Source organism: Gallinula chloropus, assembly GCF_964237585.1.
Source record: "Gallinula chloropus genome assembly, chromosome: 4".
Lineage (NCBI taxonomy): Eukaryota > Metazoa > Chordata > Aves > Gruiformes > Rallidae > Gallinula > Gallinula chloropus.
This window is the reverse complement of record NC_140088.1, coordinates 20,840,534-20,911,738: the sequence shown is the minus strand read 5'-3', so window position 1 is coordinate 20,911,738 and position 71,205 is coordinate 20,840,534. Positions and strand designations below refer to the sequence as shown.

The window sequence follows — 71,205 nt, the reverse complement described above, 5'->3', positions numbered from 1 at the left end:
TGCATCCTCTGTGACTTCTTCCCTCTCCAGCCCCTCAAATTTGTTATGTCCACTCTGACCCTTCAGAGACCCTTCACTAAGGCAGCTTGGCACATCAGATTTCAGAAGAGATTCTCTCTTCCTAATACATCCAGCTTGCAGTCAGTCCCCTACACCACAGCTCTTCCAAACTGCGGCTCAGAAACATGACCCCCTGACTTATTTGGCAATAGGAGGCAGCTGACCAATGCTAAGCTCTACTGTAACATCTTCAAATTAAAATTAAAAGTTCCAAATTTCAAACAACAACAAACCACACATCCTAAGTGACTGCTAAAATCATCAGTTTATCAGCTGCAATAGCAACATTTTGGTGAGGATTTTTCTGGGCTGTTTTATTGTTAGTACTATTGTATCTGCAAAAGGCAAAGCCAAGAAAGGAAAGACCCGGAACCAGGCCCTGCACCCGAGAACGCTCTCTGCGAGCAAACCAGACGTGTTTCGGGGCTGGCAGAACACTGGGCTGAAATTAGGTGCTGTGGGTTCCGACGGAAACACCATTTCTCAGACCTGGTATGAAATCTGTAGAGCATGCCACTGAACAAAAGCATCCATAGGCTGTACAGCAGCACCTAAATATTTGTCCTACTGCTGTTCATCCACAGCTGGCACACATTCAGAGACTGAAAAGACAAAGCCAAACTAAAGCTCAGACTGACTTTCCTACTTCCAATTTGCATTGCACTTTTCCCTCCAGGGATCTCGCATGGTTTGGTTTGGATTCCATCCCAGCTCAGTCCCGAACAGAGAGATGTATCAAACAATTTCAATGCACCAACACATTTCATTTTAAATTTAAGTATCTGAAATTACTTTGAATGCACATTCTTGACATTTCAATACTATTCTGGATAACTTTTTAATCCACCCATTTTTCACTAAGTGGTTAGAGTGTAGGACAATTGGACAGAACTAAAAACAGAAGAAGATTGCACCAAGACAGACACCCACAGAATGAAAGCTGTTTGGGTGGAGTATCACCTTCCCATGGGAAATTAAAACTTCTGTCACTAGCTAGCCAAAATTTGGCTGCATCAAGCACTGTCCACCATGAAGCAGGACAAAGCTATGAGCAAACAGCGAAAAGAGGAAACTATGAGACAAATAAGCCAGTTCTGACTTGCATCCCTTTCACTGCAGAGGCTGATAAAGGAACAACAAACTGCCAGGTGCCTTGAGGATGTGGGGCAAACATGGCAACCCTGCAACTAACAAAAAAAGCCTGCCCAGCAGGCTAAAGGAGTGTTAATACATACACTCTGTGGGTATGCACATATATACTTATACATACACTAAGGAAATCTGAGGAGGACTCACCAAACCGTTTTCCTCATTGTAGCAAATAAGTTAGGAAGCAGTAAAGGACAGTTGGCTCATCCGTAGCAGCACTTGCCATCAGAATCAGTACTGCACATGGTAAATGGCGCCAGAAAACAAGGCTTATTAAACTGTAAATGCTTTGATACCAAAAATCTTGTGTGTTCATACACTGGCCAAAACTATGGCCAGAACTGGTTCTCCTTTCGTAATACAGTACAAAGGAACCTGAAACCATTATTGTCTAGTAATGGCTCATCATGGGTCCCATGAATAAAGGGCTTGGCAATAACCCAGCAGCCACAAGGCTTATGACAGCTCTCTCAGGAACTTAGGAGAATCTGACTTGTTTCCAATAACTCCTTTAGGTTCCCAGAGGAATCCCCAAACAGCTTTTCAATCCCTAGGAGTCCAGGCCAGTTGACAGCAAAGAAGATACCCAAAAAGCACCGCAATGACAATCCCACAGCAGAGGAGGAATGCAAGCAAGCAATAAAACTGATGCTAAACAGGTCCACAATAAACTGGCCCTAGCCATAATTTAAACAGTAGTGTACTGCCAAAATGAAATGGTCATTTACTGACAGAGCAAAGAAACATAAAAGCTCAGAAGAACAGTAAGAAACCACAGACAACTTTTAGAAAACAAATGCTTCTTAAGCCTACCACTGCCACTAGATGAATAAACTTCTGCTATACTTCTGAGCATAACCTTCTTTCCTCACCTTTAGCAGGGGTACAGGAAATTCTTGCTTTCAGGTATAAAGGCATTCTGTTATCTATTCTCCAAGACAGACATTTTCTTGTGTGTGTGACAAGTCCTAGTTATCCTATGGTCCCTTTCCTCCAGATGTCCTGATTCACTCTGACAAAGGCAGAATGCCTAAACAGCAGTAGCAGTACAGGCAGAGCCACTGCAGCACAGCCTTAGCCCACTATCACTGTGGCTGAAGGAATAGGAATGCTTGAAAGGGCATTAAACCAGCACTTCGCTACGGGAGCAAAAGCTCTTCAAACACTTCCTCAATCCATAAAGTGGCTGGACATATGCTGGAGGGAAAAAAAAAAACATTCTTTCACCCACATACCAGTTTTCTTCTGCAGGATAGAAGGGCTTTGCATTTGTTCAGCATGCATTTTAAGAACATGGAGCATCTCCGCTTTAAACTGACCCCACATACTGGGGATGTAGCTCAAGAGAGAAGAAAAATACGGGATGTCGCTCAAGAGAGAAGAAAAATACATCTCCTTTGAGGGAATGTAAATATATCCAAATGCACCTTTATCCTAGATGCAGACAGGTGGTGTCCTTTGTCTAACACTACACATGGCTAAGATTAACACACATTACAGGTAAACCACTGCACCACTCAGTTATTCCAGAGCTAAGCAGAATACACACGCGCTCATCTTCAGGGGTTTCTCAATACAAACAGAAAAAGCTGCCTTTCACAGGATCCTAGCGCTTCCTTTAATACTGAGCTTTTTATCTTCTCTACTAAGAATGGCAAATGTCATAAATCAAGAAACAAAGTGATGCAGCTTGACAGGGTCATACAAGAGGCCTGAGGGAAAAAGTCCTGGCTGAGGGGACATCCCAGGGAAGAGAGCCCATGTTCACTCACTCAGCATGCCACTCATAAGCCGGAGGGGTGCAAGGCACAAACATATCTTTGCTTTATCACTACTTGGGAAAGAGCAAATTTTAGGGATCAAAGTAATTTGGGGGTCCTCAAAATATCCCCATATTCTGAAGGAGATGAGAAAAGTGCTCTCCGAATAGCTTTGGTGAGAGCAGAGGTATATATAGTTAAGTCCCATTTTAGACCAGGCATGGATTTGAAGGCAAGCTGCAAACAAAACTGCAACCTTGATCTCTCTGTTCTTTTTACTTAGGCCAAAAATGAATGCAAAGCCCCAACCAAACCCATCAGTCCCTGGGCACAGCTCAAGCAGCCTATTGTTCCGAGAGGACTTATCAATCACTACAGACAACCCTCTCTGATCAGGTCATATGATTGAAGGCTTTACTTTATTATTCCCTCACACCACCACCAAGCAAAGCAGCAGCAGCAGCGTATCAGATCAGACAAAGGAACTGCTACCCTTCAGAACAGACTCCTGAATAACTGCTCCCTGATGTGCACGTGTGTGACTTAGATGCATGCAGTGGAAATGCAAGAGCAACATGCCACGTGCACCTTTACTTACCAGGTTTAAAGAGGCAACACACCTGAAAACAACTAGGACATTCAGAAGTCGAGTTGATTAAAACTTCACAACTATTTAACCCAGTGTGTTTCAGAATTCCCAAGTCCTATAAACATAACCATAAACACTGAAGACCACTAGAACTGCTGGGTAGAAGCACGAGATGACAGAAAACTCCATGATAGCTCTCCTCAGTCCTGGCTCCAATACGCTGTGTTTCAACAGCATGCAGGCCTCAGGGCTTCTCTGTAGCAAGCTGGAGACCCTCTCACAGCCTTCTAGTCCTGGAGCTACTACACCCCACAGCTTCCCAACCCTCTACTCCAGTGTCACTGTGTTGTGCTTAAAATGCTGGAACATTTTAAAAATCACCTGCAAGCAAAACAGCTTCAAAATTCATATTCATAAAGAATGTTTGAGGAATGTAGAGGCTTCTCCCCCTTTACCCATTGAAACATCACAGTTATTTCATAAAAAACATGCTGTAATTTCTTTCTTTCCTGCAGAGCAGTCACTGTACATGTGTCTACTACTGTATTACCTCAATATTTTTTTCAAGAAGCACTTCTCTAACAAAAAGGAATTCACTTGTACACAGCAAATTGTATTGCTTCTGCAAAATTTCATTTGAGAATCCACAGTTAAAAGTGCAGGACCCCTATGGTTACCTGTTCTGCAGTGTGATAGCTTCAGCATCCCTTGTGATACGAAGCATGTCACCTTAATGCGCCCTTAAGGTGAGAGAACGACCAAGCTGATTGGCTTCATCACCCTACAGACACACAAAGTGACATGCTTAATCTAATGAGATATGCTAAACCAGCGCCTCTTAACAGTTTATGAAACATTTGGCTGTTTGTAATTTTTAAAACAGCAGAACAACAAACAAAGCAATGGAACATTCCCTGTGGATGGCACAATGATAGATGCACACGTCGACTGTGTCTTCCCCACGTCCATGCTGGAAGCCCCATACATTGGGAGGTCTCAGGCTCTGCACACTAACATGCATTTTACCAGACACAGCTGTCTTTCACCAGGATGCAGCACATCCAGCTTCCATACAGCACCTTAACGTGACCACAGGAGGCTGACATGCCCAAGATGAGTAAGTGCTTTTAATCAGAAAAACTGCCTTCTCTTCCCTATCTGGTCAGTTCTGGAACAAGACTACAGTTACAGACTTTCATGAAACATAAAATGCAAGCATACCCTTGCATGACTACTGCACACCTGCTTTAAGCTTACCTGCTCCCTCACTGTCAGAGACAAGGTACTCAGCAATATGTATCTTTAATCCTACTTGTAACACCCATCTTTTATTCCCACTCCACGAAAGCTTGCAAGACACAAGACCTGCCAGAAGAGAGACGGAAGGAAAAGCCCAAGCATCAAGTTAACAGACATAAGTATCCTCAAAAGGCCCAAAGGTAGCCTACAGCAAAGCCTGCTCTTTAATTCTTTGTTCAGAAGACATCCGTCATCACTTATGAGCCCCTCAGAGAAAAGACTTCAAAAATAACTAAGAAAATCCATCCCAGTCCCATTCCTCTTCACTGGAGTTCAGAGACACATAGATGCAAGATACTGCAAGGGGATCGTCTCGCTGCAGTCTCTTTAAATAGAGATAAATCTTGATGGGAGAGGACCTGCTTATAAATCCAGAGAAAAAAGTGCTCCTCCAAAGACAGGAAGTACATCAGAGACAAAAGCACATCTGTGAGCTCAATGGAAATGTATATATGGCTTTCACCATGGATAAGCACCACCTTAGGGCTCTTCCCTTCAAGAATTAATAATCAACAAGTCCTGGCCTCACCTCAACTTCACAGTCTATCCTTTACTCTGAAAGGGAAGATTCTGCAGAAATGCAAAGCATTATCCCAAGAAAGGGGATTATTCTGTCATCTGAGGACACTTGCATGGAAGAGCAGAGTTGATGGGCAGCTCCTGTGATCTTTCTGATTAAAATGCTGCCTCGGGATATTACTCCCCCTGCCCCCGCCCCGCAACGTGAAACAGTCAATTAGGCTGTGATATATTCATGTAATAAAGGCTTTTTCGTATAAAATATGTCAATCCAAGACTGGCAAACATTATACTGTTGCCTTGAAGTGACCTTACAGAGAACAAACATGACAGATAAAACCAGTCCTAAACGAGTTAAATGCTGACATCTGAGGAAGCAGAGAACAGAGGGAGCAGGCAGGTGTTTTTTACCAATCCCATCTCAGACCTTTCAAAAAAAGCCACCAACCACCACCAAACAGGGGAACAGGACGAGTAGGGGGAGTTAAGGATTAAGGATAATCCATTTCCACAAAGTTCTATCTTGCCTTCTCATTGTTAATTTTATATACATATATATACACGCACAGAGATATCTACACATGCACACACAAAGCTACACTCACCTGCCACCTACAACAGCCTCTACAGATACAACAGCATATTAAACTGAACAGCACAAAATTCTCCTCATGGCATCAGACCCGATGTTGTCTGATTATCATCATGATTACCATCAGTGGACAATTCTTAAACCAGCCTCTTACACTATGGAACCTTACACCACATTATTAAAGTCATTATTAAAACAAGAGATGCCTTTGTGGAGCACCCATCCCTAGCCAGAAGAACACTTCAACTATTACTTCTAAGCACAACTGGGATAAGCCTGAAAATACAAGTGGTCCAGCTGCACTTCTCTGTAGCAATGCCCTACCTGGTCCAAACAAGAGGATACCTGAAATAGCACTAACAGCAGCAGGGAAGGCTCCATAAATCTTAGAAAGCTACCTACTACCACCACTGCTTGCCATGTCCTCCCAGTTTGTTAGTGGAAACAATTGCTAGATACACCACAGAGTTCATTAAAGATATCTTTCGAATACAGGTACATTGTCAAAAGTTCCAAGTACAAAGCACCATCCCAGCATTGTAACTTCTGTCCAGTGAACCAGAACAAAGTCTCTGCCCCACAAAAATAACAACATGAAGTCTCTGCCCACTTTCCAAGTAATAGGCAGTGATCTTAGCATCTAACACATGGACACCTTAAATTATTTTATGAAAAAACATATGCATTTTTGGTTGCATCAATGGGACTTCATCACACACTCTATTTAGCAGAGACATCTGTTACTCAATGTATATATATTCCATATAAATCCCACCCTCTAAATCCTTTCCATCGGTGTTCACTAATGAAGCTTTGTGTTGAAAACCAAGTGCATTCTGCCCCCATTAGGAAGCCAATTACAGCAGGAAAAACAAGCAATTAACAAGGTGTAAAATAAACATCCTGCCACCTGCCTTTTAATAGCAACCCCACTTCAAACAAGTCACAGTCTCAGCACAGCTTTCAGAATTGGCAACTGATATTATATATGTATTTATGCAGCAGCTGCTCTTCATTGCAACAAATATTACAGGCTTACCAGATAAGGTCAGCATATTTAAAAAATATATAGCTAGTATTAAACCCTGCTTTGAGGCCCCGAATGTTGCTTTTAATGAAATCAGCAGCATCAGGCTTGTCTGGTATTACAGAGAAGCTGCAGTCACATCCCCAGCTTAGAGAGGTTCCTCTTAATTTCTACTTGCTTAGCAGCTTCTGTACTTGTTTCACTAAATCCAGGGGCCTGGACAGCTATTAAACAGCACATGCAGGGCAACTAAACAATAAAAAGCTCTCCAGAATAGAAAAGTCTCTCCTCCTTCCATCATCCTTGCCTCTCCTTGGTTTTCTCCACCTCTATACCATCACATATAAAGCAATATCCAGTGATGGGGGTGGAGACATAATGGGACAGAAAGCAACACAACCAAAAAATAAAGGGGAAAACAAATCATAATTCCGGCTTAGCCTTTGCTCCTTGAGCTAGCAAGCTTTATAGATAGGGAAAGGAGGGAAGTCCTTCTGAAGTCTCACTAGCTAGCTCCAGAGCCAGACACTTTTCTTCCCCTTTTGTGGAATGGGATGAATGGCACTTCTGAGTAGTTAACCAGGACTAGAGAAAGCCCAAAAGTAAACCTGCAGGATTTAATAGACATGGTGGAGAAGATGCCTGAGAAAACAGCAGCCAAGCTTCGTCTTGCATGGTTGGGGTTTTTTTCCTATCTTTCCCTCTCACTCTGGCTCTCTACTGCTACATATTTATTTGTTAAGTTTTCCACGTCACATTTCAGTTCCTGACTAACGTCCTACTTAATCACCCATCTCAAGATTCATGCAAGTTGTCTTTTCTCAGGGTTCTCTCTCTGGTTTTGCTGAGATCCAAGGAGTGGAACACTGAATACGGTGCCATGAACTTCGTCAATCATGTACACAATCCTGAGGTGTTAGTCAGATACAGAGTGAAAGCTGGTAACATGTTTTCTCTAAAGGACCAGGAGAAGTAACAGGAAACAAGAGCTTTTAACTAGAAACAGAGCCAACAGGGGTAGCCTCAGATTCATAAAAGGTTGCAAGTCGCAATCAATAGTACCAAAACAATTCTTCACTGAAACGTTCTCCTAAAAAGTCCTGAATTCAAACAAGTCGTCACTATTCTTGAACATAATTGCTACCTAACGGGCAAATCAGATCTTCAAGAGAGACCCAAGTCTTCAGTTCTGGTGATTATCTACATGTATTCAGAAACAAGCAAACTCAACCAAAGAGAAACAATCAGGTAAGGTGAAAAGCAGTGAAAAGTAATAAGGATCCAGAACGGTGCTGGTGCAAACCTAAACTTGACCCACTGCAATCCACAAAGTTTAAAAAAAATAAAAAAAAAACCCAGAAAAAAAACCTAACCCACACCACCAACAACAACAAAAAAACCCAAGCACCACACCATAAAATCCTCACCAAACACCTAACTTTCTCAGCCACTGGTTTCTCATGCTACCAGTATAAGTGAAGAGATGTCACAACTCCTCCTACAGCCCTACAGAGTCAAGGTCACAAAAGACACAATCTGCCAACGTAAGTTACAGAAAGTCATACGGCCACTCAGGCCATGAAAGTATTTTAAGAATAGTTCAGTCATCAGGTCACTTAACTGGCTTTTTGGGAGGGTTGTTTTTTAAACATGTAGCAATATTTTCCCTTATATTTTGCAGCTGGGAGGATAAGCAGCAGGATCTGCTCTGCAGTCACCAGTTCCTGCAGCAGTCATGCCTAGTTGCATTTTGTAGATCGAAATCTACAAAAAAGTGCCAAGAACAAGCCTCAGCCCAGCAACAACGGTGGGACAGAATACTGTCAACTTGTTTAGATAACAAGAAGTCCTGTACTCCATTAACCAATGAGTGGGATGCATTATCCGCAATACCCCACAACAAAGCCTCACATGACAGAAACTGCTCCAGGAACCTATCAGAAAAGCAGTCCACAGTTTTCAAGCCTGCTTCAAGTCAATTAGTTCTAGAGAATTCTCTTCTGCTCAGTGCTGATGGGTTTCCTGACCACCAGGCTGTCTGAAGAATCAGCAGTTTGGCTGCTTGATGAGGATGGCAAGAGACCAGAAAGGCCACAAGAACTTACTGTAGGAAAGATCCATGCAGTTCTAGAATTAATTCTAGGAGACAGGACTCAAATTCTTGCATTTCTTCTCAAAGGATGCTTAAAGAAACCTAACTCTCTGATTCTTCTGGTTCTCACCCCTCTTCAGAAGGATGAGGAGACCAAATTTGACAAAATACTGAAGTGCAACAGCTGAGTAACAGCAGTACCCAGCTCACCTGAAAAAGAGGAGTTGAAAGATGCATGCCACAAGTGGCTCACTCTTCCCAGTCACCCTAATCATAGTGAGCCACAGCCCATAAAACACTGCTCCTGGTTCCTAACAGTCATGTGCACACACAGCTCTCTTCGACTTCCGCGGTTTGGCAAGCAGTCAGATTAAACAGAGGATACATGAAGTGGAGCAGAGAATGTTTTCAGTATGTAGCACTCTCCAGGTCATCGATCATAGAAATCCTTACATTTTCTAGAAGCAAAGAAGCTACAGCAATAAAAGACTGATTCGTTCATTAAGACCATCACCCAGCCAAAGCAAGTTATCCAGACAAGTGATAACAAAGTTCAAGTAATACTGTGAGAACAAGCAGAATAAAGTTTCTTTGAATAAACAATGCTCAAAGTCAGGTATGAGAGCTAGGTCTGCAAGTTAAAATTTCAGTTGTATTTTTTAAGAAATAAGCAAGCACCTTTCTACAAGGCAGCTGTAAGATGGTAGCCTACATCTAACGATGTGGCTCTGCCATGAAGCCCCCTGTAACAGCCCCTCTTTCTCACTCCCAACCGCACATTTCCACTTCCAAATAGAAATGTCTTTCACTGCACAGTTCAGTAAGAAAATTACTTCGGAGCCCTGGTGCTGAAAACGCATCAAAGTACAAGCTTGAAATTCTCAAACACATACACACACACACCCCCTCTGCAAGAAATCAAAAGGAAAAGACAAGACACTCTGGCTCCCACTGGCCTACAATAACAGCAATGACAATAACCTAGAGATCGCAGGAGGTTCATCTACCCTCCATTGACTTAGTCGCTTCCTTTACAACTACCTATAATTGTTCGTGGGACTGCAAAAACTGCTGTCTTTTCACTAGCAATTAGAATTCTACAAAATGCTTCCAAACAACCTCCAACCCCCTATCTGTTAAAACTATTTGCTTTTTTACGGTTCAAGTTAGGTCTGGCGTTTCTGTGCAGAGGGTCAATAATCCAGTCGTTCAAAAAATAGTCACGAAAGACGTATTAACATAAGCTGTGCATTAAGACACAATTATTTATACGCCTGACAGTAATGGCCCTGCGCTGAGCAGTGTGTCTACTCACAGACGCTTCAGCAGGAAAATAAAACACTTTTAGGCAATTTCTGCTCTGCCCAAGGACAATTAGCATAACGCTAAGGCCGTAACGAGAGAACAATACGGACTGACAACGCTCAGGCTAATGCTCCATCCCAGAGTCTCCAGAAGCAGCCGTGTCCGCCCCTAAAGTTTGCGGCCATCGCAGCACGCTTCCCTCGCTAGGCACACACCGCCGAGCGCTTCCCCAGCCCTTGGATTCATGGAGTAACCGTCTCAAGACGCGTTCTCCTCTGCTAACGAGCCTCCCCGCCTTGGGGTACCCGGTAGAAGCGGTCGCTTCGCCTGCGACCGGCCGCTGCCTCCCGAGCAAGGGGAGCGCCCCTCGCACCTCACGCACCGGGGAGAAACGCTCCGGTCCCTGCGGCGCTGCCCCTGTACAGCCGGCAGCGCCTCACGGGCAGCGCGTACCGCTCTCCAGCCGCTTCCTTTCCGTCACGCGTCACGCAGCAAGACGGGGCGACATCAAAAGTTAAACGGGACAGCGCCAAGTCCGACCTGGCCCCGGAGCCGAGAAACTCCCGGCAAGCCGGCAGCCCCGACAGCGCCCACGGTTCGCCTGGGACCCGAGGGCGGGCTCGGGCTTCCAAGAAACGAAGCACCGTCCGGGCCGCGCAGAACGACGAGGAAAGCAGCCGCCCCCCGGGACCGGCGGCGGGAAGGCGGAGCGGGCGGCCAGGCCGGGCGGCAGCCGCTCCCGCCTGAGGGAGCGCGGAAACGGCCGCGGCAGGGCTCGCGCGCCGCCTTCCCGGAGGCGCGACAGGGCGGCCCGCGGCGCCGCGAGCCGGCCGCTGGGGAGTCCCCACCGCCGCCCCCCGCGTCCCCCCCACGCCCTCCGCCGGCCGGCCGCTCTGCAGCCACGGCGGCGGGGGCTCTGCCCGCTGCCAGGGCGAGCTCTCCAGCCGCGGAGCCACCGCGGGCACCACCGCGCCGGAGCCCCTGCCCGCCGGGGAGCGAACCGGCGGGCGGGCTGCTGCGGGGTACCCCGGCTCCATCCCACAGCCCTGCCTGCCCTGTCCACCCCCCGCCTGGCAGGGCTGCCGAGTGCCGGGCTGCGGCCACCAGTTGCGCTTCCCGCCCCAGACGGCTCCGGTACCTCAGCCAGGATGGGATGAGAAGTGTCGTTGCTGCAAAAGCCCTCTCGTAATGCAACAAGTGCCCACCCACCTGGGAACGAGGAGGGGAAGGAGGAGCAGGGGCGGGCGCCGCGCTCGGTCGCCCGCACCGCCGGTGCCGCCACTCTGCGCTCCCGGCGCCCCGGCTGCCACTCAGCGCGCCACACGCGAAACGCGAAAAGAAGCCCGCCCCGTGCACGCGCTCTCTTGGGCCGCCCGGGACGCCGTACGCCTGGCCGCTACCATTCTGCCGCCCCGCACAGAAAGAGGGGTGTGCCGGAACGTCTCCCGCCTGCCCGCCGCGGCGGCCCACCTGGAAGCCGCGCGCTTTCACCCGCCTCGCCGCGCTGGTAGCGCCCAGGCAACCGGTACGGGAGCGCGGGGAGCCGTTACGGTAGGAATCGCCTCTCGGGGTTGCGCTTCCCTCAGCGCTTCGGCGGGGCTGGGACCCACCTCGCCGCCTTAGGGTGAGGATCGCGGGTGAACTGAGACCGGCCTGCCCCGGGGAGGCCCGGCCCGGTGAGCGTAGGCCTCGGCCTCCCCCGGCCCTACCCCAGGGCCTGTGTCTCCCGGCCGTGGGGCAGGGGCAGCCGGCTGCCGGGCGCTGGCCGGCTTTCCTCGCAGCAGAGCGCTGCCGCCCTGCTCGGAGCCGCCTCGGTGCGGCGGGGTGGCGGAGCGCGGCCTAAGCGGGCCCTTCTCCCGCTTACTGACTGACGCGCAGCCCGTCGGGGCGCCGTTTGAGGCTCGGGCAGGTGCTGATGTTCGCTGATGGCCGCTGGCTTCGCAGAGGTGTGATGCGGTGGGGTCTGTTTTTGTAACGTTCTAGCTACGGCGCAGAGATGATCATCCCAGTCAGATGCTTCACCTGCGGCAAAATAGTCGGAAACAAGTGGGAAGCCTATCTCGGCCTTCTGCAGGCGGAGTACACAGAAGGGTGGGTATCGCTTCCGTACGGGCTTTGACACGGATTTGAGATGAGACTGCACAGTGTGTAAGATATGTGAGGGCAGGATCGTGGTACTACAAAGTAGCTGTGAAGAGGCCAAAAACTACCGCTACATCCTGAGGTTAGAAATCGTAATAGGCAGCAATGTTCTCATTTCCCTCCTGAATCTTTCTGAGTAGCGGTATGGAAGATGCAAAGTCATAACCTTTATACTCAAATAGTCTCAAATATTTAATGCCAAATGGAATGGGAAGGAAAGAAACAAGCAGCACAGTCAACTTTGACATCAATGTGGGTTTTTTTTAAAAGGGAGAGAAAGCAGGAGTTATAAGTAGTGACTAACATAGTTCACAATCTGTATGTCTCATAGGCTTTCTTAAATGCACTTTTCATAACCCAGAATTTCTAACCTCATTTGAAAGTGCTGGATTGTGGGGGTAAAGGGGGAGAGTTAAACTGATATAGATGCTTGACTGATACTCCTAACAATTCTATTTTAAGAAGTCTGAGCATGCTTTGCATAGTGAGAATTGCCTTTAATAGTTCAGGCAGGATCTAGCTGTGGTGGGACTATATCAGAAGGGTTTGAGAAAGTAACTCTTGAGAAATATTTATGTTGGCATCAAGTTTACACATGAGGAAAAAAATCCCACAGATACCTGCCATTCAAAGGAGTGGAAAAAATGTTAGAAGTTTGAGAGACTTCCCAGAGTGACATTGAACTGTTAAGCAGAAAGAAAAAAGTATTTGCTTTGTATTCAGATGGGTAGGGTCACTAATAGGCTTTTAAATGGGGTTGTGTCTATGAACTATCAGAGGAATGTATATTATTAACATAGATTTCATTGTGTTTTTTCTGAAGTAAATCTGAAAACACTGGTTTTCAGATTTCAAATAGCATGGCTTAGGAAGCTATTTTGTCAAATGCTAAACAGTAGAGCACAGAGCAAATGGGGAAGGAAAGCTTTGGGTTTTGAGCCTCATCTAAACTTATAGGAAGCTGTGATTATTCTATGTGCTTCTCACGGCTCAGTGTGGAGTCTGTAGGGGAAAGGTCTCCTGTCCCCCCACTATTTATCGATTTCATTAAAAACTGACCCATGAAAATAATTTGATACTTTCCCTGTTACTTCTGAGAGGGGCCTTTTCAGAGTGCATTTACATCCCAGAACATGTCAGATGTAGCTGAGTAGAATATTTGAGCTGCTAAACTAAACCTCTTTGGAAAGTTCCCACCAAGAAAAAAGTTTCATTTATGGAGTTAAAAGCACTAAAATAATAGTACAGGTTGCTAATCATTTCTCACTAATTGTAAAATTTATCACAGCTATTCTGGTAGCACTTCTGACTTATTTTCCAAGTGTTACATTGTAATGTTTTTTCCTGTCTTCATTATTCCTTTGCTTTTGTAGAGTACAGGACAGAAAGATACACATTTGCCCTGGTTTTGGCTGGGACAGAGTTAATTTTCTTTGTAGTAGCTGGTACAGTGCTGTGTTTGGGATTTAGGATGAGGTAACAGGTTGATGTTTTCAATTGTTGCCAAGCAGTCAAGGACCAACTTTTCAGCTTCTCCTACTGGCCTGCCAAAGAGAAGGCAGGAAGCGCCCCAGAAGCTGTGAGGGGGCACAGCCAGGGCAGCTGAGCAAAGGGATATTCCATACCATATGTATATTCAGCATAAAACTTGGGGGTGGGCTGGGAGGCAGGTCAGCTCAGGGTCTTGCAGAGCATCAACTTTTGGTGGTGAGAAATGGTTCTATTCATCACTTGTTTCGTATATTATTCTTATCTTCCTTTTTTTTTTTTTTCTCCTATTAAATTGTCTTTATCTCAGCCCTCAAGGTTTTGTTTTTTTTTTTTCCCTTTTCAATTCTCTTCCCCCATCCCACTGGGCACAAGGGGAGTGAGCAAACAGCTGTGTGGTTGTTTTAGCTGCCTGCCAGGTTAAGTCACAACAACATTGTTACTCATAAATGCTCACTTGAAAACAATTGCTGTGGTCACTGGTGTGATTCTGGGATGCAGAATCTAATGCAGTTTTGGTACTGTAAGATCAGAAGCAAAGTTTACAGGTATCAAACAGTTAAAATCTTACTCTGCAGAGTCAGAATCACTATTTAATAGCAACTTAAATGAATGGACAAAAGGAAAGACAAACTTGTTTAAACAATTTGAGGTCAAAATTACTCTTTTTCCACAAGTTCTTGGAAGCTAGAGGAAAAGTTGTTTAAACTGAAACATATGACTTCAAGTTGTGATGAATGGGAGTATTTTGCATCTCTGATAATTGCATTTAAGAGTTCAGAACTTTCCAGATAGCTCTTAAAACTTAGATATCAACAGCATTAGACACTTCAAGTGTTTTGCAAAGTTTAAGTATCATGTGATATTTATATAAACATCATTTTACAAAAATACTCTGTTCATGTACTTGTCTTAAATGACTTTTGTAAGTGCTAGTCCTAGGATGAATAATAGCCCTGCTATTCAACCCAGTAAAGAACTGTTGATAGGTACAAGGACTAATTGAGGTCATCAGAAAAGCTGCTGGGGTTTGAATCCATGCAGTTAGACTGAACTGCTTGAAGTCAAACAACCTTATACCGTGGCTCAGCTTACGCAGAGGCTTCCTTTTGATCATTTGTACTTTATAGAAGTATCTATCAGCATCTTCCTGCCAGAGAATTACAGGTTTCAGGAAATTACATTTGTCTTAAGAAAATGCTGGATTGTTGTGCAGCATCATATAGATCTAAAGACCTGAGATTGGTTGTATTTCATGAAAGTCAAATTCTGGTGTCTCAGGCTGGCTTTATGGGTACTAAAGAGCTTATCTTTGAGAGGTCTGATAGCCATCGCCACTGAAGACACGTGCAGTGGCTTATGCTAGGATGACTCATACCCAGCCCTACGAATCTGAGCAGCCACTCAGAAGGAATTAAGCAGAAAGACTGTAAAACACAAATTTCTTGTTGAGAGGTCTGCACAGCCTTATTTGTATGTTTGTGGGGAACAGGTTGTATAACTGAATGCCTTCTTACATGGGAACTGGAAAGGAATTTAGCCGTCCTCAGAATTGGCACCTCATCCACATGCGGGGTAGTTTGCGTTTCGAGTTATTTTGGTTTCTCTATATCTCTCACCCTTTTAATGTGGCTGAGATCACAAATTCATCTTGTTAAGTAGGCAAATACCATCGGTAGCTCACAGAAGTGTTTTAACAGTGCTTAGAGATGCTAACAAGAGCATGGATAACAGTTTTTAGAGATGCTATTCCTTATTCCTGTGTCAGGAGACCTGTCTAGTGCTTTTGCACTACCTTCTACCATACAGCTAGCAGGAACTGTAGCCAGCAGAGGTAATCATGGACCATCCAAGATTGTATGAGGGGTGGAAGTGACTTCCCAGGTTTCAGAACTGTGCTCCTGTTAATACATTCACATCTCTTGGTTGGATTTTTAACCAGATCAGCTCCTCTCTTTTCTAGAGACTGGCATTTGTAAAAGGAGGGCTGCATTACTGTAACTAAATAATTGAGATTACAAATGTCTCTTTCCAGCTGTGAAGACTAAAATTTTATTTCCAAACCCAAAATACTTGCATCTTGCTTAGCCTTGCTGTTCCCTGACCAAATATGCCCTCGCACGGGCAGTAGTTCAGAAGAAGAAAATCACGAGAGTTGTCTGTTAGGGTTCTGTTCCTAGGGGAGTTCTGCAGGCTTACCTCTGAAAGTCTGGCATCTAGCTGACACAATTACTATCTTTGACAGATGATCACATGCTCTTGCAGGCCAGAGAACAGGCAAACACCCTGTCAACAGCAGTAAATGGAAAAGAGCATTAACAGCACATAATAAATTTCTATTTGTTAGTTTGAACTGCAAACAAGTTTTCCTCTATGACTAAGCTCAAAATAATCAGTATGTTGCTTAGGAACACGTAACAAGTGGTTCTGGCTCGCTTCATCCCTTTTTTTTTTTTTTTAATTGTTGTTCATTTATAGAGATGCCCTGGATGCCCTTGGTTTGAAGAGATACTGCTGCCGCAGAATGCTCCTAGCCCACGTGGATCTGATTGAAAAGCTTTTGAATTACGCACCCCTGGAGAAATGAGATGAAGAAAGTACCGTGCTGCAAGCCATGTGGAACGTATCTCTAATTCTAAACTTGAAACTGAACTTCAGGCAGTTAAGGATGAAAACCACCTGTAGTGCAGACATGGGGAGAAGCTTACCTTCCCAAGAAGATAATGGCCCCAGCCACTAACCTCTCTCAAGGAAACAAAGGAAAGATGACATCCACTTAACCACGATTTGAAGATTGAATTAAAAGTTTAGATGCTTCTTTTTAAATCTGTGTTTGGAGTTGTTGCAAGCTTTTAGATATTCTGCCAGCAACAATAAATGTATGTTCACATAGAAAAAACTATATTTTATAACAATGTTGAAATAAAGGAGGTCTTCCCCTGTAGCTTTCCTACAGTTTCTGGACCTTGCCATTTGCTTGTGCTAGTTACTGTGAGGTTAGGAGTACTGTTAAGCCATTGGTTTGATGTTTTGCATGGGGGAGGCATGGGGATTATAGAATCAGCAAGGATGGAAAAGGCCTTCAAGATCATCAAGTCCAACTGTCAGCCCTACACCACCATAACCTCTACAGGTTAGAAACGTGGGACTGAAGCTCAGGGTTCCAGAAGACAGGTAAGCTGGGTAAGAACAAGGTGTTACTGTTGACAGCTGCTGGTCCTAGCAGCGCGCACTTTGTGCAGCGGTTAAAAACAACTTGTGGCCTCTACCCCAATTCTTACAAAACACCAGGGCTGCTGGATTTATTGTAAAAACCAGTGAATCCGGTGGTGCAGTGCCCTTCATTTAGGTACAACATGTATGAGCGTTCCCAGGGAGAGCACTGGATGTGAGATTTTACACATGCTGGTGTGAACAGGATCAAAGTCTCGCTCTTGCCAAGCACCTGCACCGCGCTCTAGCTTCCCGCCTGTTAGTCATTCCATCGGCCTCACGTTGTGCTGCGCGTGTGGCGCGGTACTGCCTGGCCCGGAGTGTGCCTTGTGCTCTCCTGGGGCAATGAAATGCTGAGAGGTCAGCTCTGTGTGCAGGGCCCGCAGAGGTCACCTGTGTGGAGAGACAGGCCCTGACCCTGCCAAAGGGTCTTGCATTCCTCTCACACTATTGGCTTGAAAGCTGGACCGCGTTTCACACTGCTCTAACACCCAGAAACACACCATTCCAGGTGTGTGTGTGCAGGCAGACACCCCCACCTTACCTGGAAGGGAAGGAGGTCAGTTCCTACATCTGCATCTGGTCAGGGCTCTGTTCAGATGCAGCTTCACCCATATGCTAACGCAGGACAAATCCTCCAGCAGCCTTGTGGAAAAAGAGCTGGAACAGCTGATAATCCCTCAGTTTGCAGTCTGTTACTCCTCGGTACAGTTACACTTTCAGTGCTCACATATCACACTGCTGGCCAAGAAGGATGTCTCCGGATTCTTTTCCATAGTTAAAGAACTACAAAGAAGGTATTTTGAAAAAATCCTGTTTTCCAGAGATGATAATTATGCGCTTACCAGGTCAAACTTGTTCGCACAAACCTTAAAACTAGATTGTCTCACCAAAAAAGCAGCAGGACAGCTTGCCTTTGGCTATCACCCCACCAATCTTTACACTTGAACTTGCTTTTCAATTTAGTACAGAGCAATAGTAGCTGTTTCCAGTATTCAGCAGTTCTTTGCTGAAGACATTTTAAAACCATATGCTTTATCCTAATGCAAAGAGAATTAAGCAATTAATTCTAGCATTTCTTTCATAGTTGGTTGGCTAGCTTATGTTCTGTGCTAGCTAGCTAAATACACTCTTTAAAAAAGCAAACCACAAAAACCCCGCTTCTCTTTCAGGCTATTTAAAAGTGACACTATGAAATATAAGGTGACCTTTCCAAAGTGAACTCCTGTAAGACACTTTCCCGTGCTACAGTGGAGCGTTACACAGAGATACGTGCCAGCTCGCTCGCAGAGAGATCAAAACGCTGGGCCCAGCGCTCGTTCCGTGAGCTGTACTGAGAAAGCGCAGCAGCCCGGGCTGGTGCGTCTGGCAGAGGCAGCCCTGCATTATGCCGTGTGGAAAGCTGTCCTGCTTCGGTGCCAAGGAACTGGATTAGATGAGCCGACAGGACTTTGTTTCGATCTGCAAAAGCAATTCTGTAATCTGGTTTTCTGCTTTAGAACAACATGTTTCTTTTCAAAGCTGATGCCGTGCTGTCTGATATGAAAAGCTATGGCTCTTAAATACTTAAAACGAAGATGCCACTTGTAAAAACTCATCAGGCCTCGCTCAGAAATTCAAAGGAATGCCAAAACCACCACGGCTGCCTCATTGCTGTTTCTCACACAGAACGGGGTGCGGTGGAAGCCGGCGTCAGTCTGCTATCGCTCCGGCAGACAGATGTTACACAAGGAGCAGCGAAAAAACCCCGAGCAGGGAGGCTAACTTGCAGCAGGCATTAATATTAGCTCACGCAGCACATGACAACCTGTCTGCACCACAGCTTTTCCTCGGGAGTTTGCAAACGCAGCATTGACCAAAAAAAAGCCGCTTCTGTAGTGTGGTGAAGCAAATGGTTTATCGTGTTCATATGAAAGGTTGTCTCCAGAGTTTTGTCCTTGGGAGGGCTAGGAGCAGCAGCAGAGCTTAAATCCCGTTCCATAAGGAGTCAGTGGATTTCTGTAAATCCCAGCCTTCACTCCTGCTCTTTGGTAACTAGGAAAGTAATTCCCTTTTTGCTGTCACTTCTCCATGCTTGCTTCTGCATCTGTTAATAACATAAGCGTATTGGATCTGCTTTCTAACCTGCCAGATCTCTCTGAGAAGAGCCATTAAATAGGCTCACAGTAATTGTACTTTTTAAAGCCGATGTAAAAGACATGTAAAATGCATATACACAGAAAAATAAAGCCTCACTTTTCTCTAAATCGTCATAAAAAGGAGCCCTTAGCAGAATCAACAGAAAGGCAGAAGCGGCAAAAAAGATAAATCATACTGAATATGCAGCCTTTAATTACATGCAGAGATCTGTCAATTGGAAGATCACTGAAGGAAAAAAAAAAGCCCCCAAAATCCCACTGCTCCTCTGCAGTTATTCATTTAATTCAATAACACATCTTGGAAATTTTTCAAGCTTGTTTTGAAAGGCAGTCGCAGGGATTATGCTGACCTGGGGCAAGCATGCATTGCAATCCAAAGTGTAACCAAAGAACCGCTGCCACCCAGGCTGCGGCCTCCCTGGGGCCTGGGTGGCCTCAGGCAGGAGTTTCACACACCACTTTCATATAAAAATAATGAAGTAGTGCCAAGAAGCATATGATGGGAGTCAAGGTCATGAAAGCAAAAAAGGAATCTACTTGTAGAGTCCAGCTTCTACCTGGAGCATCAGCACTGAGGTGTGTGTGTGCTCGGGAAGCTTTGTGGTTCTTAAAATGACAGTTTTAGACAAAAAAAAAAAAAGACACCTACCCAAAAAAAACCTCTTGATCACAACTCTGCGTCCACCTGCAGGAAGTGGAGTGCTTTTGTGCCTATCTGTAACAAGCCTCAAGCCTTCTATTTCAAAAGGAGCTTTGCTCTGAAAAACCCACCTCTTGTGAGGGTCTCACCCCAGGGTGATTTCCTGAGAGATGCGTGCTGGGCTTTTGTTCTTCCCATGACCTTTCCCCAAATGCAGCCTGGAACTGGCTGCTGAAGCCTGACTTCTTGCCTGTGCTTCTTGTCTATATGAAGAAAAATGAAAACTCTGAAAAGTCTGATTATAACCAGAGCACAAACCCCGTAGCTGTACGTTTCCATAGAGATGCCTAACTAGCCCGGTGGCTACAAACCTATGTTTCATTGGTAATAAACCATGAGGATCCAGAACATGCACTACATTTTCCCCTGCAAATAGTTCTACAGGAAAAAACAAGTTTTCCACCACCACCCACCAAAAAACCCCCACCGAAACCAAGTAGCCCATTTGCCTCTAAACACAATTTAGTTCCACATGGTTTCCAAGTTCAGTGCTTGTCCTAGTAAGAAAGCAGCACTTCTACTTAGTCCTCTTCAAATAGACCCATTTACATCCATTTGAGCTTAATTAGCAAGGTTTTCTTACTCTGGAACTCCTCTGTCAAGACATCTCCAAAGTAATGTTGTTTCTACCTGGCTCTGACTGCCCAGATGATGAACGCGGCTTCGATTTCCCCCCCCAGCACATTTGCAGCGTGATTTATGCCATGGCTTTGTTTTCAGATCCAGTTTTTATTCAACTCCTCCAGCCCGTGAGGAAGCACTTTTAATTGTTCAATAGGGACAGCACAATGGAGATGCTTGAAAACCACGGACAGGAAGCACGTGGCAGAGACTTCGGCTTTGCCATGCTGCACGGTTTGATGTGGTGCCCGCTGAAGTCTGTGGGAGTCTTTTCATTAACTTCAATGTGACTTAAAATGGCCCGGTGGCGTGTGGTGCTTACACCACTCCAGTGTCCAGGATTAATTTGCTTTGTTAAGTTCTGCTAAGAAAAGCTGTTTGAGGTGCTCAAGCCTTAGATACTCAAAGAGCTTTCAGATCTTGCTGCAGACTCAGCTGTGCCCACCTCCAGCACATGGGGCCATGGGGAAAAAGGAAAGAAAAAAAAGAAAGGAATAATTTGGCTTCAGTGACTCCAGCCCCCGGGGGAGCTGCAAGGCAACTGGCTCCACTTTGGGCTAGTGCTTGGAAACAGCAAAATATTTAGACGGGATCACGTCTCACTTAAAACCTCAGCTCTCTCTCTCCTTGATGCTCCCTTACAGAAACATAGAGGGGATGCAGAGCCAAGACACACAGAGGGTGTTCGGTTCTGCACCCGCAGTCTCATTTCTCCTTCTCCACAAATGCAGGTCTGCCAGCCATCTGCTTGGGTGGCCTACACCTCATCTTGTGCTTGTGGGTCACACGTAGCTGGGGTGAAAGACGTGGAGCTCCAAACCACCACACAGGTTTCCCCACAATTTACTGCCTGGTGCATCTGCTCCCATATCGCACCACATTGTGTCTTGCAACAGCCAAGCTAGAGAATTCCTGCAGGAAAGTCCTTCGTTTATCCCTCCCCAACGTGAAGGAAGTGTTTCATTAAAGCAGGTTCATTATTTCCTGCTTTCAGGAGCTGAACAAATAGTCATCAAAGGAGGGCATGGAAGAGCAGGCAAAAAGCTAAAAGCCCACATGCTACAGGGAGCACAGGAAACCAGCAGTTAACAACAAGCTTCAAAGCAAGTGGCAAAGGTTATGGTCAAGACTTTCTGTAGGCACTGATGATATTAAATTAACCCACGACTACCTCACGGGCTGGATTTGTAGCTAGGAAGAGGGAATACTAAATACTTGCTCTTTGAGAATCAGACCTCCTTTGAAGAACAGGTCTACTTGGAGCACCTCAAGAGATTAACTGCCTTTAAAAATTACTGAATACATCAGTACCAGCAGAAGGACAGCTGTGCTCAGCACCCACCTTTAGGTGCTGAACTTTCTTGAGCTGCTCCTTTCCACATTTTCTACTGGCTCACCACAGTGGTATCTACAAGCTTTGAATTACTTCAGAGATTGATGTGAATGTCACTGTCCTTACCCATTGCTCTCCAGACACCTCATCCAAGCACGTGAATCTCAACAGGAATCTTTCCTCCCACACTGACGTACTCTGAATCCATCCCACTGCACCTTCTCTTTGCTTTCTCCAAGCCAGTCACATCAGCAATGCAGACCCCTCTTGTGATGTCATTGCTCATGGCTTTCAAAGACAAAACACACTTCACTTTAAGGTTTATATTTAGGGAGAGGCCTTGACAAGACCTGACAGGCCCAATGCCCAAACCTTGGGCAAGCTACCAGTGTGGTGTCTCAGTTTCCCTTCCTGTACCTGAGATGGCACTCACCCTACTCCTCAGAAACCAACAGAGATAGGCAACAAGAAGCCAAATCTCATCCAACGCCTAATATATTCTTGCCTCCCTCTTATCAAGGGCCCCTGTCATGTATTGCCCTCAAATTTTAATAGAATACCTTTAAATAGATTTTTTAGAAGTGCTTTTTGACTGTGAGCAGAGCTCAGTGGAGGAACTGCTGATGGAAAGCTGCTGCCCTGAGCTCATGAAGCAATTCAGAGATGAGCAGCATGACTGTCCTCAGCAATCCAGAAAGTACAAGAACACAGGTAAAAAGTCAGTTATCCCCAGCTATTTACTCAAAGCTGCCTTACAGTGCTTCTCCCACCTTGTTTTGTGAGTTTTGGGTGGTTTTTTTTTCTTTTTTAGCTAAGTCTTCCCTGTGGTAGCGTGCATGAAAGCATGCTTCCTGCCAGCCAGCACCAGGAGAGGGAAGGGAGAAAACATCCACTTCGCAGAACGATGGGGTAAATGGTAATTGGAGCAGCATCAACTACTCATGGTTCAGGGCTGCACTAATGAAATAGAATGTCCTCCTACTAGCATTGATCAGCCACTACCCACCAGCTGACAGGCTCTGCCCAGCTCTTCATCAATACTGCAATGGTTTGCGAGACAGCCGAGCCCTCCAGCCTTCCATTTCCAAAGAAAGTGGGAATTCAGAACTTTTATAATCGAGCTCATAAATTTGTATGCAGCAATGGAACAGCTACCGCTTGGGCTGGAGGTATAGCAAGAGGTTTTGCTGAAATCCCCCCTGAAAATTTAAAAACAAACCCGAGATGAGTGCTTCTCTCAGCTGTAGGCCTTTCCCCATAATGAGATGTGCAGCTGAAGCAATTACTAACTTTAGTTTTTTAAAGGAGCAATAGCAGTTTGACTAGGAGGTCTTCCTCCAGGAACCAGCTAGTAAATGAAAGCATTAAGTTAATAAGGGCTTGAGTGCTTCAGATCATTACAGAGGCAGCCTACAGCTCCACACTTCACCAACTTGATTTTTTTTTATTATTATTATTGTCAAAACAGCTTGAAGAAAACCCCCTTTGGATCCACTCAGCATTAAACGCAGCCAAGACAAATGGCTGCTTTCCTCCATTAAGCAACATTTTAAAAAGGAAAAAAAAGGTAATAATTAAATCCCACTGATGAATAATTACTTCTAATAAATAAAGAGAAACAAATGCCATTGAACTCAGCAGCTTTCATGTCAGCTGCCCAAGCTGCTACCAAGCAAAATGAGTGCTCTGTGCTGCAGTAGCTGGGAGAAGCAACACGGAGAAACTCTTGTTTCAACTACCTCAGAAGACCTTCCAAGACACAGTTCTCCATGGCTAGGCAACAGCCAGAGGGGGCCAGTGGTTCCCAAGGGCCTGGCCTTCCCCACCCACCCCACAGCCCTGAGCTGAGCATGGTTCAACACCTTTTATCTAGCCCTAGTCTGACGGTACCTGCTTTGGGCCAGGTCCAGGACCAGAGTGACACTGGAGCCTCCACCCAGGACCTAGGTGGTCACACACTGCCTGAGTGAAGGCCCTTCTCAGAGGCTGTGGCCATACTGCCCCAGACCCACCTCACTCCCTGCCAGCGCAGCACACCCAGCAGCTCAACAAACCCCATCCACTTGCTTCCACATCTCAGCTGGGGTGGATTTTCACCAAAGGGTGAGTCCCACAGGTGACACTGGGTCAGCAGAGATCTTCCTTCTATCTGAGGCTTTTTATGACCTATCCTCACCCTTTCCCCCCCTCCCAACCCACCTTCCCCAGGTGTGTTCCTAACTCAAAACATCTGAAACTTATTCTGAACTCCAAACCCATCAGTTAAATGTGACCAGAGAGAGTTTGAGGCTCCCTCTGGCACAGCTGCTTCGAGGGGGGCTGCTGGCAGAAGTCATACTGCATGTGAGGTTACTGCAATATCACAAACTTAAGCTGGTTATTTCTTTCTTCTTTATTTTAAAAGCTACAATATTCAGGTAGCTCAAGGAAAAACAACCTTTGGATTTTGTCTGCTCATAAATCCATCACAACAGCTTGGGGGAAAACAGTAAATAAGATATTGGAAGAAGAGCACAAGAGGCCAAGAGAAGAGGATCTGCCTCTGGATGTGCTATTTGCAACCGAAGCCAGGTACCAGGCTGTGATATTAGTATGTGGTATTGATTTGCTCTTAATCCAGAGAAATGCCCCTGTAATGAACTCTGCTGTGCCCTTAATGATTTCATATCGAAGGATGTTAGGTGCCTTGCTCGTAACAGAGTAACAGCAGTTCCAAAAATAGCAAGCCTCATAATAAAATGTTATTGAGGAGCCTGAATTTCAATATAAAAGGGACTCTGCTGTACTCAAGGGCTTACAAGATACAAATGCATACTTTAAAAAGTTGTATTAAAGTCATGTTGGCGCCTGAGTTACAAAGGCACTGTGAGACGCTGCTCCAGGGAGCAGCTGAGCCCCAGGTCCCCAGGAAACTTTTAGGCAGATGTGATACAGGCTGGATTTAATCCCAGCAGATGACTGGGGCCAGATGCCTAGCAAACACTGAGATGTGTTTGAGAGCCGCCTGCAAGGGCGGGAGAGCGCAGCCACGGCGCTCCGCAGCGACAAACGGGGCAGCACACGACAAGGTGCTGGAACAGATGCCACGGGCCTGATCCTGGCCCCGTCGCTCACCCCCAGCCTCAGGCAGGAGCATCTCAAAGGTCACCAGCAAGTTGCCCCCGCAACTTGTGCAAGTGGGCTTTAGGGAGAGGAGAGGCACTGCGAGCTTACTGGTGGAAAGGACCCAGCCCCAAATTAAGTCTTCCAACTAGGTTCCTTGGCCTCTATTGGGATGGCCCTAAGCCTATAGACCGGCCCAACTGGTAGGACCCCAACAACTGGGCACAATGGTGGTTGTCCATCTCCTACCACGTGCTGAGGCAACAGGGAGCAATGGCTGATGTACAGCCTGCTGTCAAGATGTGCCCTTGGCAGTGGGTGTGAGTTATGGGACGTGCACACGTATAAAATCAACACCAGCACCTGTGGTGAGGAATGCAGCACCTTCCCAGTTCAGGGGGTGGGTGACCTCTCCAAAGCAAGGGGTGGATGATCTCAGGGGGCTTGGCTAAAAACACAGAGATGTCTGTCTGGCCTTGGGGAGGTCTGCTGGCTTACAAGAGGTCATAGATATGAAGCATGCCCCCAACTTCATACCCAACTCTGCTAAAGGGCATTATCAGGACCTGCTTGCACCTTAAGCTTTGCTCAAACTCCTGCTACTACTACCAATTTCTGCTGGCTTGTTCCTGCCCGTAATTTTGGGCCATGGAAGCCCAGGATGCAGAGCAAATGGTTCCCAAGGTACCCCAGCAATAACAGGAGGGGAAGCATAGGCAAGGGACAGCACTACTCCCCTTTGGGAGGAGACCCCACTCTTGCCCCAGCATGACTGCTCCTTTGCAACCTACTTTTTCCGTTTATCATACAATCATAGTCCAGGTAGATGGCATCTGTTGCACTCCCTTTATCCACCAACGCTGTAATCCTGCCACAGGAGGCCACCACATTTGCCCCTATTGAAGCCATGTTGGCTGTCACCGATCACGTCCTTATTTTCCATGTGCCTGAGCACAGTTTCCAGGAGGATCCACTCCATGATCTTGTCAGGCACGGAGGTGAGACTGACTGGCCTGTAGCTCCCCAGTTCCCTCACTTTTTCCCCTTCTAAAAAGGGGGGGGTTATGTTTTCCCTTTTCCAGTCAGCAGGAACTTCACTGCACTGCCAAAACTTCTCAGATATGACAGAGAGCGACTTACCCACTTCATCCACCAGCTCTCTCAGGACCCAAGGATCTATCTCACTGAGTCCCATGGACTTGTGCACATGGGGACAGGATTAATTAGCTGGAGGAAACATGGGGTGAACATTTGCCTCCTGCAAGCCCTAAAAGAGAGCTCAGAGTTTGATCTGTGTTATCCAGGAGAAGGGATGTAGACTGCAAAAAAGGCATTAGCTCAATTATGCCTAATTAACGTCAGAATTGCCCTAATTATAGCCCACTGCATCTCACCCTTGCCCAGGAGCTGGTGTCAGTAGAGCTGCCCCTGCCCCTAGGGTCTGTGTGGGGCAGGTGGAAGCACCTGAGGGGACTGTGGCTTTGGCCTCCTCCCTCCAGGACCCCTTCCTGGGGAAAAGGCCAGAAACGTGCATCTATCTGTTCCCCTGAGCAGAGGTGTTCCCTCCTTCTACAGAGGTGAGATGGGAACCATCTGGCTCCCCCCAAATGCCCTCTCTGCTCCAGCCAAATCCCTGCTTCTAGTTAACCCACAGGCTGGCAGCGCGTGGTACCCTGGGTGACAAGCAGCATCCTTGGACCCTGTCTCTGGGAAAGGGGTGGGACAGCAGCATCTGTCCAGTGATGTGTGGAGAGCAGAAGCTGGCTGCGTTCACCTTCCAGAAACCTCTGCCTGCAGGAGCAGAGCTGAGTTTACCTGAAGGTTCAGCCTATGCAAATCCGGAAAACAATCGCTGAGGCTGTAGCTTGACACCGCTTTGCGTTTCCCGTTGTTGGTTTCAGGGCTGCTGCTGGTGTGCAGGGATTTTGTAGGGTCCTAACTCCCTTGGAGCAATTATTTTTATTCCTTTTACTACAGGTGGCAGAACTTAAGGGATGCAGCTGCAACTGGGGCTGCATGGAGCTTGGCACAGCTTGTACAGACACGGGGAGGAAGTTTGCAACCTAAGAGGACAAGGGAAAGAAAATCTCATTAGAGGTGGGAAGAGAAACACCAGTAGGAATTAGTTTTGCTCACTGTGCTTAGCAGCCTCTGGCAGTGGGCTCTCGCGGGTGCAGGGGAGCGCCGCTCCCTTTCAGGCAGGTGCAAGGCGGAATCCTGTGGTGCCGTGTGCTTGTCCGCTCCCCTCCAGCACTGCTGATACCTGGATAACCAGTTACCTTGCTAAAGGGGTCACTGAGCTCTGCCAAAACCCCTGATGTGAGAGGTGTCCTCAAACCTCCAGCCAAACCGGGGATGCAACACCAAGCTCCTGTATTCCCTGTCAGCACACTAACCACATCCCCAGCGACCCACTGCTCTGCTTGCCTGTTCTTGCCCAGGGTCGTTTTAGACCCAGTTCACTTCCAGAAGGCAGTGCTGGTTTTTGGATGAAAAGGGCACCACAAGCCCACACTTGAGATCATGACTTTCACAGCCCTATCCATTGCCATTAACTATGGTAAGTGAACTATAAAGTATATTATAGTTTGAATAACTTTTGGGGTTTGGGGTGCATGTTGGTTGAAAAACATATTTAATACATGCACAGCCACCTTCACTGTCCTGTGATTTAGGGCTCCACGCCCTGCTCTGGGGTTGTTCAGCTTCTCAGTGCGGATGAACCTTAGAAATGTTTCTTTTGAGTAGCTGTGCCCCAGCTGCAAGCTGGAGCCCAGACAACTGAATCATTCATGAGCCCATCCACGGAGCACGAGGCATTCAGCAAAAGGGAAGAGCAGGTCAGCCGACTGCTATTAAAAACTTTCATTAAAGTCCTGGAAGAGAGCGGTGGGAGAGGGAGGAAGGAGGAAAAGGAAATAAATTATAACCTTGATCACGTTTGTGGATGGATGGAGGGGGAGGGAAGGGAAGTGCAAAGAAGGACAAAATGTGAATTAGCCAGGGATATCTTAGAGAGTTGGGTGCGTTTAAATGAGCCAAGATTTAATTTAGATAAATACAAAATAGCACCTGACAAGGCTCAGTGTGTAACAGAGGAGTAACACACGAGAGGAGCTGTAAGAGCCGCGAGTGGAGGGATGTGCCTTCAGGTCTCATCTTGCAGCAACACTGGCTGTTATTTGGCAACTGAGCCAACGTCCTCCAGGAGCCAAGATAGTGCCCAGTCCCCAAACCCGAGCCTGGTGTCTCACGCCTCCGGCCGTCATCGCTGGACGCTGCATCCCAGAATGGGCAGCAAGAAGTCAGAGGGTGTAAAGCAACTGCTCAGGAAAGAGCGTTGGGGAGGGCTGAGAGGCGGCTGAACACGCAGCTCTCCTGGAAAGAGCCTTTGTCCGTACGTGAAACGCGTGCCGCGTGCAGGGAGCTGCCGAGCGGCACAGGCACCCCCAGGGTGTGGGTCCCCCAGCATCCATCTGCTCTACGAGCACGGACGGAACGCTTGCTGCCGCTTCTCCTGCAAAGCAAAGCAGAGGGCTTAAGCCTTTAGCTACTGCCCTGCGTTCCCTGAAGACGAGGGCCGCGGGCGGATGCAGCCTCCTGCTGTTGGCAGGGCGCTGGTAGGCAGAGGCCTGTCTGTTTACAGCTGTGGCAGGCGAGAGACGCAGCCAGATGTTAACAGGGCACCGCTGGGTTAACGGGAAGGCCGTTTGCTGCGTGGTACAACAGTGCACCTTGTGGCCTCGCTAATCCGGGCCTGGGGAGCCCGTTAGGCGAAGGGAGGCTGAGGCTGTGACTGCTGGCAGGGAGGAAACATCCCTGGCTGCCGGCTGTTCCACCAGGAGAGAGGACATCCCTCCTCTGGGAAGGGAGAGGAGGGGACCATGACTCTTGAAGGACCAAGCACGTTGCTGTGGTGGCAGGTTTCTGGGGTAGGGGGGTTCCAGCATTTCTGGGCAATGTAAGAGACATAAACCTCACCTGAAAAAGTTCCTGCAGGCAGTGGAAATCCTGCAGCATGGCAGGAGATGGATATGTAGATATAGCTGGATCTACACACATATATGGTCAAAGTTGTGAAGCATCGCTCCACGCACACTGCACCCCCGGGTCAGTGCCTGGTTTGGGTCGGCCTCTGACTGCAGAAGGGTGAAAGGGGCTCAGGGTGACCCTTGCATTCTCCCCATAGCTGCTGGAAGTCATGGTGCAGCTGCCGAAGCCACCCCTGGGACTGCAAGGGGAGATGGCTGGGTTTTGGGTGTCCTGGTGGGGGAACACAGCGGCCATCGGCAGGATCAGGCCCTGCTGGGACACAGATCTCTCTACTCTGCACAGGCAGAAACTGCTCTTCTCTGCCCTTGTCAGCAGGACAGGTCACCACCCAAAAAAAAGGAGCCTGGAAACGCCTGATGCTCAGCAGCTTCTTTTCTGTAGGCTGGAGCAGCAATCAGAGGAGAGAAAGCTGCTGATCCCGATGGCCTCTGTGAGCAGCATCCCTCCTGCTATTGCAGGCAGCTGAGAAAGCAGGAGCAGCCACCTCCTTCACAGGGAGCAAGACTTCATAACCCCAGCACGCCTGATGAGCTGCTGTGCTGGAATGAGTCACTGAATGAACTTGGTGGGCACCAGCATCCCTGCTGTTCGTGTGATTATAGTTCATTTGAGAGCATCATGCCCCCTTCCTGCAAGGAATTTGTCATTTCTGAAGGCACCACATGGATCTGCTCCCTGCTGTCTCCTTGGCTGGCCGGGCAGTACCGCTGGCGCAACCACCACCTCTCCTCTTTGGCAGAGAGACGGGGCAGGCAGACACACTCCTCCTACAGCAGCAGCTCACCAGGAGTCACGGTGCAGTGCAGCCAGCAGCTGGAGAGATGCTCTTTAACAGCGTGGGAGCCAGCCCAGGACCCCCACAGCAACACCAGCCACACCAGGAGATGCTGTCAGTCTCTGCTCAAGTCCACCAGTAACCAAGCTCAGCAAGGGTGCTGCTGGAGGCACCTTGGGGCTGGGCAGTATGAGGCAACACAGAGCACACCTTGTCCCATGGAAACCCGGGAAGGTTTCAGGACAGGCAAGGAGACATCCTTCCCCTCCACCATTTCCCAGGCAGGGTGTATCTCACCAGGGAGGAGAGTATCTCTGCCTGCTCCTCATCTTCCTCTCTCCACCACTGCAGCCCTGCTCAGCCCCAGCCCAACAGGAACACAAGGACATTACAACCACTGCCAGCAGGAAGCTTTGTAAGTGGCGAAAGGGACACTGAGGCATCCCTGGGGCAGAGGTGAAGGGGGGTGGAATTCCTCCTAATTAAATGGCAGGATCAGAACAAGCACGTTTGTGAACTGGTTTGGGATTAGAAGCAGCCCTGGAGGGGAGCATGAAGTATTTGTGTCTTGTCTGACACTGCAGGAACACGTGGCTGTCCCAAAGCTGGACCCTTGCAGAAGCTGTTTACCACTACACCTGTCTTCCCTTTTATTCGTGAGCAAAGTGTGACTGACTACCTGTGCACCCCAGGGGAGCAGACCGCCAGCTGAGCTAATTGCTGCAAAGGGTAATTAGCACAGCCCGAATCCCCAGGTCAGGAAGGGGGAGGGAGACACCCCTGCTGCTGCCTGGAGAGCAGACCCAAGGGTGTGTGGCCCGTGGGGATGCAGTGGGTCGGTAATTGTGCCCTGATCACGGCAGTCATCATTTCAAACAAGAAGAGAAAACACTTTTAGGCAATTGCTTCACAGGGAGAGGCACCGTGGCACAGGCGTTTCCCTTTCGGAGTGGGAGAGGAGCCTCACCACACCCCCAGCGACACAGGGCAGCGGGATGACACGACAGGGGGAGCAGAAGTCCCCGCTCTGAGCAGGGCGAAGGCCAGGTCAAGCCCTCAGCCTTGGTCCTGCACGACCTCCCCCTTGCTGCGCTGTGAAAATCAGGCGCGCTGCTGGGGCTGGGAGGAGCAGGCGAGGGACCCCCAGCGTGACGTGTACCGCGCGGCCCTGGGGCTTGGTGACATCAGGGCCCCGCTGCCCAGAGCCAAGCGGCATCGATGCCTCACCCGACCCGGCGGAGCCGATGTCAGCGCGCAGGGCTGAGCCCCGAGAGCCACCGCGCGGCCGGACCCGCTTCCTGCAGGTCGGCGGCGCCGGCGGGCGGGAAACGGGCGCGGCTGGAACTTCCCATGCGGAATGTACAGCCCCAAGTCCCCAACGGCAATAAAAAAGGGCGCACAGCTGCGTTCTGACAGGTCTGTGATGCGAGGTACCTGACAGCAAGTTGCGCCCGGCCGCACGCAGCAGCCACCCTGTGACCCCGCGGCCCAGGGAGAGGAGCAGCAGCCCCCCTGCCGCAGCCCTGCGGGTCCTGACAGGCAGGGGAAAGATCTCCCCTGTCTTTGGGGAAAGTGAAACAGGGCACAGAGAAGCACCACAGAGCCCCAGCCAATTCGTACCCTCACCTGGTCTTCTCGATCGGCCCTGACTGGTGACGGCAGCTGGGCCAGCGAGGCGGATGAACGCGGCACCCGAGGGCAAAGCCCCGCCGGCTCTGCCCGGGACAGGAAGGTGCAGCCTGCGCGACAAGGCGGAGGGCAGGAAGCATCCTGCTGACCACAGCCCCACTCCCCCCGAGCCTGGGGCAGCGCGGGGTGCGCACACCCCCACGCACAGCCCACACCCAGCGTCCATCCGAAACCCAGTACGCCGAGGCTCTGCGACTCAGCTCTCAGGATGCCGCATGCAGGAGCTCTCTGCAGCACCCCACGGCAGCAGTCCCTGACCAGGCTGGCAAGAGCAGCCATGCGAAGCCAATCCTTCCCCAGGTTCCTTCTCAGCCTGGTCCCTCAGACCAGCTTCTTCTTGAGGAGCTGGCTCCGCAGCAGGACCTGAGGAATCCATGTAACCCATCTGGCTCACGGTACCACTTCTGTCTTGTCACACACAGCAAGTATGGAATTTAAAGCTTTATTTTCCTATCGGCCAGCAGCTTAAACTGGGTTAAAAAAAAAGAAAAAAAAAAAAGCCATGAATATTATGACACAAAGTATAAAACAACCAACTGGGCACAAGCCAACTACCTGCTCGGACCTCACTCTTCCTGGCCTCTCCCAACCCTGTACCCTGCATCTGAAGGGAACAGGCGAAGGCAGCGATGAAGATATGCTGAAGGAACTGGAAATATTGCTTCAAGCAACATGCTCAATATTTTCCTCTTAGTTAGTAGTCAATACTTGTCAGGAACTTGATTATAAAACAAGAAATAATTTAGAGATTTCTCCTCTAGATCATTACACAATAATTTAGATTTCTTTCCCCTCTTTCCTACTGCTGTGGAACCAAGGATACGCCTCAGTTCCCCCACCTCTCTTTCTGCATTAGTTAAGGATTATTTCACGGGGCTGGTATCGATGGGGGAGCTTCAGATTGACCTGCTCTGAATTTTAACTTGTCACCCTTTCACACCAGTCCAAGATTTCTGCCCTGTGAACTAAAAACCTCACGATGCTGCAAGGCCCTTCAGGGGTCTGGCAGTTTTGCTTACACTAACTGTGTGCTGCCAAGGGACAGGGCTCTGCTGGCACCACTAAAAGGCCAGGGAGGGGAATAATTTTGTTTGTCTACAAAGGGGCTTGTCTTCACTGCTTAGAAACACCAGAACCCCACAGCTCTTTCTGCTTCATGGCTGTAACAGGCATACCAGAAAGGTGAGAACATGACATGAGGCACCCAAGATCCTACAAATTAGGGCTAAGAGCCCGGTGGCATCGTGACAGCACCAAGTCCATGGCAGCAGTGATGTCTATGTTGTGCCTGTATCCAGGATCCCAGTGCAGAGAGATTTAATTTAACATACTCCTCTGCAGCAAACAGTTAACCCAGAACGACCAATTTACCAAGTACACTGGGGCAACTGGTTGAAGCCAACCCTCTTGACCTTTTTGGCAGTAACAAGTAAATTGGGCTTCCAGATCTCATTAAAGCTAGAAAATCCTCAGCTAATCAATGAGCTCTTCACAGGCTCATACAGTATTTGTATATATTAATCTCCTGCCCAAGAGAAACAAGCCTGGAGGTTTTAATTAGAAAAATCAAGGCAAGGGCATCTCTCAACGTGTGAGAGATGGGAGAAGGCATTTCCACTAACCAAACAGGCCAAAGGGTGGCAAGACATGCCAGCTCCAAAGGCAGACCAGTTCTTCAGACCTCAGCAGCGGCAGGCAGGAGGGAAACAAAAGTTTTCTCACGCTGGAAGCCACTCAAAAAACCCCACACTAGACTCAGAAGAATTAGAAAGTCATCCCTCCAGAATCACTAGGAGGCAAAGGGCCTCAGGTGGCTCCTAATGGCACTGTATTAGGGGAATCTTTGAGGAAGAGCAGGAAGGATTGCTGACAAAACCTAAGGCACCCACGTCTTGGCAACATCAGTCACAACAAGGTTTCAACTGCACCAAGTTGTGCTCCTGATCAGCAGGGAGAGTGGCTCCTGCCCCAAGCAACCAGGCAGGCACGCTCTCAAGCAGAGAAGAGCTGTGGTAGGACATCAGTTGGTGCACACTGGGGAGGAGAGAAAGAAATCTTCTATGTATGAGAGACTCAGCTCTGGCTCCAGCTCGGTGCAGAAACATCATCTGTCCTCACAGTCACTGCCTGGTGCTGCTGAGCCACTTCTCAGAGAGTAAACCATGGCTCTTGTACAGCATCCTGATACCTTTCTGTTGGACTGAGGAAAGCCTCAAGACAAACAGCCCTGGATAAATCTTGCTTCATAGTTCCATCAAGGGACTTTTGAGCTAAAGCTTCTAGCAGAAGATCCACAACTCTTTTGTTTCCTGACAGTGAAGAGGACCTGCTGAACTCCTGGTTGCCTTGCACACAAGGAAGGTGACTTTCCCCCAAGGTGGCAGGTAAGGCGGTGCATGCTTTGGAACGTGTTTAATTACAGAGCCAAGTCCTCAGGTAACAGACACTTCGGTGGTGGTGGTGGTGGAGAGTGGTCGGGTTGGCAGGCGCTAAGGGAAGTGGCAGAGGGTGAGCAACAGAGTTCCTGCAGCTATTAATAAGGCTCTGACTTTAAACTCTTGTACAAGCAGCACGTGAAAATCATCCCGAAGATCTACAGGGTGCAAAGAGAAGAGAGAAACACATGAGAACACAGACTGGGTGCAACAGAGGCAGCAGCTTGCAGACTAACAGGCTGGGCCCAGGCTGGAGCAGCAGCTAACTCCTGCCTGGGGATACTGAGCTCCAGCTTGCAAAAAGCAGCAGCACAGAACATAATCTGTGCTAATCCTCGTAATTAATCACCAGCAGCTTCTCTGGGGTGTAATTTGGCTACTTGCCAGGACAAAGGGGAAGATGAGCTCTCAGAGATATGCATCTGGAAGAATATTCTGTGTCCTCCCTGGTAAAATTGGAGGGGGGATGTGTGGAGGGGAAAGCATCCATATCCTACCCCTTTATTTATCATCCTCTCCCAAATCATTTGCAGACCCACAGTGCTGTTCCTCAATACGACACAACCGAGGAAGAAATTAACTCCGGGTGACTTGAAACAACCCTAAGGAACAGGGTCAGACACTCCCCCAGGCCAGCTGCTGGGCTGTGCAGGCAGCCACGGCACATCCCCACGAGAGGTCTCTCTCAGGCTGCCAAACCGCCTGTCATGCCTGCTCCTGCCTTGCCCACAGCCCCGGAGCAGGAGTCTCTCCCCCCTGCCCAGCTGGTTCTTCCCCAGAAGCAAATTTTACAGACAGGCAGAAGCAGCTTTTGCTTTAGAGCTGGTGAATCTTTGGGTCCCCAAAGTACCTGCCATCTTCTCCTTGCCAGGCAGGGAAGAGCCTAAAACGTGTGATTTTTTTTTCCCATCTCTCAGCAATACTGTTCCTTTACCTTCTGCCCAGCACCCCCAAAACTCTGCTCAGCCCTTTTTACCTGCACGCAAGCAATGCTGATCCCCACTGCCCCGATAATTTTCAGGTGCTCTTGAATGAAGTTTTCCAGCTTGGTAATGCAACCACTCTGCAGGGTGAAAGGCAGGACACAGAAAAATCAGCTCCATTTTAACCTCCTGTTCTCTCCTCTATAGGAACTCTACAAAAAGCTGTGTCTGAGCAACCTCTCTTCCCCTGACATCCCCAGAAAAGCTACACAGCTGATGTAACCTGCATCACGTTTTGTGCTGATCTGGACCTACGGGAACCAGTGAACAAACCCCAGGCTGCTGCTAGCTGGGCAGGAGAAAGGTAGAAGAATCACCAGCCACGTCACACAGAGGAGGTGCCTGGGTTGCTTCTCTCTGAGCTGTGTGCAGAAAGGTGCCCCCGCTCGCTGCGCAGCGCATGCCTGGGGAGGGCGGCTGCTCCCGACGGGCCAAAAGGCCAACGAAACGCTCCTGAGTGGATCCGGTACCATCAGAGGCACCTTTTAAGGGTAAATTCCTCCCACTGCTATTTATGGCTGCAGTGAGTTTCAGTGTGGACCTGGGAAGCCAAGTTCTTCTGCCCGCCTCTGCCCTGCAACTGTGTCCTTGGCTGGCAGCATGACCTTTCCCTCCCTATTTCAGGCCAAAGTTTTTGTTGCCACAGGGCAAAAATAAACCAGTGTAGGTTCATTAGCTGGTTTTGTTTTAATATGGGGGGGTTTAAAATTTATTTTTGGAAGAGTTCTCTTTAAGTAATTAAACTGTTTAATCTATTGTGGCAAGTTTTCCATGGTAACATCAGGGGAATTCATCATGTAGGCTACAGCAGTGCACCAAGGGTGCTGGGGCCCTCCTGCCCCAGTTTACAGCCAACACAGACACCTACAGGCAGCAGGGTGAGTGAGCACACTGCGCTCCAGGGACAAGGGAGGACAAAGGCCTCGATCTTCCTGCATGAGCATTAAGTTTTAGAGGCGGCCCCAGCTGCCCTAATAGGAAGCAGTTACCCCTGTTTCCAAGTCTGACCCTTTTCTAGGTTTTTGTTCCCAAAGCTACTACAGCCCTTTCCGAACTCTGACTGACATGTGTCGTGATATGCAGCTTCTGACTGTAGACTCAAACCTCCCCTTACAGCTTTTTCTCTTCCAGAGCCAGCCCAACGCATCTGGCAGCCTACAAGCCCCTCTGAATAATGCCACTGGGCAGCCACCTCCAGATTCATGCAGCAGAGAGAGGATGGGAGCTGCCAGCCCTGTCCCTCCAACAGTAATAGCTTTCCACTCTCAGAAACACTTCACCAGCCCTTGGACGCTCTTCTGCGCTTCCTCATTGGGTCTTGCCTGTAAGACCCAAACCTTATGGGAAAACATTCTTCCTGAAGAGCAAGACTCAGCTAAGCAGCTGGACACAAGAGGGGCTTTGACAGATCAGAGAGACTCTTCATTTATTCCCCTAAGGTAGATGGTTGGTTTCCTTTCAGCTGTTTGGGTTGATTGGCTTAATGGCAGATGTATTCACTCCTTTCCTGAGTCCTGCTCGAAGCACAGGCTGTGAGAAGAAATACCTGCTTTGAAGGGGCCACCTCTTTACACAAGTTCTCCTTAACTGTCAGGGGAAAATGAACAAGGTAAAAAAGCTCCAATTGCTGCTTCCCTGGGGTACTGGTTCCACTAGTGAGAAGGAGGACTGCTACCCTATAGACAGTGTCACAATGACCAAGTTAAAGCCAGGTGACAGGACCAGAGGGTGTCAAAATAAACACAAGGCTTATGCAAACTGGACAAGTGGTCTGAGAGCTACCCATTTGCTTACTCACCACCTCGCCTGGAATTCGTTCCATTTGCTTCTAGAAAAGTTGCAAGTCCCTCTACCTCAACTCCAGCCTTCTTTTCAGCCCATACTGCAGCCCACTGGAGCTGCCCTAATATGTCTGCTATGAGGGCCTCTTTTTTTCCCCACACCCTGTTTCTTCATGCTGTAGGTCAAATCCCATGATCTCACTCAAGGACCAGAAGCATCTCACCTCATTGAGTAATTCCAACAGGAAACTGTGTCAAATGTAGAGCTCACATCCAAGTCTCTTGCCAGGACCAACAACCTCTCCCACACCCCTATTACTAGCATACCTCATAGTAACAAACATAATTTATTATTTTTCTCTATATCTACATACAAAATATCCCACGTGGCTGAACACTCAAACAGAGAAATGAGCGCCACTTCCCAAGGGTTCCTACTGACTCTGAAGCCACCCAACAATTTGCAGCATCAACCCAACACCCTCACTCCCCTGCCCACCTCCAGCACACGCTTTGTGACAGGCAGCCCTGGAGCCCCTTTTGCTCTTTACCTCCTTGTAGATGTTGGAAGGGTGGTCTCTTCGGCCACACAGGTCGGTTATCGTCTTACAGCAGCTGTCTGGGACTTTGCGCCCACTGGCCTCCGGGGATTTGATCCACAGGCTGTCAGCCCAGTCTGTGTAGTTGTTGCTCCCGCAGCACTTGAACTGCACACACACACACACAGAGCAAAGGCTGAGCCTGCAGGCCCTGCAACCCACTTCTCCCTCCCGCCTCCCACACCAAGCCCTGCATTTCACCCTCCTTTGCAGAGAGACCCCAGCTATCCCACAGGGGGTTTAGGCCAGTATAATTATTAATGACCTTCTGTTAAGAGTCCCCCAGAACGGCCATAAAATATCAGCTCCATCTCTCTGCAGCTGTGACTGTTGGTTACTCAGGGATGAACTGTAACTGGAACACACCTGCAGCTGCCTTGGCTCCCAGCCACCAGACTGCAGAGCGTTAATGGTGGCAACAGGGTAAGTTTAATTACCAGTCACTATCACAAATGCACCTGCTACAGCAGCACACATGTAGTAGGCCCCAGGGTTGGAAAGTGCCTCTGCACAAGGGCCCTTTCTGTGGGAAAGGCTGTTAGAAGTGAGGCAGCCCTGCCCTGAACCATCCCTGAGCCAGGCAGAGCTAGTAACAGCAGCAGGAAGGCTCTTCATTCATTGTATCTTGCTCTCTAGGGTACTGAGGAGCTTAATGAAAAATGTCAGCAATGCCTCCAAAGCTTTCAAGTGGGAAGTAGAAACAGCTGTCAGAGTAACTCAGCAGCTCCAGTTCACTCTGGGAGTAATTCAGATGTGGTTTCCCAGTGCTACTGGGCATGGAATTCAGAGATCACACCACACAGTTCTGCTGCTTGCATGGCCCAGGCCCTGCACTCCACCCAACCTTGTCTTGTGTCAGAAGTTGCAGAACGTACACACAACATACAGAAGAAACATCTGTATGTTGGATGCCAACAGCCCACAATCCCTTTTGTGTGTTTGATTTTAAGCCCTACAATTGCATTAATTCTCCCTGCCTCCAGACATAACCTACCTCCTGTTGCAGTTTGTCTACTGCACTGGTAACACTCTCCTCTCCCTCCTTCCGGTACTTCTGGGTCATGGTGTTCTTCAAATTTTGCTTCAGCTCCATGCTCAGCTGAATGGAAGAGTCAAGTGGGATTAAAATCACAAGGCAAACTCAGCCCTCAGAGCAACAGAGAGTCCTGCATAAGTCTCATCAGCTTTGCTCTAAGAGAAAAGCTACAGACTCCCTGAAGATCATTCTCCAAGGTTCAACTGGACAAGTTTATTTCCAATTGATTACAGGTTGTGCCTCCATTTTAATAACTGGGAGGTGGGGGGTCAGGACCAAATCTCAGGTTACGTTACACATCACAATATGGGTCCTCACCTCAGCTATCTGGATTGTCAAGGTATGCCTGAGTCAGAAGGGAATATACAACTGCCTGCTTAAATATGAACACACCTATGAGACGATGTGCAGCCTTCTCTCCCAGAAGCCTGTGAAAAAATACTAAAAAAATAAGTCACTGTCCAGGAGCAGGATGAAATCAGAGCCCTGGACAAGCCAGGCTGAAGCCATGTAGTCTGAATAGTTTTTGTATTGGCACCAAAAAGGATGCCACTGGAGGGAATTAAGCATGCGACTGCAAAAGGCTGCAAGGCCCTTCTGGACAATAGTGACAGAGAGACAAAGTCTGACTTTGGAAGAACAGAATTTCTGACAGCAGCATAAACCACTGGCACGTTCAGGCAATTGGATTCAAACATTTATTCCTGTGGAGGCTCTTTTAGCCTAGCTGAATTCTTCCCACCTATCCAGATGACAGCCAAAAAGTGCCAAAGAGTTGTGCCTTTTTTTTTGTCATCCTGGGTCATACAGCAATGCTGTTTTAGAGCAGCACCCCTGAAATTCTAATTTTCCTATACCAATAAACAGTATCAACATGCATTTTAGATGGGGTCAGTGAATGAAACAGGTGGGTGGCCTCTCTACACCTTTTATTCTACTTATGTATTCCACATTCTCCCTTTGAAACACTGTTTTTACCAACCCCATATGCCAGATGGGGACAACACCTACCTCACAGAGATGTTAAGAGGCTTCATTCATTAGATTTTGCAAAATGCTTTGAGATCCTGGGCTGGGAAGCTCTACAGAAGTGCAAAGGACTTAATGCAATAAAAAGAAAGGAAAAGGTTCAGCAGCTGGAAGGCGTCAGATGCAAATAAAGAGGAGAGTCCATTAGCAGAGTTATTACTTGGGAGGAAAGCAGTTACCTGCAGGCTCACAGGGAAGAACTGCAGCATGGAATAGAGATAACAAAAGAAAGAGTTTAGAGACACACACAAGGGTTAGATGCCAAAGCAAGGGCTAAAATAAAGCCAGCAGCAAACAGAGCGAGCAGCCCATAACCAGGAAAGAAGGGGGATTCGTCAGCCAGAGGGCAAGGGGAGTGCAGCTACTCAGAGATGCCCTCGAGTGATCTAAAGCGCTCCAGGGTACAGCTCCAAACATGCTGTCCCTTCTTTCAACCTCAGGATCAGCTCCTCCAACCTCTGCCATATATAAACCTGGTGCCTTTGCATGGGTGGACAGACAGACCTCGGCTTCTTGCCATACCTGCCAGAACTGATCTTTCCCTGTTAAATACGCACACTCACTCCACTGATCCCTCCTGGTAGGCACCAGCACAGTTCTTTGGCTCCTCGCTAACCACCAGTGCCCATCTTAATGAGGCAAAGCACAGAAAGCCCAAGAGAAAAAGAATGGCAAGGAATCCTGGCAGTGAAGCCAACAAGATTGGATGTCCAGCTGCTTTTCAGACAGCCACTTGACAACAATCCTAATTTGCCATTTCCAATCAATTTCCAGACATGAGAGCAACTTCCCAGGCTGCTTATCCCTTGGTGGCTAAACCCCCTTTGAAAACAAAGTGATGACTTAAGCCTCTGCTCTCCGCAACTGCAGAAAAGCACCACACTAGAACTACAGCTGTTGGGAGCCTGTGCTGTTCTCCAGCTGGACTGGTTAAATAAAGCTCTCAAAACCATCTTGACCTGGTATGACCTCTTGGCTGGGCCCTTCTTTACCTTTGCCAGTTCAAAAGAAAGGCAGCTAGCTTGCTGGGTGCAGCAGGAACTGTCTCTATAGTGGCACTACTGTGACCTGAGTTGCTTTTACTTGGCCTTCAAGGGCGTTAGGAGAGTTCCTACACAACATCAAAAACTGTCTTCTACAAGGCTCTGCAGAAAACCAGCACACACAGGTGAACCACAGAAAGAGACAAGCAGCCTTGCTTAGCAGCCTCCCTAGAGTAACGACACCACTTTGTCAAGAACAGTAAATAATCCAGCGTTTTCCATACAGGGAGGGAAGAGAGCCTGGACATGTGGAAAGGTGAACCACAACCAGACCCTAAGGTCCCAAACCTCCAAGCCCAATTCTTCCTGGAGAAATGGGATGATAACCAGCTGTTTTCTCTCCCTGGTTTGAGTCTTTAAGGACTAGTGTCCACTCACCTGCTGGTAGTAGATATAGGCCAGGATTCCAGCAATGATCTCCAGGAGAAAGATGCACAGCAACAATATGAAGTACTGTAAAATAATGGGAATAGCAGGACATTAGACCAGAATGTAAGGAGATGCCAGGAGCCAGCTTTTCATTAGCTGCTAAAATGCATAACTCTGTCTTCATCAATGCTTTTCTGCAGCAATATACAAAGGCAGGTGATGAGAGTAGTGAGAAGAGCTCTTAGAAGAGTAAGAGGAAAACATGAGTGTTTCTTAAAACGGCTAAATGGCAGTGAAATGGAAAAGGATGTGCCCAGCTTACCACAAGGAGTATCAAATAGACAGCACAGACAACTGTTTGGGAGCACGGCTCCTATACACAAACAGGGAGGGAAGCCAGACCTATGAGGAGGAATATGTGTCTTATACTAAAAGGACTGGGCAGGCATGAAGACAAAGGGTGATGTAGCCACTTCATCCTTAGAGCCAAAGAAAGCTTTTCAGGGAGAAGCCCTGGCCTGATACACCCGCCCTGCGTTGCTACTGGCCTCCAATGATTTCAGATCCAGGCTGTTCTATGACTGCTACTAAAGTCATTTTCCTGCTGTTAAAGCTGGACAGACAACAGTTCCAGACATAACAACAACCTCAAGCTAAGTCCCTGTTGGCCTCCACAGGACAGAACAAGCAAAGTATCTCCCATTTTCTGTTTTACTCCTGAGCTTAAGAAACAAGCTGATCCCAAGGGAAGAAGCAAACAGCTCCCTACAAACATCACTGGACATCAAACCACCTCTCCCTAGCACAAAGAAGGACAGTAAAGACCTGGTCACAGTTAAGATGACCTAGACAGCATGGATGCCTTTTGTTGCACAAGGGTTACAGTCCCAATTGTGCACCCTCTTTTGCTAGGTATTTCCAAGCTCCTTTGCAGGAATAAAACTACAAAGACACACTCAGGTTTCCTCTTTCACTCCTGTTGGGATTCAGCAGCTGCACAGGATGGACAGCTGGGGTTTATCTGCAGATCAGGCTTTAATCTGAGCACACAATCTCAAGCTTTCACTCCCCAGCCTCAGAGTTTCCCCCAGCCACCAAGGCAGCAGAACACTGACAGTCTCTGACGTCTGTACAAGGTACCCATTCATAGCAGGAAGATGAGTCACCCAGCCAGGGTTCAGGATCCCTAAAGGCTGGTCCCAGCACTCACAAGAGGTTGAAAGGGGGCAAGACAGAACTGGCATGCCTTGACACAAAGGCTGGCTTTCTTTTGTTGGGACCTAGTTATGCCCTAACTGCTCTGACATCATCACTCTGCCAAGGAAGGGGCACAAAGGTGGCAGGACACTGAGAATAGCCAATGAACTGAAAATATTTGTTTATTTATTTTTCCCTGCTCTGCATCATCATGTCAGAGGGATTCAGGTAGAGCTGAGTTGTGACACCACAGTTTGGCTCATGCTGGCTTACTGTGGACAGAAATAAACGTGTATCCCACAGACCTTCAAAAATTTGAGTCACAAGGCCCTTGTCAAACCTTGTATGGGAGGGTAGTGCCTCTGCCCCCCAAGCATGCAGCCTGTCTCAGCTGATACACTGCATCATTACCCTTATCTCAGTTTCATCACTCCCTCAGGCTGCTTCCAAGTACCATGCTGAAGCAGGGGAGCAGCAGCTTTCATTCACACAGAGCACAGGGCTGCTCTCCTTACTCTGCATCATGGCTTTCTTAGACGGGTTTGCTCTGCAAGGAGTAGGTCAGCTGCAGCATGGAGCTGTGGGGACATGCCCTACTTGCTCCTTAGGAGGCTGCAAACAAGGCAGAAATGTGGGACCACCCAAAGGCCTGTAGCACACACATGCCTGGACCTGGGTAGCTTCTGGGCAAGATTTACTCTTACTCTGGCTGGTCAGGGCTGCCTGGATCCCCTCAAGATCTACACAGTCCAGATTTCTTCCATCCAACTTCAAGTATTTGAGTGAAATATCAAGCTTTGGTGTGTTAGTTCTCTGAGTAACCCAAAGAACAATTCAACCTGCCTCCAATTCAAAACTGCTCTCTGGAGAGATCTTTCCACCATGAGAAGAAAAGTTATATAGCAACTGCGCTCCTAAATCAGCAGTCTCACTTCAGTGGGAGGGCTCCAGCTGAAACGCAGCAAGGACACAAATCCTAACCAACGTGCTGTGTTCCCTTCTCCTACCCAAGGCAGCTGACTAGAAGCAGCAGCGTGAGGACACAAGCCCCTGAAGAGAGACACCTTCTTTATATGCAGGGTCTTCTTTTTGATGGGTCCTTTCTTGAGGCTCCTGCTTGCACACCTTTGTGTATCAAAGTGTGCATCTTGACTAAAGTACAATACAGTAGTGATTTGTATGCTTGTAAAGAGCTGGTCTCCAGCATCACAGCCAGCCAGGCTGCAGATCCTCTGCCATGCTCTCTCATGGAGCCAGAGGAACTCCTCATCCTCAGCATATCACCTGACTAAGGAAGGACACGAGAAGGCAAATAAGCAATGACATAAAAAAAGTAGCTGGGAGTGATGAGCAATGGAATACTGTGAAAAGCCTGGAAGTGGGCCCATAAATTTCAGGTAGAAAGGCAGCAAAAATATTCACAGTTGAGTCTTTGTCAGAAAAACAAACTAAAAACCAGGTATGTATTTTATAAACAGCACCCAAAGCTGTCAGTAATTGTTTCTAAAAAGCACTGAGGTGCTGGGGAGAGCGGAGAGTGCTGCTTACAGCACTCCCTTATATATTTATATGGGCCTCTGGTACAGAAAGAAATTGGGACAGGCTGGCACAGACCCCAGGGCACTGACTGTGAAGCTGTCAGGATTACTCTCTGAGCTCAGAGCTGGCAAAGGCCCCCAGCCAGGCTCACCCAGCCCTGGCAAGCACAGCCCTATCTCTTGTGCAGATTACTCACCCGCAGCTAAAGCGGAGCACAAGCTAGAAGAGACAATAGGCCTGTCACGACCAGCCACTCCGAAAGGACGTGTGGTGTAGGACACAGAATGACCTTTTGTTTCCAACAGACAATTATTAATTTTCTGTGGCAGAATAACAAAGAAAACCCCACCAGATTTTTATCCATAGCTTCTGGCTAAGGCAAAAAGACAAAGGGAGATCTCTTTGGCATGGAAAGCAAGTGAAGCAAGGCAAAAACGTACTGCTACAGACCACAAGTCTAATGAACAAGCACCAGCAGTGCACCCTCTGTGTTTTATTCTCCCTTCCTGGCCCTACTCTGCCTCTCACAGGGTTTACCAAGCCTTCAAAACACTGGTACTACCATCACGCTTGCTCACAACTCCTAGTTCTTCTACTGATTCCAAACAGAAGAGGGGAAACAGGACAGTCAGGTGAATGTGAATTTGCAAAGGAAGGAGCTGGTGAAGAGTTGCTGAAGTAGTTTTCTGTAACTGGAAGCAAAGAGCGAGTGATTGTTATTTCAGTCACTGCACTCACCACCGTAGCCCAGATGCCAGAAGAACTGCTGCCTCACTCCAGACTGAAAGCAAGATATGAGAGGGAGGAAGCGGAACTGAAACCTTAGGGCTGGTCAAAAACTCCAGTGTAGGTGGGCGAGCAGGGAGCTCAGGAAGTAACAGGAGGGAAGGTGTAAAAGCAGCAGCAGACTATTGACACAGCATTCCCTTTCCTGTAGGGGCAAAACTAAATTTTTTTTTTTTTGCACCTAGAAGAAACATTCATTGGAAGTGTTCTGATTTTCAACGACCAAGTCAAAAAGCATGTTAATTGGGCTTAAACCTAGTGTCAGGTAAAGCCAGTTTTGCTAGAGGTCTTTCACACCTTCCTCTTTTTTCGCATATTCCAAAAGAGAATATGGGATGGGCAGGGAAGAAGGCAGAGTCAAAAGCCATGAGATTTTGAACAGTTTCAAACAGACATTCTTACAGGAAATATTGGTATTACAACTACACTTCAGACTTTTGAACAATGCATGGGAAGCACATTCTTTGGATGGATGAAAGGAAAAGTTCTTCAGTAGACCTGCACCCCATGACAAGGACAGCACTGCTGTCAGGATCAGGAAGCTGAGGGGTATTCACTCTAGAACAAAGAAATAAGGTTGCTGCAGAACACAACCAACGTGTTTCTCTCCCTCCCCGCACAGTTCAAGATAAAACAGGGTGCATCCTGCCCCCAAACAAAACAACCAAGCACAACTTACCACTCTGAGCAAATTCCGACGCTCTTTGAAGGTGGCACAGCAACCAAGGATGCCAGTAACCATGACAACCACCCCAGCCACCACCAGAATATAAGCGGTTGCTGAGTATGTGCTGGAGGAGAGCAGGCTGATGTAGTCACTTTTCTCAGCCAGGGTCCAGGCACCCACTGCCATCACGGCCCCACCGGCCAGCTGGGAGAGAAGCAAGCAAATGAGAGGCATCTGAGGCATGAACTTCTTTACCTCCCAGAGCAACTGGACTAGGATACCAGGATGTGCCTTAGCTCTGTAAATTGAGCCAAAACCTATCTATACTGGGAGGAGCTGGGCTTCAAGGTGAACCATTTTGCACCCTAGGCTGTCTGCAATGCAAAGCTATCTGGAGCATCTCCCTGTACACAGCAATGCATACTGGGACCAGAGCCTTCCCCAAATGTACCCACACTGTATCTGGGCAAATACAAAGAAATGTCACATCTACTGGGGTGCTACCTAGCAGCAGAGGGGAAGAAAACAGCTTTACATCAGGCAGCAAGTCTATCAGTAAATGACAACCATGCCCAATATTGCCTTCCTAAACTAAACATCTGGGGAGAAAGCAGTCAAGGCACTAAAGAGCCTGGCTTGTTGAACTCTAACCCTTGCAGCAAATGAACACGGAGAAGCCAATCAGACTCCTAGCAGTCTCTTCTCTCCTTGCAAGCCTTTGTATTTCTGGAGGGTTTTAAGCACCTTCTAGTTAAGCTCAGATAAAACTTTCCTTAAAGGTCTGACCTCAACGCTCCAATGCTCTGTCCCAAGCAGCAAAGGAAAAACCCAATCATTTGGCATCTGTAACCTTCTAGTGGAAAGCATGACTCTAGGAAGCTCTAGCACGGACATAAATGCAAGAAGGTGTTTTCTATCCTATCTAGCTGTCCCACTCCACTGCAAGGACTTCCTCTGCCATTTTGAGAGGAGGAATGGCAAGAGAACAGAGTTCCCAGGAAAAAATCTGTCCCCTACTGGAGTCAGTAGCAATGAAGTCTTTTTGCCAAAGACTTCATCAAGCCCAAGGTTTCTGAGACCCTGACACTGAAACTACAACATCATCTCAGTGCCTCTGAAATAGACTGAAGCTTCTTACCCAGAAAAAAAAGTTGAAAATGAAGAGCAGGTACTTGAGACAGATGGTTCCACATGTTTCCTTCTTTTCCGTATACTCACGCATATTTCTGGCTCAGCAATTTCCTGAAAAAAAAAATTAAAAAACCCAAACAAAATCAGAGGCTTCAGTCAGTCAGTCAGTCAGTCATCATACCCCTTCTCCCAAAAGGGTCAGCATTACTACTCTCCTCCTGCAAGACCTCCACTTTCCATCCTTTTGCAGAAGTAAGCCAGTGAGTAAGCCATTCAAGTGGCTTCAGGGATGACAGAGAGTGTTTGCTTTGATAAAGAGCTTTTTTATCCATCTGGGTGACCTACACAGCACGAGACCTCACACAGTGTGAAAGGGAGGCAGATGGCACCAGCATGTGGCCTTCCTGCACTGCCTTCATCCTCCTTCTCACTCCCCATCCTCCTGTCACTTCTGGAGACTCACTTTGCTTTAGATCGATACTTACAGTGGAGAGCTCAGACCTACCGTTGTGCGAGTGGTCAAGCCAAAACCATGAATTGTGATCAACATTATGGTGAGGAAACACCAGTACAGTTCTTGTTCACTTCTTCCTATTTGAACTGAAATAAATTAAATCCCAGACCTATTATCCAGAAAATCACAGAATTTGGCTCCTGAATGCAGCCCACAACTGCTGCTCCTGAAGGTGATAACCAAAACCTCCGCCTGTTACATCTGTAGAATAATCTGCCTCCAAAGAATATTCTCTTCTCACTGGTATTAGTTATAGATGCCTCTCTAAGTCCCGTAACTAGGACCATACTTGTTCTCCATTCAAATGCCCACTGAGTCCCAGCAGGATATTGGAGTAATTAATTAACTCATTCTCTTCTTCACTCTGCTTATTTCTCATGGCCCTTCTCACTGGCCAGCTGTCTCCTAGGGCAGCTGTCCCAGCTACTAAGAGGAAGAAACACAACCACTGGCTTCAGATGATCCCAGAGTGTAAAACGCCACTGCAGGTATGTAACAAATGAGAGTTCATTGTGGGTCAGTCCCAGCACAGTGTAACAGACACGCAGGTTCTTGGCAGGTTCCTCAGAAGTAGGTCTGCAGAAGTGCAGCTCCATGCCATCATCATGCTGACACCTTTCAGTGCCAGAAGGTCTGAGCCTCTTGAAAAAAATATTCTCACCGCTGCCTGCCTAGGTTGACAGCACGAAGGCACTGCAGGAAGCATCACTGCCAGCATCATCTGTACGAGGAAGTTTACAGAAGTGCAACCAAGTCCACACCACCCCTCCTTCATTGAATCAAAAAATCACCCCTTTCCTCCCATGCCAACCAGCAGGAAATGATGCAAGCATCTTGCACCTATTTCAGAGCAAAGTGCTTTCCTAAAGCAGCAATTTCCCCAGAAGCAGTCAGGCAAACAGCCTCTCCCCTTTTCCAGAGGCACAGAGTTCATGCCTGCTTAGACTTCCACAGGTGTTGTGGGCGTCACACTGGGTACCCTCTGCAGCTGCAACCCAGCCACCAAGTACAGACACTCACGTAGCTTGGCAGGCCCAGTGCACAAGACCTGACAGTAAAAAAGGAAGCAGGGGACACACACAGCCAGGCTGAACACCAAGTGGCTATCAGGCTGGGCCAGTCAGTCAGTACTACCTTTGCTGCTACATTGCTAACATCTGACTTTAGAGCTGCGAAGAGCAGCTGCCTATTCAACAGTGTAACTCCACTTTATCTGCAGGGAATTGTTCCTTTGCTTCACGACAGCCCACTTGAAACCCCCAGCCAGGCCTGTGCTTCAGAAACGAACAAATTAAGCAAAGAGGGAAGCTAAGGTGAGAATATGTCAGCAGTCTCACCCATGCCTGTCCACCATCACTGTTCCACAAGAAAATTTTTTTTCCTCTAGTATAACATCTGGCAATAACAGTTGGCAGCAGAAAGCTGTTTCACTGCAAAGGGAGAAGCTCTGAGATGGTGACATATATCAAGGAGAATAACTCTTTCAGACTTATCTTCAGAAGAGATCAGAACCTCCAGCAATGCTCAGATTAATTACTGTGTTGCAGCAGAAAACGGCCCGGGGCAGTGAGAAGGAATGGATGCTGGTAGTATGGTCTGTGCTGAACAGACTTGTAAATTCTCAATGAGAAGACACACCACGTCTTCAGGAGAGGTGAGAGATTTATGGCTCACAGAGGCTTCATTTCGCCTCTGAACAGGGATGGCAGGAGTGAGGCAGGTTCCCACAGCCACACACACTTGCACAACCCAAAACAGGCACCTCAGCCCAGACCTGAGACGTGCCCTCCGGTATCACACTTAGGGCTGCGCTTGGCTTTTTGCCCACCTCTGCTAACGTCAGGGACATATGTAGCGGTTTGCTGAGACTGACCCTGGTTCAAATCCTTGGGCTGGCTCCTTGGCTCATTTTCCCTCCTGTTCCAGAGGATTTCAGGAACCTTACTCCTTTCCTCTCAAAGCATGCCCCCTGCCAAAAAAGCACCACTACAGGTATCCACACATACCACCTATACAGCAGGTACTGGGCCCTAGTGAGCAGTGTGACTGTGCCCCTCCTTCTGATCCAAGAGCTCATAAATCGCAGACTGAGCTGCATCTTGTTCTGGGTGAGGACTGGGCAGACACACAGCTGAGACCACACTTGCCCTCAGGTGACAGTCAGTCTGAAATAACCCTCATGACTGCAGGTCCTGCTCCACTGAGTGCCACGTACAGACCTTTCAGGCAGCTTGGCTTTGCCGTTGGGAGGAGAGGATCTGTCTGCTTCCAGAAAGCTGGCAGGGAACAGCTGCGGGTTTATAAAGCACAGTGATTCACGCGGGGATGGCAGGCCGTGAATCAGAAAGCAATCAGGGCTGTCTCCTGTTTGATCTATCCTTCCCTGCCAGGAGCAGAGCTGATGGCACTGGCTGCTTCCCCAAGCTTTAATGACTCACCCAGCAAGCTATTCAGGGGAAGGCTCTCTTCCAGACCCTCTTTCTGGAAGTCATGTGTTTGTGCTCCTTGTCTCACACACGGTGGCCTGCCACCTCCCATCGCCTGCAAAGACTGGCTCAGGCTTTAGGGAGCTATGCTGGTCTTTGGGGAAAGCAAGCAAGGACAGGAGATACTTTTTTTTCCCCAAAAAAAGCCCAGGCAGTGTGGAGATGAGAAGGAATGGACCTGCCTCCCAGGCTAGGGGTGAACCTGGGCTCTGAGCCTTGTGGCCCCAAAAAGCACGCAAGCATTAATCTGTACCACAGCACTAGGATGAACATGGGGGACTTCATCCTGAACTCCCTGATGTGACCATGGTCTCTTTGTTTCAGTTTTATCTATCTTTATAACAGACCCCTAGAAGCAACATTGAATCACTCCTGAAAACAGACAAGACCAAGCAACATTAATTAACACACACGGTTATGTTCTATTTTAAAACACTGAGGCAAAGGTCTATTCTGAATCACATCAATAATTACAACCAAGTTCTCCAGTGAACAGAAAATGGCAAACTATGCCACAGGGGTGTACTTATAAATGCATAGAAAGATATTAATTAGACATGAGCTTCATAATGGGAAACACTTTGCTAACAGAAAAACTGGTTAGAAGACCAAAGCCACTTCCATAATGAGGATCACTTGGTCTAGTCCAACAGACAGTAGCTTCATCAGCAAGTTAAATTAAGCAAGCAATCACGGGATACAAGCTGTGAAGTTCAGTCGCACAATTGAAGAGATGCAGTTTTGTGTAATTCAACAGAAATCAAACAACAGGTTCCTACTATGCCTGTACACACTGCAATGCAAATGACAAGGAGAAATAATGCTCTAAATAAAATAAAATGCACAGAGATGGGAGGCAAAACAAGGACAAAGTCAGCGTGGCAGAACCTGCACACCAAAGGGAGGGATAACTGTTTGAATATTAAGTCAAGAAACTGGGAGCTGAACAGCTTTATTCCAATTCTCCATTCTGACACAGACTTTCTGCATGGCCTTGGGCAAGTCCTTTAGTCTGTCCCTTGCCACTGCTCTTCCTCCCCAGAGCAGACCCTCATCTTCCTCTAACACTGAGATGTTGTACAGACCTGCACTGAGAACCCCTGCTGACAGAGGAATGCCAGCTGCAAGGCCTGACAGGCTCCAGGTGACTGGTGTATTGGCAAAAGCCCTGTGGCTACACATTTTCACTGCCTTAGCAGGGGTTTCACCAGTATAGGCTACTTTAGCCAGTGAACTGGAACACCTCTTTTGAGACCTGTAAAACCCATACTTAAGAGAAAACTGGGAATGTGATTTTGGCAATCATTTGTGAGGCATGCTGACTGAAATACATCAAAGATTGCGAGATGATAGTAATGAAGTACAAAAGAATAATAATAGTGAAGCATCTGCATGAAGAGCAAGGAAAGGATGACCCACGTATACAAACATCTCAAAGAAAAGGAAAAGAAAAAGAGACACAGTGAGCTCTTCCTGCCCTGTCTGACTGCAAGCCACAGCCTCCCAGCCAAGACACACACAAACACAAGGTACGTGACTGGCCAGGATGCAGGGGTCACTTCAAAAGCAAAACCATCCCTGGCCTGATTTTCTTGGGCACTCAGTGTCTTACTGACATGGAACCATTAGGACAAAGTAGACAACAGGAACACACCAGAAGATGAGCGGTTTGGCTCCAGTCCTGGCTGCTGAGCACCTAGAAGTCAAGCACTGTATGAGCAGTTGCACAAAGGCAGGACTTGCTCTGGTATCCCACATCAGACCACTGCATTTTTATTTGCAGGCCCAAAGGCACATCAGGCACACACCCACATCTCAGCTCAGAAAGCACGTGGCATGCACACACACACTGCAGCTGGCTAGACATTCATTTAGTCATCACAGACGCTGCTTGGTACGTTTGCCTCAACTTGCACAGTAACAGTACTTAATTAACAGCAAAACAAGCCAGGCCTGCAGGCTTCTCCTGCATAACCTGCCCTAAAGCAGCATCGGAAGGATGGGGAGGAAACAATGCCAAAGCAAATTAAATAGCTCCCAGGCCATTAAATGCATCATTATTTTAAACTACTGATTTTTTAGTGATAGCAAGAAAACTGGTATCCAGTGACGTCTGTTCCATAGATCACCTGCATGCCAGCAGTTAGGCAACCTCTAACATCTCTGCCGTAACACTGACGAAAGGCTTGCCGCAGGAACCCCACCGCATCTATGCCGCTATGAAAATGCAGCTCCAAAAAGGCTGCAAGTCCAACACTGTCTGCCCCCTGCCAATACAGCTACCTCACACACCCAGTGGGCATGCTGTTGGCATGGAGGGCAAGGTTTGGCCACCCAGGAGTTTATGTGAGCTGGGCCAGATAACCCTGGCACCGAGGCAGCTCCTAGCAAGCAAAGCAGATGTCCTCCCCTTGGTATGTACAATGCAGGTGTGAGGCAATAACCCTCAGCAAACTGACTGAAGATCTCATTCTCCAGCAAGGCTAAACTCCAACTTTTGAAAGCATGACCTCTCTATGTTCCCTCTCTGTAAGATGAAATTAACACCACCAGCACTTTACCTACCCCACTGAACATCCTCAGAAAAGGCCTCCAGCTGCCCATCAACTTGCCTGCACGTTTCACACAGCCCAGAAAGCAGCCAGAAGTCATTAAGTAAAGCCCTCCTGGGAGAGGGACTCTAAAGCTTGCAGGTGAAAAGCTCCAATTTACACAACCACCGAATGCCATTATCCACCCCAAACTGACAGCCAACATAGGTCAAGAGTCTTGACACCGACCTCTCACCACCCAAACAGCTCACAGCACCAGCACAGATGTTCAGTCCTCTTCAAGTGCTTTCTTCCACACCCTCTGTTCCTGCTGGCTCTGGTCCTCTGCTGGATTCAGCAGAAAGCTGAAAAAGGAGAGATGCAGAGAATCATGAACTGTGTCAAAGATTAGTCTGGGAATCAATATCTGATCATAGGATTCGCCATCAAGTCCTCTTTTTACTGAAGAGCACATGGTTTCCAAATACAACTTATGAATGCATCTAATTAAACTGGAAACTACACACAGGGGAGAGCCAAACAGCGACAGTGGGGGTGCAAAGATCTTCTGATGGCAGGAAGCTGTCAGAACAGATTTATATTCACTGCTGCATCCTGTAAATGCTGTTCTCCTTTCTGTCAAGGGTGTATACACACCACAACAGCTCATTCTTGTGCAAAAGGCCCAAAAGTAACTCTATGAGAAAACTCAGGAAGAAGACCCTTCTGTGCAGTGTGAAGCCCTAGCTAGTGTTAGTGCCTCAAAGTGACCACTGCTCCTAACACTTCCATGTTAGGGAACTCCCAGGGAAGCAGAAAGAGGTGAGCAGTACAAGAACCCATTGTATACATTCATCTCTTGCTCCCAGGGCTGAGGAGCCCCAGGATATAGGGCACAAACCACAGCAGAGCCCCTGAAGGGGAAAAGCATGCTAGGCATCCACCCTTTTCTTCAGCTTCTATCCCTGCTGAAGCATAATGAAGACACAGGTCCTAAGCACCACAGCAGGCTCTGCCAAAAAACAACTCCCCTGAACCCACCTGCTACTGCCAGCCCTCCTAGAGCAAGTCTTCAACCCCCAGTGTGAATGTACAGTACCTTGCTCAGATAAGCAAGAGACCACAGAAAGGTGCTTTCAAACTTAACAGGAGTTATTTCTCTACAACCTTACTACATTCACCATAGAATGGTTTGGGTTAGAAAAGACCTTCATCTAGTCTAATCAACCCTGCCATGAGCAGGGACATATTCAACCTCATCATGTTGCTTGGAGCCCCGTCCAACCTGATGTTGAGTGTTTCCAGGGATGGACCATCTGTCACCTCTCTGGGCAATCTGTGCCAGTGCTTCACCACTCTCATTGTAAAACAATTCTTCCTTGTATCTAGTCTGAATCTACCCTCTTTCCATTTAAAACCACTGCCCCTTGTCTTATCCCGACAGGTCCTACTAAAAAGTCTGTCACCGTCTCTCTTACAGGCCCCCTTCATGTACTGAAAGTCTGCAGTAAGGTCCCCCTGTAGCCTTCTCTTCCCCACGCTGAACTTCAACCTCAGCCTTTCCTCACAGAGGAGGTGTTACCTCCTTCCAACAATTTCTGTGGCCCTCCACTGGACCTGCTCCCACAGGTCCATGTTCTTCCTGTGCTGAGGGCTCCAGAGCTGGGTGCAGTACTCCAGATGGGGGAGCAGAGTAGAGGGGCAGAATCACCTCCTTCAATCTGCTGGCCATGCTTCTTTTGATGCAGCCCAGGATATGGTTGGCTTTCTGGGCTGCAAGCGGACATTGCCAGGTCACGTTCAGTTTGTCATCTCTCAGTACCCTCAACTCCTTCTCCACAGGGCTGCTCTCAATCCTTTCATCCCCCAGTCTGTATTGATAATGGGACTTATCCTGATACAGGTGTGGGACCTTGCACTTGGCCTTGTTGAACCTCATGAGGTCCATACAGGCCCACTTCTTGAGTCTGGCCAGATGCCTCTGAATGACATCCTGTCCCTCAGGCATGTCAACTGCACCAGTCAGCTTGGTGTTTCCTGCAAACTTGCTGAAGGTGCACTCAATCCCACTGTCTGTGTCATTGATGAAGACATTAAACAGTACAGGTCCCAGTACAGAGCCCTGAGGGACACTACTCATCAGTGATCCCCATCCAGATGCTGAGCATCCATTACTCTCTGGATGCAACCATCCAGACAATTCCTTATCCACCAAACAGCTGCTCCATCGAGTCTGTATCGCTACAATTTAGATAAAAAGTTGTGCGAGGGACTGTGCAGTAACACACCCCCTCTGGTAGGCTTGTCTATTGACTGGCTTAATAAGTTATCCTCAATGCACTCCGGGAGCCTCCTGAATTGCCCACAGCTCATAGCAAGAGAAGTGTGGTCACCTGCAAAGAAAGCAACAGTTCTGAAGCATCCACAGTCCCAAGGCTGGGCCCAAACTCTCCTCAAGCAGCTCTTGTGCCCTACCATATATTCATCTGATTCATGCAGCTCCCACGCTTCTGCGCCTTCAGAAAAGAAAGCCAGCCCAGGATGCAAAGCTGAATGCTTTGCTTTCCATCTCAGCACGTTGGAACACGCTGAAAAGTCAAAGTACTTGGGCCTCCAGGGCGGGGGAGAAGGAAAAACATGAGCCAGACACCATGTGAGACAAATAAGCTCCTTCTCAGGAATTGTCATTTGTATTTGGGGTGGGAGGGGGACAGGGACAGGCACACAGAACAGATTTTGTTCCAAAACCCACCTCTCTGACCCTTCACATGGAAGCTGAACTCATTTAGCACTGATAATCAAGATTCCCCAGGCCAACAGTTTGGAAAGTACCTTTATATCCTTCTGCCTGTGTCTAAACCGATTATGTGCCCCTGAGGGCATGGAGTCACCTTCCTTGACTGTACAGTACCTAGCACAAGAGGATCTCACTCCAACCTTTTCAGAGGCTGTTGAGAAGTCAGGAATACCAAGCAGTGTTTTCCAGCCACACCACCTGCTCCTACCAGGAAGGTCACAGTGGTTCTGGGAGAAGGAGAGACACCTTAGCCACCTATATTCAAGAAGTAGTAAGATCTCTTGGCTATCTTCAGCGGATCCTACTTGGCCCTACCCCTCTACTGGGAAAGGACCTTTTTGAAGAACTTAGGATAAGCAAGACCCCATCTGGAAGTTTGGGAGGACCTCAGGTCAACACCGTCTGGGTCTGGGCATCACCTCCACAGGTGCATCAGATTCCTGCTGTCACCTCACAGGACAATCGCCAAATTCCTCCTTTCTTCTACCCTGGCTCTAGTTGCTGTGTTTTGAATAGAACCCTCAAGAGAGATGTAGACCCTTAACACCTGCTAATTTTGACAAGAGTCAGGTATCCAGCAAGGAATCATGTGCCTAACACACAAGGAGCCACCTGCTCTTCCAGACAAGAGCTGTCTCTCAGGAGAGGAGCACTTCACCCCTCTGCTCACTTTTTCAAGACTGTTTACTCCCCAGGGGAGGGACTTGCTGAAGCATAAATAACAACAAGCATACATTTCAAACTCAGCAATGATTTACATGCTCATCACCACACACATACCTGCAAGTTAAGTGTTTTATGAGGGGGTTAGTCAAACCTGGGTGAGGTGATGGCTGGCTTCAGAATCCTTGAGGATAAAAGGGAGCTTAGCATAAAATCAATTTCACAACCATTAAGGAAAAGCACAAGAGAGAAAGAGGAGTGATTGAGCGTGCCCAGGACTGCATGTAGCTGTGCTTTACCTCTGTTCAGCTACAAAGCAAACACAAAAATCCTGAACTGGGCTTTCTGGTCCTAACAAGGTATGCAGCCAGCCACATCCTGGGAACAGAAAAACACTGTCCGCTGCTCCCAGAACTGGATAACTGGGGAAACAAACAGCCCCCCCGAAGCACACAGTCCCTATCAGGAGCTGGAAGGCAGGTCAGAGAACGACCCACATTGCACAGCCAACGGAAACTCCTTCTGCGTCAAACAACATCCTCTTGTATCTCATAAGGCCTCCTTTATCCTGAAGGATCCCAAAGCGCTTTATGCTGTTTATACACAGGAACCACTTCACTAGTCATTGAACCGAGGGGAGGAACAATAACATCTCTTTTCTCTCACTCCAAGCATCAGAAATCAGTGCCTGGTGTGTTTGCAGAGAGCTCATAGCAATGAGGGTTTGCCATGACGAGGGACAATAGTTCAGACAGGTCAGGGTTATCCAGCAGACATGACAAACCCTTTACTGCAGCCTGCTATCTGGGTTTTGAATTCTGTTTTCCCAACTCTATTCAGGGGCAATGTGGGTTTTGTGATTCTTTTGTGGTTTGGGTTTTTTTGTGGGGGTGGTGTGACCTGCACTGGAGAAATTACCAGTAGTATTAAACCACATTTCTAAACAAAACAGTTTATGTAGAATCAGCTTTCTCTGCTTGATCCCTTCCTATTCATTACATTCATGTTCAGCTCAGCTCTCAGAAGCACAGTCACTAGGTTCTCAGTGTTTTCAGGGAGTGTTCACAAAACCTCCCTCTGCCCTGCAGCCATGCCAGTACTAGGACCAAACCAACAAGTGCTAAAAATCCCACGAGGATAAAAATCCTCCCAGCCCCTAACAAAGCCTGTTCAGGCATTTCTGCTCATGAATTCAAAGCTATTTCCAAATAATGCAGTGATGATAACTATTTGTTCACTCCCTACAGACAGCTGGGTTTTTACACAGTGGTTTGAGCTCAGGGCTAAGAACACATGCTGTGTTGTAGCTAGCACACAAGTCAAAATTTGGCTGCAGACACACTGCAGAGATCCTTTCAGTTTCATCCCCTACAAATCCCTGCAGTGAAAAGGCGACTATCTAAAAGCCAGTAGATTTTCTACCTACCTACAGTATCAGGTGTGTAACCCATGGGAGGCAATCATCTTTGCCTCACTGAGCTCACGAACGAATTGTGGGCCTTTAAATCCCACTGTCAAAAATCCATGCAGCAGTTTTTAGAAGAGAGGACAGGCAGCTGGCATGTCACCACAGGGTACATTTCTAGCCTCTCAATGACACAGTGTTCTATAATCTCACGGCCTGAAAGACCCTTTGCCTCCTCAAAGCAATCCAATGAATAAAAAAAGTAGCATGATATAATAGGCACAGAGAGATCAAGTGATTCCCCCGGCAGAGAGAAGGGGTAGATTCGCTCTCCTCTCAACCTCCATCCTCCATCCACCAAACCATTCTGCCCTCTGGAAGACCACTGCAGAACACAAAGCTGCAAAAGACAAAGTTTTTAAGCTACCTGTTAGCTCTGCCCTGTCTGTGCCCGAGACACCTGACTGCAGACAGCACAGAGCAAGAAGCACACACAAGAAGCTGGCACCAGCTTCAGCTCTGGTACAAAACTTGTTTTGCTTTGAGTAGGCTGTTCCTGTTCGCACTTTCTGTGGTGTAAACAAGCAAAGCAAAAGTCTCTGGAGTCAGCACACAGATCTCTCCCTGTCAGTCTCCCTCAGCTTCAGCTCCACAAAGATTGTATTTTAAAAGCAGCTGAGAGGAATTTTACAATGCAAACAGGTTAACAGACTTACCACTTCAGCCATGTTGCTCATTAGCTCAGGACTCTGCCAGCAATGCCAGAGAAAACCTCTCAACGTGCCAACAGCAGAGCTAGTACCTGCGATCCTAGGAATGGGGCAATGTACTCTGCAGCATCCCAGCATGCTAACAGAAAACAGAACTTAATGCAGTCACAGACAGCAGCTCTCACCTCAGCATAGCAGCCAGACAGGTTCTGGTGGCATCTTCAGGAACCTCCCTTCCTATCCAGAACAGCCAATTCACGTGGGGACACTCACACCTGGAATTAGCCACTTCGCTACCAGCAGCACCAGGAATAGCCAAGAAATGTCAGGACCGGTGGTCAGAAGAGACATCTCCGACATTCCCATCTCTGCGAGCGTTCTGTTGTGATCATTAAATGCTTTGAGGAGTTATATTCCTCTACAGAGCTAAAACCACTTTTACTAGGGTCGGATCAAATATCAAGCACAGTCAAGGGCAAATTAAATGACATTTCATTTCCCAAAGCTGCAAGTCCAGTCCATAGGAGCTGTCTCCTGTTGCTACAGGAGCAATGCTGGAAACAATGCTGAACCCATGCTGCTTGAAGCTTCCTTGAAAGGGACCATTCTTCCCATCGAAATTAAATACCACCCTGACAACAATAAAACATTCCTCCCCCTTCCGCCCCACTCCTGTGGAGCAGGTTTTAATGACTCCACCAAAACCATTTACGCCGCTGTTTTTAGAGCAGCCTCCAAACTTGACAGGGAGGCACCAGCATGTGAGTAAATAACTGGAAGGGCTGCCCTCAAGGCAGATACTTGCTGGCCCTTTGCCAATGCTCGGGGCAGGGGAAAAGAGGAAAAACAAGTCCCCGACCCCACAGCACAGGCCAACAAGCTCTAAAGACATCCCCCAGCCCCAAACCATCCACCTGAAACACCTCACTCCACCCATCCGCATACAGACCTGCACTGGGAGCTGTGCTTGCTCAAGTCCTCTCTGCTGCTTCAAATAAACACACAGGCAAAGGGCAGCTCTCCACAAAGGGGACAGAGCTATAGTCAGGACAGAAACTTTGGCAGATCTGTCTCAGCATACATTTAGAGCTGGCAGGAATAAGTAACTGGAAAAGAGTTCCTCTGATAGGAGCACAAACTGGCTGGACTTCAAACACAGCCAAGAAACCCTGCAGGTGATTTCTCCATCAACCCACCCTCAGGTTACCCTGGCACGATATGAACAAACTTCATTAAATGAAAAGCCTAAAAGGGGTTTGAAATGTAATCCCCCTCCAACCTGGATGTCAATTTTCAAGTGAAAAGCAAGCGTAACATCTCATCCAATCTCCTGGTATTTTAAAGGTTAAAATTGTAAAGGCAAAACGTTGCCCGTTCTACAACTCTGGGACACCCTGGCTTAACCCTCAAATTCCAGGGAGTGTTAAGAGACAGGAACATGCCAAACATGCGGCATTAGGCAGACTCATTATCCACCTCTCAATGCACCCTATGCCATTAGTGAGCAGGAGGGGAAAAGCAGTCCACAGGATGGTTCACTGGTCGGTTAAGAAGCTCAGTACGTCCTTAAACATTAAAAGCAAAAATTACCCAGAGAAAACCCAGGAACAACACAGCCAAAAGTTTCTGAGGAAACTGAGTGACTACCTCCACTTCGATCAGTGTTTCGGTCGGTGCTAAATGCCGGCTGTGGAAACAACGTCCCGCGAGGATATCAAGAGGTAGAGAAACACAGGAAAACAAATGTCACTTCCTGCTTATGAAGTACCTGGATAGAACTCTGAAAATCACTCTGTGAGTAACCAGGGCAATTCTGGCACAGAAAAGAATCCTCATTATTACTGACCAGAGATGAAAGGGTGGTCAGAGAACCGCTCTGGCATCAGGGCCACCAGAAAACCCTCGCTGCAGGGATACATGTGCGTACCGCAGCAGCACCTGGCTTGCTAACCACTACCACATGCACAGGTACAGCAGAAGTAAAAAAGCCCAACAAAGACTATTTGGTCAGGGTGTTGTAGCAAGTGGGGTCCTGGGCTGGCCACACACGGCTACTGATGTCAAAAATTGGGAGGATATTGCTCATCTACAACAGTTATGCCCTTTGTACACAGGGAAACCAGCTTCCCACTTACACATCTGAAATACACTGTTGATAAAGAATTACAGCTATAACCACAATAATTTAATTTGGATATTCTCATGGCTGTCATTTCAGTTGGCTTCAACCTTCTTTTTTTCCTAAAAATTAGTAAAAGTCCTGATAAAGTGGCAAACAATAAACCCTTTTTTCCTATACAGGGGTTTTCTTCCAAATGGATATGGATGCAGCCAAATTAAAGCTCATGACAGGAGTGAAAGCGAGAGTTTCTCCTCTGCAACTCTGTTGCTTTCCCCTCCCTCCAGGCCTCTTTACAGTCAGGATCCACAACTGTAGTTCCCCAGTGCCAGGCCAACTAGGAGGGCAGATAGCTCAGGGAAGTCTGCAACCAGGATTTTTTCCTGGTGTAAGCACAGTAGTTTAATTTCTCTTTCTTCCTGTCTCAGGACACACCGGAGATAAGCCCTGAGGAGCACACAATGGACCGAACAGGCTTTTGTAAGGCTCTCTAGAGCCCATCTCTGAGTCTGGCACAGCACTGGAGCTCAGCAGGACACCTGTACTCTTTCCCTGATCAGAAGGACAAAAAACCAAAACAGCAAACTGGGACTCAAAGGTGCAGAAACCAGTCTGACAGTTACTCTTCCCCAAATATTGAAAGAGATCCTTCTGATAACAGCAAATCTATCCTGCCAAAAACCCTCCAAGTGGACATAGTAAATTGGAAACCACATCAGATGTCCCATCTCCCCGTGTCAGAACTCTCACCTCAGCCAGGTCCCCCACAAACATGGAAGAGGGCTACTCCATGTAGCAAGGAGGCCCTGCAACTAACCACAACTTCCAGCTCGCTGGCAACTCAATTCCTCAGCAGGCTGTACTTCCACGGAGGACTGGACTCATCCCCTGGATCCTACACAGCTGAACCCACAAACATGAGCCCAACACTTTGCCATACACAGCTCACAGTGACCATGGAGAAAAACAACAAATACCTCTGTTTCCATGGCAACGTGGGTGTGGAGATATGGGATGTGAATTCCTCCCTTCTGGATTCCACCAAAGCTAGAAGAAATACTGACATTCACAAGCTGTGACTCATGCCTGCCTCCTCCAGCACGCCACAAGTCCCACTCACTGGCTGGCATGCCAGAAATGCCAGTACAGCGGGCATCTGCCAGCTGGCTCTGTTAGCGTATAAATTTGACCGAACCATCCTTCCCCCTCATTGTCTCCATTGTTGCAACGTGGAGGTTCAGAGCACCCTCTGAAAACACAACCACAGAGGCATCGCGACTGTTGCTCTGGCAGGTAACGGCTCAGTAAGGCTCAAAACATGATGTGCACAAAGCAGAAACTTCTCCACCCAAAATTCCCACCTCAAACCACTCCTGGTCTCATTTTTTGCTGGATTTGATCAGTGAAGGAGTCAAAGAACCCATTGTTCATACTCCAGCTATGGTGGTAAGTCATACACTTGTATCGAAAGAGCTGCCCAGGACCCTCTGTTAACCTCCATGAAGCCTAATTCCTGATCACCCCTTCTTCTCCCACTAGACCAGTACCCTGCCCCCACAAGCAACCACTCACCTTTACATCCTCTATTAGAGCTGGCAACACTTTTGCACCTGTGCCAAGCTTATTTCACCACTGCCCAAAACACAGCTACCAACCCATACAGCACTTTTCCAGCTTGGATTTGGACAGCCATAAGCACTGGACCAGCAAGAGGAACTTAGGTTAGGAATACAGGTCAAGCTGGTCATACCCAAAGGTGGCCCATACCCCAAGCCACATCTCTTATTCTGCCATGCAATATCAGGAGTGCAAAACAGTAATTAATCCTCTTAGTCCCTCTCCTATCTCCCACAGAGGCAGGTGTTCCAAGGCAAGGTACCAGACATACTTTCACATTACCCATCTGCACACACAGCCAGATCTTTCTCCCACAGCATCTTCACAGGGTGTTTGTTCTCTCAACCTGCCCCTGTCCTATGGTGACAAAAACATCTGGGACATCCACTGCAGGTTTCAGCCCAACTCCACAGCTTCTTAGGAGCATCCACCTTCCACTTTCAGCTACAGGGACAAGCTCCACCAAAGCACAGGCACTTAGAGCCTCACAGCTGTTTCCACTGCTGCCCCAATTCCACACTGCTCTGCTTAAAACCAGCCTCCTGCTCCTCTGCTGTTCTGAGGAAAGACAACCTGGATTGGAAACTGAACTTTGCTCCCTTTGTAATCAGGTCTGGTAGCAGCAATAGATAAGAAACATGGTCAGTGCCAAACATTTTATGTTACCTACTTCTGATTCGGTTTTTCCTTACAAAGCCTCATTACCGCCGCCAGGAACAACACCTCTCACACCTCCCACTCGTCTCACTTCCACCTCTCTTCAGAGGCCATGCCACATCCCACATCCTCCACACTCCCTCACTTGGATATACACGTGCTCAGCAGGAACAAAGAGTGACTCCGTGGCTGCCCTTATGGCTGCAGTTGATACACACTTTGCAAAACGCTGCACAAACCGCATTTGGTTGGCCATACCCTGCAGACAGCTGCTGTGGGTCAACACACAAATTAATTTAAACAGCTGTCAAGGGCTCCTCTGTCAACCTCCACAGAACATCGCTCCTGATGTCCTTCCTTATCGCACTAAACCAGCATCCTGCCTCCCACTAGTGCCCAGCACTACTGGTAGCAAAGCTACACATGAAATTGACACAAATATATACTGGGTGATATAACAATAACTTCCTGAAGACACAGCCAGCTTGGGTGACAGCAGGTACATATGCTTATATCCTCCTAAGGACCCAGCTACGCTTTCAGTCTCAGGTCAAGCTTATTTCACTACCACCTGAAACGCACCTACCGAGCTGTGCAGCACTTCCCAGCTTGGACTGGGGAGCCCCAAGTACCCAACCAGCAACAAAGCCAAGGTCAGAAACACAGACCGAGATGACCACACCAGAGCACGGCCCAGACCCCTAAACACAGCTCTTACTCTGTCATGCAGTATCAGGAGCACAAAATAGCGATTATCCTCTGATAATCTTCATGCTGCTGAGTTTTATTACTGTGCAGCAGCCAGGACACAGGACTAAATGGGAGCGATTGAATTCATTCCCTGCGATGTCAGGCTGTTGAGATCACAAGTAGAATAGTCTGGCAGGCGGGATGGAGCAGAGATGTGGATCAGCAGTGCTGCTATTACAGTGCTGATCCTTGCCAAGAGAGCCTGGCAGCAGGCAGGTTTTGTGCCATGGGGAGGGATGGTATGAGGTGCTCTCCACAGAACTGACAAAACACCTAATCTCCATCCTGCAGCCCTGTGTTCATTTCTCCTGTCACACCCTGGCTTCAGGCACAGGGTGGCAGGGAAAAGCTCGTTTCTCACAGATTGGGAAGATGGTCACCATTCTGGGGGAAAGCTCTGGCAAAGCACATCTGCAAAAGAAAATGGCAACAGGGTGCAATTTTACAAAAGGTGATGCTGCTCATTCGATGTTGGCTTTGCCATGGCAAAAGATAAATCACATTCAGGGTCTGAAAGGAAGTATGAGCAAGTGAAACAGAAGGCAACATGGTCTTCACCTCCAGGATCTTGAAGGATTTTAAACAAACTGGGAGACTTAAAATTTCTGTTCCTCACAGCAAGGGAAGCTGAGACTAACTAATTTCCAGAAGACACCCTCCCCCTCAGGCTTTCCATGAGCTCAGATGTCAGTGCACACACTCAGGGAGCGCTGGAGATAACTCCATGTAGAGCCCTGGAGTAGAGTCTAGAGGTGGGGAGCAGGAGAGCACCTTCTCAGGTTTCAAGAGCAAGACTGATGAGGCCCCTGGGGATAGCAGCAGTAGACTGGGACATTAAAAATCAAAGCTCCCCCTTTTTCTTTTTCAGAATTAGTCCATCTACTTTTTGTCTTCCTAATATTATGTCTTAAAGAGAAGGCACAAAAAAAACAGAGGGACAGCATGATTGCTTTGTAAGCAACCAAACCACCTGGAAGCATCAGACAGGATAGTTTGCCACATACAGGTATACACAATGATAGAGATGTTACATGTACAAATACCTGTCAAAAAGCATTTTCCTCCTGTGTGTAACAAGCTGCCCAATGCACACGCTACAGCGGAAGCCAAACCTCACAGAAACAATGAATGAATTCACCTGTGGGACGATCCAACTAGAGGAGATACAGCTCATCAGTCAACCCCTTCAGGGCTGTCTCAGGAGCGAGGGAGTTGTCTGGTCTGTGTATGTGCAATGGGAACCACTACAACTCTGAGTAGCTAGGAATACACAATAGGCCTGCTGGAAAATTCCTAGAGGGGGTAGATAGCACCCCATCAGCCACTCCCACCTAACATTTTTTGCTTGACAGGGGAATACAAGCAGCTTTCTTCTAGCCCCTTGCTGGAGAATCTCTCACACCCATCAACAGAAACCTTCAGAGGCTACACAGAAAAAATCCTTTGCAGAGCCAAGATTTTGGTTATGTGTGCCTTACTGTACTTGAAGAGAAGCCTCAAAGTCCCACCCACTTCCAGACTAGTGCAAGACTTCCCTTCTGCACAGGACAGTGGGAACCTGAAGCACCAGAGAAAAACCTTCTTGGGTTGGCATTCCCTACTAACTGAGAAGATGGCTTTTGTATTAGATCCAAGAGAAGGAGAGCCACAACCCCAACTCACCTACCAAAGATCCTCTTCCTTAGTGCTCTGCTCTCTGCACTGGTAACAACCTCTCCTTTAACATACCTGCCTTGAGACAGGAGAAAGAACACCTTTCTGTTAAGCTCCCACAAAACATACAGCATGATGGACTAACCACCTCAGACACTGGGGTAAAAAGATGTCATACAAGGGACATTATCTCAAGCACACAGAGAAGGCATGTTCTTATTGTTTACTGGAATCAACATGTAGTAAGGACTGCCAGGAGTTTTACCAGGCAATTGGGGGAGTCATTCCTCTCCATTGCAGAAAAACTCCACCAAGAAAGTAAGCTATTATTTCAAAAAAAGCCACAGGCAAATCAATATATGCATCAGTTTGGAATAAAACATGATTTTTGCAAGAATACAGCATATGGACAGAAAGATATCCAGGTCAGGAACAAAAGACATCATCAGGAAACTACAAAGTAAAGATGGGATCTCAGGGTAGTTAGTTACATGGAGAAGCTCAAAAGCTGCCAACTTCTCCAATGTACAACCCAAGCTTTCAGCAAGGACATCTAACTCAAAGTAATGGCATCTAAGAGCATGTGTAGCAAACCACAGACAAGATCTACATATGCAAGCCAGCATTATGCCTTTGACAGGGACCTGTCACCTGATGCCACAGGTAAAGCCTACCTGATTCTGCCCCAAACACTGCCCAGCCTCCAGCTGGTTGCAGGTTAAGGACTGCCTGTCCCAGCCACACAAACCCCTGCAGAGAATCTAAAATCTGAAACCTTTGCACTGACTTTTCTAGTTTACATTTAGCTCAGCAACAGCTCTGAAGAGACACATGCTCTGCTCTCTCCATCACAGGCAATCACCTTTGTCAGCAGTCACCAGGAGGGCTGGCATAGATATTTGTCCGAGTAAGGATACGCTAAGAGAGTCTAGCTTCAGCAGATAACCCAGGCAATGGCCTCACAGATGGCAAAGGAAAAGCATTTTGGCAAAAGGGACTTGTTTCAAAACTGTTTCAGCAAAATGGCCACCACTGGGCATTACATCTGATGGATGCCATCTTCATTAATCCTTGTTCCAGCAGACAGCACATAAAACTCTCAGAGCAAGCCAGGAAGCACTGCAACGGCTGACGGAAGTGAAGTAGTGTAATTTAAGGAATGTTCTAGTGTAGCCAGAGATAAAGATACATCACTGCTAAAATTCAGCAGCAATTACAATAGGTTGATTACAGAAGCCCTCAGGATGAGTCACGATTTATTTTATTTACAGCAGTTTATGTTCTTCACGAGATGACAGGGAGCAGAGGATACTGGGAATGATTCCTCATGGCAAACAACCCCACAGTGCAACAATGACCCATCACCATCCACTTCCCACCTGATTCAGCTTCCAGAGAAGGAAAGAAACGGAACATTACCTGAGTGTTGTGGTAAACAAGGGCTCGCTCTCCCCCTCCAAAGGTGCCACAAGCCCACCACAGAGGCCAAATTTTATTTGTACAACGGGGAGATTTAATCAAACAAAAAGCAGAGGGAGATAATATCGTTTCACAAGATATGGCAACGCTCAGAACACACTCCCTAATGCACGGGCTATGCAAAGCTGCTGACACCTGCCCCTGCAACAAGTTAAAATACTTTTTAAAAAATGCAAAAGTCAAGCTCCCGCCAAGTCGCACGATGCCAACAGGCACCGACGGGGAAGCCCAGGAGAGCAACAGAGCTGGCGTCCGGCGACCGCAGCCAGGTACAGGCGGGCCGCCTCACGGCCGGCGGCCCAGCGCGCTGCTCGGCAACGAGTGGCGGCGAGGAAGGCGCCAGACCCTGGCCGGAATAAACGGGGCCCTGGGGCAGCGCTGGGCCTCCCTTCTCCCAAGCCGGGCTGTCAGAGGCCGCCGCAACGCAGAACCCGCCGTCGTCCCGGCTCCCCTCGCCGCTCCCCAGCCCCTTCTCTCACGGCCGCGGAGGGACCGCGCTCCCCGCCAACGGCCGCCCGCGCCCCAACCCCTCCCTCCCCGGCCAGCCGCCATTTCGGGGTGCCCCGCCTCACCCCTCCGCTGCCAGTCGCGCCGGACAGAAGCACTCCACTCCACCTCACGCCCCAACCTGCCGTGCTGTGAGGGAGGGAAGGCACCGAGGAGGGGGGGCGGGAGAGAGACGCGGCCCGCCCAACTTAGCCCAGGACGCCCAGCGGGCGCCACCGCCCCGACCCCACGGGGCGGCGCCTCCTCGGGGGGCACCTCCCCTCCGGCGGGGCCCTCAGGCGCTGTCCGGCCTTGCTTCGCACCTGGGGATTTGCTTTTTTTTCCCCCCTTTCCTGCAAAACAAAATGTTCCGAAATCTGGCAGTTTGCGGGACCGGTGCCTGCGGCGCGGCGGCGGAGCGCTTGGTGCTGTGCGAGCCACCAAGCCGTGCCTCTGGTAGCAGTGACCCCCGGCTCTCACCGCCTGGGCCTCATGCTGGCGTTTACATTGTCACAGCAAACATATGGGAGAAAACTCAAGCTGGAGCTCTTGTTTTTTAAGCATCAGACCAGCTTGTTAAATCGTTTTACATGAAACATCCTGTAAATCAAGATCAAGCCCTGACTAGCGCATTATGTCATCCTTCCATTATTTCATTTCAACTTCAGCCCAAATACCGCTCTGCTAAGCAACAGACTCACACCAAGGCTGGTGTCAGAAGATGCTGGCCCACTCCCCCAGCAGTTTAGTGGCCTCACATAGGGTTTTAGAGGTGGGTAGGAATAAAGGATATCTGAGCAGGGAGGGAAAATGCCAGTTTAGGACCTCCTGTCTGTCTCCCTTCACTGTGACGCTTGACCTCTCATGCCCATGTGCCCAACCCAAACATCACCCTTCCTAATAAGTAAACCAACTTATCTCCTCATCCCATGGAGATCCCATCTCAACCTTACTTTCAGAGCTCCTGGAGAGCAAAGGGATTAAATAGTGCCTTAAGGGATCAGCTCACACTTGCACATTGAGCATCTTCTTGCAGAGAGCATGTGGCAGAGCCAGGAGGCCACAAAATTGATACCAGACCCTACCCCGGACCACAGCCCTCCTTGGCAGAGTCCTGGGGAGACGCACTGGGGCCCCTGCCTTCTTGCCATGTCTGTAGATTTCATGTACAAACAGAAAAGTGTGCAACCTCCCACTCTGGCAGATTTGGGTCAGCAAATGGGCACAACTAGGCACAACTGCTGCCGACACCACGATCATATGTGCTTGGGAGAGCCTGCAGGTAAAGGCTCTCCACAGGACCTGCTGCACCCCAATTCCCAGCTTATTACTAGAATATATTTATTGAAGATCTGTGTTTACCTTGAAAAAAATTTTTACTTGGTTAGGTCTCCTGTGAACTAGTCATTTCAGAAGCAGCACACAGCCACACTGGTGTCTGCAGGATCAGGGCCTTACTAAACCGCTTGGTTTGATACATATATAAAGCATGGCTCGTACACCTAAAGAGGCCAGAGCTGGGTTACTGTAAGTGTGCCAACAACATTTCTGTGTGACTCAAACAGCCAGGTAAGTAATGAGCAGAGTGACAGCAGCTCAAAGAACCAACAAAGCTCTGAACTGCAGGACTGTGGATCTACTGGCACCAAGCAGATTTCCAAGTAAAGCATTTAAAGGTACAGAGTATACACTATGAGATACATTTATACTTGGAGCTTAAGTATTTGGTCAATATATATACAGACTAAACAATTAACAAGTAAAAAGAGCATGAAGACACAAACATAAAGCAGTGACAGGACAGAAAATAACATGAGACACTGCATGATCCCCATAGTGGGAATTGATTAAATGTGTGCAAGTGGAAACTGTCCCTTGGGGTTCAGGCTGCTGGAATAAAGATGACAGAAGAAAACTCACATCCCAAACCTTTGCAATTCCTGCATCTGTCCTGTGGGAAAGCTTTAAACTTAACAGTGTGGCTCAATGCTCTTCAGCCCCAATTTGGCTTTCTGAAGAGATGCTTTCAGGCTAAGCCCATTATTCTTATCCTTAGAACAGTAACACCAAAACCATAAGTGAAATAACAGAGCAGAGTGGGCTCCCTTTGCATACGTGCAGAGTTTTGTGGCACTGTGGCTGCTTATTAGAGCAGCTGGATTTTTCAGCTTTGCTGTACACACAGCTGCACTGTTGCATGTGCCAGGATAAGCTTCCTACGCTCTGAGAAGCTCAACATGACCTGGCTATGTGTATCTGCAGCCCAGAAGACCAGCCACGTCCTGGGCTGCATCCAAAGAAGGGAAGTGATTCTGCCCCTCTGCTCTGCTCTCATGAGACTTCACCTGCATCCAGCCCTGGGGTCCCCAATGTAAGAAGGACATTTAGCTATTGGAGCAAGTCAAGAGGAGGGCCCACAAAGATGATCAGAGAGCTGGAGCTCCTCTCCTATGAAGACAGGCTGAGAGAGTTGGGTCTGTTCAGCCTGGAGAAGAGACAGCAGCAGCCTTCCAGTACCTAACGGGGGCTACAAGAAAGTTGGAGAGGGACTGGTTACAAAGGCATGGAGTGATAGGGCAAAGGGTGATGCTTTTGAACTGAGAGGAGGTAGATTTTGCTTACATATTAAGAAGAAATTTTCTGTGAGGGTGGTGAGGCTTGAAGAGGTTGCTCATCTCATGCCACCCCATTAATTGATTTATGCTTTAGTTTCCAGCAGTTGCTTGTGGAGGGTGGCTGCCCCAGGGATTCATTTAAAGGCAGGAGAGATTCTGACAAAAATACTGGTGTAGTAAAATTAGGTATTTTATGGACAATCTGGTCTAGTTTGGGTCTGGTATCGGAAAGGTTTAAACACTGAGAACATGGCATTCTGTAAGAATCTAGGTCTTCCAACAAATAATTAAATACTGTGCAAAGAGACAACAAAGACCACTCAGTAATAAAACCCACCCTGGTGCTTACCGTTACCCAAGTGCAACCTGCTCAAACTGTGCTACTCTGCTATGGTTGAAACAAAAGTCCACCCTGTTCCTGCTTAAAATAAAAAAAGGACATTATAGTGAACTGCTTCCTTCCCTTATCACAGAGGAAATGAGTAATAATTTCTCTGATCAAAGCTGCAGAGAGATTAGTTCTATAATGCACAAACATACCAGTTGGAGCCATGCCAGGGCATAAGGATTAAAACCAACCAAATTCCTAACTCTGGTAAATTAGGACATCATTAAAATAAATGTTTAGTTCTAGAAATACAGGTGTGAGAGATGAGAATGTGTCTCCTCCAAAAGCATTACACTGCTCCCAGACATTGGGAAAGTGTCTCACCTTCTCCTCCTCCTTGCTATGCCTTCCTTGATCAGCCCAACTCTGGTTGCTTCAAAGATGAAAAAAATAAGACTGGAGATTATCTGCTCCTGTGCTTCCTGCAAAGCACAGGTTCCTGACCAACCTGGTCTCTGCTTACAAACCTGCAGTGTTTACCACCGTGGGGGACAGGCTTCTCAGCACTTCCTGAACAGCCAGAAGCAGAGGTCACGCTACAGAGACTGAACAAGGGAAGCTGAAACTCCTGCGGTGCATCAAAAAAATACCTCAACACAACTGCTTGTAAGACAGTGTTTTTTTATTGTCCATACTCTGTTTGCACAGTAAGAAAACATGCTTAAGGTTGTGCACTAATAAAACACGTGGTAGTTCTTGCCATTGCAATATGACAGCACGAGGATGGTAACACACAGGCTGGTCCGTACTGGAGCGTCAGCTGTGCTTCATACCTTTGTCTTTTGTGGGCTCTGTACACAGTGTGGGAGGTGCACGTTCAAGCCATGGCAGCAGACTGACTACTGCTTCCTTCTGCAGCAGCTTCCCAAATCCTGCTGCTGCAGGTAAGTAAATGTTAGCATTACTGATGTGCCCTGACCAAAGATACCAGTTCTTAGTCAGTGCCACTCCTTATTAACCTGCAGCTGGAGCATGATAGGAATCACTGACAGCAGCTCCCCCAACTCAGGTCATGGGTTTGACATATTCAACAGGTGATGATGTCTGTGTTCCTTCACAGCCACATCGGCTAGAAAGCCAGAAAGCCAAGTCTGTGCTCAGAATACCTGTGCCTTCTGAAAACAGAGAGGATTTCCCTCCCTCTTTCCTGTCAGGAGTAAAAGGCAGTGGGAGGAACCATGGAAATTCTTTGTAATGCTGATGGGCTGTAGGTGACTCAGAGCACTCTTCCTGCATGGGATATTCCCAGAAATTTGTGCAATAAATAGACTTCTGAGTAATCACCTTATCCCAAGAGAGGAAAGACAGCATAGGCCTTCCCTATGCTGCAAGGTGGGGGGAGACTGCTTCGCTGCAGCATTGTATCTTGCACTTAAAATGTTGGCATCACATACAGAAATAGGCTTGAAGAAGAAAAGGAACAGGGCACTATCAAGAAAGCTTACTTTCAAGCTTTAAGAGCAGCTGAGCTACAAACCAGAAAGCATCACACCCCAAAGAACAGCAGGGGCTTCATGTCCAGGCACAGCATGCTTTTGGGGCCAGTTCCTGCCTCAGCCCACATGGCCCCTCTCCCTGCTTTGCCCCACTTCTTGGTCACGAGGAGACCCCAATGGGCAGGCCCTTCACACAAAAGTGAGGTTACTGCACAAGGTCACTGCATGAGGAAAAGCTTCACTAGGTACATCTCACACAGGCAGCCTGGTACAGCTGAAAGCACTGCAGTCAAGTTAGGAGGGGACTGCGGATAGGTCACTTCCTAATTGCTGGAATCTCAGGGAAGGATAAAAGAATGAGAGGAAACACGCAGCATTCAGCCTTAAAACAGGCTGCCTGGTATGTACAGCACAGCTCCTGTAACAGGTTACGAATTAGCAGCACATGCCAGTACCTGCGAGTCCCAGGGCGACCGCTCTGCGTTCTGTGAACAGAGAGACAGTGACAAGGTCCATTAGGTAACAAAGTAAAGAAAGACACCAGCATGACTCGTTTTATCTGTTCATACTCTACCCACATCAATTAACTACAGTTTTGGCAAGTCAAACTAAATTTCACAGAAAATACAGGGCCTGATCTGGACCTTACAGGAACCAA

General features: G+C 48.0%; 2 protein-coding genes across 5 annotated transcripts; one reads left to right on the top strand and one right to left on the bottom strand.

The window, feature by feature from the left end:
- Positions 1–11,825: 11,825 nt before the first annotated feature.
- Positions 11,826–16,966, top strand: POLR2L (RNA polymerase II, I and III subunit L). Of its 4 annotated transcripts, none has more exons than XM_084263004.1 (3): positions 11,826–11,917; positions 12,376–12,483; positions 16,501–16,966. In XM_084263004.1, the coding sequence occupies exons 2-3, from the start codon at positions 12,389–12,391 to the stop codon at positions 16,607–16,609; spliced, it is 204 nt and encodes a 67-aa protein (XP_084119130.1). In that variant the 5' UTR covers positions 11,826–11,917; positions 12,376–12,388; the 3' UTR covers positions 16,610–16,966. The 4 variants fall into 4 exon arrangements, with proteins under 4 accessions (XP_084119130.1, XP_084119127.1, XP_084119129.1 ...); XM_084263001.1 differs by having other exon boundaries at positions 11,848–11,943; XM_084263003.1 differs by lacking the exon at positions 11,826–11,917 and adding an exon at positions 11,928–12,068.
- Positions 16,967–32,074: 15,108 nt separating this feature from the next.
- On the bottom strand, positions 32,075–66,281 carry CD151 (CD151 molecule (Raph blood group)). The gene is made up of 9 exons (XM_084263895.1): positions 66,195–66,281; positions 52,022–52,137; positions 46,249–46,352; positions 45,123–45,314; positions 40,931–41,005; positions 38,439–38,543; positions 37,397–37,552; positions 35,058–35,144; positions 32,075–34,239 (listed from the first exon to the last, which is right to left on the bottom strand). Exons 3-9 carry the CDS (start codon positions 46,330–46,332, stop codon positions 34,180–34,182), a joined length of 759 nt encoding a protein of 252 aa, XP_084120021.1. The 5' UTR covers positions 46,333–46,352; positions 52,022–52,137; positions 66,195–66,281; the 3' UTR covers positions 32,075–34,179.
- Between the last annotated feature and the right edge of the window lie 4,924 nt (positions 66,282–71,205).

Excerpts from the sequence above, each read along its gene's own strand:
- POLR2L (XM_084263004.1), top strand. The coding sequence starts at position 12,389 with ATGATCATCCCAGTCAGATGCTTCACCTGCGGCAAAATAGTCGGAAAC. Across the intron at positions 12,484-16,500 it reads CAGGCGGAGTACACAGAAGG|AGATGCCCTGGATGCCCTTG; the intron begins GTGGGTATCGCT and ends GTTCATTTATAG.
- CD151 (XM_084263895.1), bottom strand. The coding sequence starts at position 46,332 with ATGCGTGAGTATACGGAAAAGAAGGAAACATGTGGAACCATCTGTCTC. Across the intron at positions 41,006-45,122 it reads GTCGGAATTTGCTCAGAGTG|TACTTCATATTGTTGCTGTG; the intron begins GTAAGTTGTGCT and ends ATTATTTTACAG. Across the intron at positions 35,145-37,396 it reads CTTCCAACATCTACAAGGAG|AGTGGTTGCATTACCAAGCT; the intron begins GTAAAGAGCAAA and ends TTCACCCTGCAG.